The sequence below is a fragment of the Lytechinus pictus genome, chromosome 2 (assembly GCF_037042905.1).
Source record: "Lytechinus pictus isolate F3 Inbred chromosome 2, Lp3.0, whole genome shotgun sequence".
NCBI lineage: Eukaryota > Metazoa > Echinodermata > Echinoidea > Temnopleuroida > Toxopneustidae > Lytechinus > Lytechinus pictus.
In genome coordinates, this window is record NC_087246.1 from 41,080,611 (window position 1) to 41,152,699 (window position 72,089).

A 72,089-nucleotide genomic window follows, 5' to 3' on the forward strand; every position below is an offset into this window, starting at 1 on the left:
AGAATATTTAAGATTCCATATAAAATAGCGCCGTTCTAATCAAAACAACTAGAACAAAATAGAGCAAATTTCTTGCCACTCGAATAGCTGGTTACTTTCAATAACGTTAATGGAGCTATTCAAATTGCCTATGCCAATTTGTTTAGAGCCATTGTAACACAGATATCCAAATAATGTTCTCTGCCAGTTAAAGCTACCTGCCTGAAGCAAAATCTTTCCACTCCTTCATTATTTTGTTTCGTTAAATATGTAGATCAATAACTCTAAAGAAAATTTCAAAGACTCTAATTGTTTGAAGAGTCATTCCATGTGACTATTGTCATTCAAAAATTCCTGGGATGTGCGATAGAAAAAGACTTCATACACAATCACCAGCAAAAAGATCTTGCTTTCAACTCAGGGTCATACAGACAGATAAATTATTAATGCAAAATTGCAAATGCACACAGAGCTATTCATCCTGTCTACCTTCACTAGCAATATTTATTTTTTTATAAACCGATTTAAGGTTATGCATTTAAATTAGACTGAGAAGATTTACTGTCATGTGCATTCCATTCCTTTTTTCCTGTCTTCCCCCCTTTTTTGGCCAAAAGTGGTACAGTGAATGAGCCAAGAAAACCCTTCCTACCTTGCAAATTCACGCTCAAAATTAATTAATTGCAAGTTAGGTAATATTTGTGTACCCTATTGTTTCAACGGCTTGTTATAATCACTCGGGTCGCGTTCGCGTTCGAAATCACTCGGGTCGCGTTCGAAATCACTCGGGTTTTGGATTTTTTTTTTTTTCGATGCGATTTTTTTTCTAACGGTGTCTTCAATGGGACAAACACGCTGGGAAAATAAAATGAAATTCAAATTCTAGTTTCGTTTTAAGCCGGCAAGTGCCTTGAATAAAAGGCACTCGCCTACTGCTTAACATACATGTAACAAACAAGCAAATCAGCCATGTGGCTCAACTATCCTATAATACATCCATACTTCTACTGTTTTTATACGAGGACTCCGAGTCGGAACTTGCCATATCTGCCACATCGATATTACATCGTCATTCCCATGTACGGACATGTATGCCTGCATGCAATGGCCCCAAGGCGGGACCCGACCACGGTCGGACACGGCGTGCATCGGTAGCATGGAGCAAGGTAACGTGAGTCCAGCCGAGTTAGATCCCACGTTACAGTGCCAGTCAGTCTGCAGCTCGTCCGAAAGTATTTTATTCAGCGGTATGCATAGCCAGCCATCCGTGGTTTAATGCATATATACGTAATTAGACCAAAAGCTTCGGTCTCCAGTCTGTAATGTTCGTTGTTCCGCTGAACTCCATTAGCTCCACTCACCAATACAGAGACCGAAGTTCTAGCTCGATCTGTACAGGGACTCAATGGCCATATGTTTATGCATTAAGTTCCAATAAAACGGGGAAGTGAAGTTGCGCGACAGCCGAAGCAATTAGTTACTGTTTTTGCCCTTTTAAGTTTATTTTCTCTTTTTTTGGTGCATTTTAGGACAAAACGGAATAATAATATTTATTTGATACAGTTCTTTCCATATATTTTTATGAAATAAAGACAAAAATCGATGAGCGCCGTCTGGGGGATTTTGCATTGTTAACCCCGTAATGATGGTTGCACCATAGCGAGCCGTCTGTGTACGAGGAGAAATAAAAATGTTAAAAATCTCGAAACAGACGGCTGCCAGCTGTCTAATACGTAATGAGCTTTGAGGACGATCTTTCCGATAGGCGTTTTAAAATTCTGCTCTTAACTATTGTCCATTTCTCATAAAATTTGTCTTATTTTATAGATAAAATGGCCATATCATGTTTTAAGTAACTGGAGACCTAAAAAATTCCCTACCTAAATTCTCGAAACATTGCATTAGGTGATGTGCTTAATTGATCTTCTTTGTGCTCGCGTGCCAAACGTATACGTTGTGCTGAACGGGGATCAGTCTCTCTCTCTGTCTCTCCTACCTTTCCGAAATTAAAACGGTCCTTCGATCGGACATAGTTATTTAGACGCAGGGCAAATAATGCTTTGACAACCAAACTAACTTTTCGTCAGCATCAGTAAAAATGTGAATGGGCTTTTAAAAACTAATACTAAAACTGATCTAAAATTGATCTTAGATCGATTTTAAAATTGATTTTGGAAATCGATTTTAAATTAATTTTAAAATCGTAATTGTACCTGTTCTAATTAACCGATTTTAAAATCGGCTCCCGATTTTACCCGATTTTACCACAATCGGCGCGATCACCTGCCAATCTTCGATCATGCCCCTTGAAGGAAAAATCGGATATAAAATATCGGCGTAGATCTAGTTACAGTGCGTGATCGTTCAGAACATATTTCAAGATTTTTTTGAGGTGTTAGCTATTTAGAGGTCGCATTAATCAGGGAGAAAGACGCAGTATTATCTCTGACGATGTTTACGAGGATAGATATCTTCTCTTCAACCTCGTGGTGATAGCGGACGCCGCCGTGAACTTTTAAAGGTCGTATTACCGACGGACATCACTGCACTACTCTCTTACCTCCTTTATGATGATAGACACTTCTCTTCAACCTCGTGGTGATAGCGGACCCCGCTTCTTTTATATTTGTTCTTGGTTATCAAAAGTTAATTTCTGAAGATAGTAATAAATTGATTTGAAAACGTTACCTCCCCACAGCATTTTAATAACATGTTCCGAATCATCGCGCGTGCTTGCGACTTTATTACATTTTAATTGCACTTGCGCCTTTAAGATGATGCATTTTATTTAAGGCATTTGCTGGCTTAAAACGAAACTAGAATTTCAATTTCATTTTATTTGCCCAGCGTGTTTGTCCCATTGAAGACACAGTTAGAAAAAAAATCGCATCGAAATAAAAAAAAATCGCCAAAAATCCAAAACCCGAGTGATTTCGAACGAGACCCGAGTGATTTCGAACGCGAACGCGACCCGAGTGATTATAATAAGCCGTTTCAACACACCAAAGATTAATGCATTAACTCTCTCAAAAATATGTTAAAAAATTAAAGAATTTAAAGAATGATATTTAACATCTTTTTGCCAGTCCCTCCCTCCGCCTCCCGCTTACAAATAATGACGATACCAATGTACTATCGGAATGCGCTATTTATCATACTACCGACATTTATCCAATTAACATAACTATTGAAGGAAGGTTTGCCTTTTTTTTCCTCTCTTGTCTTCCTTTTTTTCCCAGACAGTTACTCCTCCTACCCGCTATGCAAAGCGGAGAGATTGACATAACCAGATACATGTAGCTATAGATATTTGCATCAGACCTACAACATTTAACTAGCATTCCTGTCATCAGGGACGGAAATCTCTCCCAAAAGGTAGAGGGGGACACAGGGGCGGATCCAGCCTTCGCCAATAGGGGGGGGGGGGGGGGCGGAAATTTGTTTCAGCCATATTTTCCCCGATCGGCAGCTCGAAGATGATTTTTGTTTGTTTCTTTGAAGGGGTAGTCCTCATTAGTCACTTCTTAGCTTTATTCTTATATATTAATATATAATATCATAATCCTTATTTGTATGATGCGAGCGCAAAGCGCGAGCTATTTTTTTTGGAAATTTTATGTATTTTTTTTTGGAAATTTGAACTGATTCTGGGCAATGTTTGTTATCCTGAAAAAGATGTGTATGCAACTTAATAATTACTACGAACGCAAAGCGCGAGCAGGAACGAACTGATGGAAAAGATACCTGTTAAAGTAGAATTTAACAATCAAATAATGCGAGCGGGAAGCGCGAGCCGATTTTTTTTTACATTTTCACCAAAATGGAAATTCTAAGCACTTTTTGTAACTCAAGCAGAATAGGTATATAAGTAAACGATTAATGCGAGCGCGAAGCGGGAGCGGAAAATTTCGAGATTTAGTCCTATAATAATATTTACTGAACGAGACACTCTATTCATGTTTTGTAAATCCTGAAAAGGATGAGTATTAATAATGCGAGCGCAAAGCACGAGCAGAAAAATTTTATATACGTTTTGAACTGGTACCTGTGGACTGCTTGCACTTAGCCATGAAGGCGTTACATATTTCAACAATCAAAAAATGCGAGCGCGAAGTGCGAGCTGAAAATTTTTGAACTTTCTAAAGAAAGAATGGAAAATTTTAATCAGTGTTTGTAATCGTGAACAGGATAGCTATATAATTTAACGATTGATGCGAGCGCGAAGCGCGAGCAGAATTTTTTTTCTCTCGAGATTTAGACCCAAAAATGGGCCACTCTGTTCATGTTTTGTATATCATCAAAAGGATGAGTAATATGGGGTCTTCCTACATTAATAATGCGAGCACAAAGCGCGAGCAGAAAAATTGGATAATGATTTAAATTAGAGAACAAGTTGAGTATCTGAATAAACATGCCCGAGCGTGTTTCATATTAAGACCTAGAATCTAGGCATTCTAAATACAACTTTAATCATGAAAATCATGAAACTTTGATATTCCGATCTGAAAAAAGAGTAAATTTCAGCTTTATATTTCAAGCACTTTGAAGAAAAATTGTAAGGTGGATATGGATCGCACTTAAAAAAGAGCTGATATTATTATTACTTTGAGTTTTGACATAGGACCGGGACATCCTTACGACATGTCATCAAATGAAAATAATGACTATCTTCCTATTCCTCTTGCTAAGCGCGGGATGAAACAAAAGGGACAATTTAATTATTAAATTAATATCATATTTAATAATGCCTAATGAGGGCGCGAAATCTGATGATATCATGGCATAAAAACTGGACATTTCATATTTGTGATTATGAATAGGATGCATCAGTTAATATATTTTAAACCATTAATGCGAGCGCAAATCGCGTGCTAAATCTTTTTGATAAACTGTCATGAAAAGGGGATTTTAAGTAGTTTGTTGTATAATCTATATTGAAACATTTATATAACTCGCCAATCACATTGCGAGCGTGCAGCGCGCTAGCTGATACGTCTTGACAATCAGACCTGTAAAGGGAAATATTTTGAAAACTTTATGGAATACACATAAATAATAGGTACCTGATAAATCAAATTTTGAGCGCAAACAGCAAATGTTAACATTCAGACCATAAAACTGACATTTTACAGAGCACTTTTTAAAAACCAATTTGTAAATTACACAAAATAATGAAAGTTCGTTTTCCGAGGTGAAATATGTTTTGTATGTTGACTTCCAAACTTGATATTCGAACTCCACATTGAACAAGATTGGGTAAATCACCTAACAGGCAATGCGAGCGCGAGCGAAAATTTTATATAGTGGCATGAAAGATTCTTTTAATTTTCCAAGTCTTCCCCTTATCTTATTTTATGCACTCGTCGTCCTCTTCTTTTTCTCCTCTCTTTTCCCTCCTTGTTTCCTTCTTTCTTTCCCTTTTTTCATATTTTTGCTCCGCCAAGAGGAGGGGGCGGGCCCCTCGGCCCCATGGATCTGCCTATGGGGACAAGGGGCGGGAAAATTTGACAAGCAAAAAAAAAAGGTTATCATCGCCAAAGTAAGGTCATCTCGTCCCAAAATACATGTTTTATTTCGATTTAGAATGATGTATTTCTTACCATCATAAAAGACCAAAATAGTAGGGGGGACATTTGGTATTGTGTCCCCCCTACTATTTTGAGTAGGGGGGACACGTCCCCCCTGGGATTTCCGCCCATGCCTGTCATTATTAGAGGCAGTCCCCCGAGAGCGTATAGGGAGGGAGAGAGATAGAAAGAGATCATAAAATAAAAATGCATATTGTAAACATGTATACGCATATCCACATATATATTGGATAAAATGTATCTCTTAAAATTCATAGTTATTTTGCAAAAGAAATCCATAGTTATTTTACAAAGTAGCTCCACAGCATTTTAATTCACTGCAGTTTAAAAACGCAACTTAAAATGCCATTTTCCTTTTTCCTCCCTCCCTTCCCTTTTCCTCCCTTTCTCTTGGTTTGAACTGAAAGTTTTGTTATTACTTATTCCCACAAATATAAAAGAGAAATGGTGAAAAATATTATTGTATTACCTGATGAAATAATCGCCCTCTTGTGTTGATATGAAGGGAATATCGTCAAGTGAGCGACACGCCCTTTAGTCCCGCGTATTGAGAATGAACCTGGTATGAAAAGAAAAAAAGAAGAGAAAGGATTTGAATGAAAGTTAATTGTCCATGAAATATAATTATTCAGTGATAGAATGGACTAATTCAAATGATAGTAAAGAAAAAACCTTTCGAGCGTTGCAGACAACCCTAGAATGCTAGATGCTTGTGACTTTGAAGTGGAAACTTGGTTTTTTAAGTGAATGAAAAAAAAAACAATTAAAAAAATTGAGTCCACTTCACATAACTTACCCGATCCCTACCATGAGAAATGAACACAAAATATAAATATGCCACTTCTCATATAAGTTCTCCTAAAATATAGAATTTTGGTGTGTAGAAAAGGAAATGATTTTCATGCACATATTTAAAAAAAATCTCCCTACTGTGGCCGGGAGATGCCCCAATCCACAGCTTCGCCTTGGCCCCCCTCCTGTTGAAAATTCCTGGCTACACCAGTGATAATCATCATCATCACCACCATTATTATCAATGTTTATATCATTATATTATCATTCTTATTACCAGCATCATCATCGTCATCATTATTATCATTATCATCATGATCATCAATATCATCATTATAATCGTCATCATCATCATAGTTATCAACTTCATCATTATCAAAATCATCATCATCACCATCATTATCATCAACATTATCATCTCCATCATCATAATCATCACCATCATCATAATCAACATCATCTTCATCATTATCACCATCATTATCATCATCACCATCATTATCATCTTCATTATCATCATCATCTTCATCAACATAATCATCATCTTCATCATCAATATCATCATCATCATCACCATCATTATCATCATCTTCATCGTCACCATCATCATCATTATCACCATCATTATCATCATTTTCATCATCACCGTCATTATCTTCATCATAATCATCATCACCATCATCTTCATCATAATCATCATCATTATCACCATCTTCATCATCTTCATCATTATTATCATCTTCATCATCATCACCATCATCATCATAATCATTATCCATCATTATCATCATATTCATCATCACCATCATTATCTTCATAATCATCATCATCACCATGATTACCATCATCATCATTATCACCATCATCATCTTCAGAATCATCATTTTCATCATCATCATCATCATCATCACCTTCATCATCTTCATCATCATCATAATTATCATTATCATCATCATTAACACCATTATTATTATTGTTGCTGTTGATATTTAATCATCATCATGAGCATTTTTTAACTAATACTACTATTATCATCATTGTCTCATTATTGTCAATAATTGTAGATAAAACAAATGGGTTCCAGATATTTCAAAAGTTTACAACTGGTTTTAACCGGTTACACCAACCGATGTTGTTGATCATATTGTTGGACCTCATTTGCATATTTCCTATTTTTCTAGATAAATAGATGTTTTTAATAAAGTACGAATGCATTCTTATTTCTCGATTTAAAAACTTATTCTTAATATGTGATGCGAAATCATACATCTTCTTTGTGAAATATCCTACACAAGTATTTCCTATAATTATCAGTAACAAAAATACATGTCTGCATTTGTAATCTACTTTGTTGAGTTTTTGTCTCGCCTGCATAGCAGAGCGAGACTATAGGCGCCGCTTTTCCGACGGCGGCGGCGTCAACATCAAATCTTAACCTAAGGTTAAGTTTTTGAAATGACATCATAACTTATAAATTATATGGACCTAGTTCATGAAACTTGGACATAAGGTTAATCAAGTATTACTGAACATCCTGCCTGAGTTTCAGGTCACATGACCAAGGTCAAAGGTCATTTAGGGTCAATGAACTTAGACCATGTTGGGAGAATTGTTTTCAAAATCTTAACCGAAGGTTAAGTTTTAGAAATGACATCATAACTTAGAAAGTATATGGACCTAGTTCATGAAACTTGGGCATAAGATTAATCAAGTATTAGTCCTGCTCGAGTTTCAGGTCACGTGACCAAGGTCAAAGGTCATTTAGGGTCAATGAACTTTGGTCAAGTTGGGGGTATTTGTTGAATTACTATCATAACTTTGAAAATTTATGGATCTAGTTCATGAAACTTGGATATAAGGTTAATCAAGTATTAGTGAACATCCTGCCTGAGTTTCAGGTCACATGATCAATGTCAAAGGTCATTTGGGGTCAATGAAATTTGGCCAAGTAGGGGGTATTTGTTGAATTACCATCATAACTTTGAAAATTTATGGATCTAGTTCATGAAACTTGGACATTAGGTTGATCAAGTACCACTGAATATCCTGTGCGAGTTTCAGGTCACATGACTATGGTCAATGGTCATTCGAGGTCAAAGAACATTGGCCGTGTTGGGGGTATTTGTTAAATTACCATCCTAACTCTGAAAGTTTATGGATCTAGTTCATAAAACATGGACATAAGAGTAATCAAGTATCACTGAACATCCTGTATGAGTCTCAGGTCACATGACCATGGTCAAAGGTCATTAAAGGTCAATGAACTTTGGCCGTGTTGGGGGTATTTGTTGATTTTTTACCATCCTAACTCTGAAAGTTTATGGATCTAGTTCATAAAACTTGGGATATAAGATTAATCAAGTATCACTGAACATCCCCTGTGAGTTTCAGGTCACAAAACCAAGGTCAAAGGTCAGTTAAGGTCAATAAACTTAGGCCATGTTGGGGTAATTGTTGAATTGCCATCATAACTTTGAAAGTTTATGGATAGATGAAATGTGGACATGGGTGTAGTTGACAAGTCTTAAGTCACCGTTCAAATGTCATTTTTGGTCAATGAAGGTCGTATTATGTCATTATATGAATGGTGTTTTTGTGAATGATTATTTTATAGTAGTTTTCAAAGTTAGCACTGCTGCTATATTAAATTGCGTAATGCAGGCGAGACTGCCAGAGGCGTTCCACTTGTTAAGAAAAAAAATAGAAGATATACAAATGAGGTAAACCAGTCATATCCTCCCTATTGAAACCCAATTCATTGATCCAAAATGATAACTATTGAAACCAATTGGTCACAGTTGTTTCCATGGGCAGTTGGCCCCTACTGGAACAGTTGAAACAAAGAGGCCGTTCTCATTACGCTTTCTAAAACTAGTTTACTGGAAACCGATTCAGGAAACCACTTAGGAAGATCGCTTTGCTAGCGTTCCCACTTGATCACACAAAAGTGGTTTTCAAAATCACTTCACGTAAAGCGCTCTTGTTGCTGTGGAAACGCTCTCAGTGGGGTGACACGTTTCGCGCGAAATTCGAAACCGCAGCATAGGCATTCTACACCTGTCGTGTGGAGTAGCGCGCTCAAAATGTGCGAAGATTGCTTCCCGAAGAACGGTTGTGTCCTCACGACAAAACCAGTTTAATGAGGCAAAGCGATCTTGAAAACTACATCGCGAGATGATTTTCAAAACTGGTTTGGAAGATCGCTTCCAAGACCGCTTCGACGTTCTCACTACGTGTTAAACTAGTTTCCAGTAAACTAGTTTTAGGAACGTAGTGAGAACAGCCTCTACCTCTCCCATTAAAATCCCATTGGACCAATTGGGACCAACTGAACCCACTTATTCCAACTAATTCCAAGAGAATGTAAACTAAAATTCAGTGGTTTTCAATTGGTTTCAACTGTTTTTTTTGTCCTAGGTGACCTCACATAATTGAAAAAAAAATCATTAAAAAATTGAACACATATAATCTTAAATTTTGAAGTGAAAAAAAAATGGTTTATTAATCAAACTAAGGAAAGAAAAAGATGAACAGCTAAAAACATACTAACATAAATATATCGTGAGGTACTATTCAGAAGTACATGAATATTGTAAAATAGTTATATTTATGATCTGGCTACATAGTTTGTCTTTTGCATATCGACCTAAACTTAGGCGATAGTGATTGTTTACCATTTATAAGTTTCAATCTTAATTTTCAATAGTTAACTTGAGGATTACCGGTATCTATAAGTTATGAATTTCCAGTGGTGTTACTTATACACTGTACCATAGAGTATAAAAGTTTCACTATCATCTCTCCTCCCTTCCATCAAAGAAATCATTAAAGTAAGATAGACCATACAAACTGATATCATTGCATTAACTAAAATAGCAGAAATAAACACAAGATGAATCCTCGACCACGAACAGTCAAATGTATGCCTCTGCCATAACCAGATCAAAATTGTTCTATTTTCATACAATAACATCTTTGACCTTGACCTTGATCATGAGAAGGCACTGTATGTACATATTGACCTCTATGACCTTTGACCTTAAGACCCAAAATTGGTTGTAAAAACATCAAAAACAAATTATAAATACATAGTATAAAACAGTCCCCAAAAATAACGTCAGTTAAAGTAAAAAAAAAAAGGATATACATTGGAGGCAAAAGCATGTGCGAATATGTAGCTAAAGAAGATAAAAGAGATAAGGGAGGAAAGATAGGTAGAGGGGTGACAGGTAAGATGGAACAGAAAAGTATACAAAAATAAGAGAACAGCGTAAGAAATTTACAGTTCAGAAAATAGTATACTGCATGGTCTATTACAAAAGCACAAATTTACATAAAAATCAAAGACTGATTAAATGTTCTAAAAAGTATTAAAATTCATAATGTATGTTCATAACTAACACTGTTCCTGCCTATAAGTTATACTATAATCTAAATACATTTTGAAATTGCACATCATAAAACCGCTACAATGCCACCTTCCAGTGTCAAATTCACCCATCACTTAGATCCAGTGTTTACGAAATATGACACAGATATAATGACTCAACTATCTAAACTGAAATGTTAATGAAATTATTATCATTATTATTTATTAATCATATGATCTTAATTTTTGCATTGACAATGCATTGTTGTTGTTCCGTATTCCTTTTCCGCAATCTTCTTCGTCTTCCGCCAAAAACCCCATTCACTTAACACATAGAGTTTGTTAACTCTGCCCAGGCCACCTTCCTCATCCAAATTCATCCAAATTTGGCAGGCATAGTCCCCAGCACCCCTTGTTGTGCACATGGGCGGAAATCCCAGGGGGGGACAGGGGGGACGTGTCCCCCCCCTTCTCAAAATAGTAGGGGGGACACAATATCAAATGTCCCCCCTACTATTTTTTGTCTTTTATGATGGTAAGAACTACATCATTCTAAATCGAAATAAAACATGTATTTTGGGACGAGTTGGGACGAGATGACCGTACTTTTGGGATGATAACCTTTTTTTTTCCTTGTCAAATTTTCCCGCCCGTTGTCCCCATAGGCGGATCCAGGGGGGCCAAGGCCCCCCCCCCCCCTATTGGCGGAGCAAAAAAAAAGAAAAAAAAAGGGAAAGAAAGAAGGAAAAAGGGAAAAGAGAGGAGAAAAGAATAAAAGGACGACGCGTGCATAAAATAAGATGAGGGGAAGACTTGGAAAAAAAAAAGAATCTTTCGTGGCACTATATAAAATTTTCGCTCGCGCTTCGCGCTCGCATTGCCTGTTAGGTGATTTACATATCTTGTTCAATATAGCGCTCAAATATCAAGTTTGGAAGTCAATATACAAAACATGTTTCACCTCGGAAATCGAACTTTCATTATTTTGTGTGATTTACAAATTGATTTTAAAAAGTGTCTGTAAAAATGTCACTTTTATGGTCTGAATAATTTTATCAACATTTGCTGCTTGCTCGCAAATTTTGATTTATCAGGTACCTATTATTTTCGTGTATTCCATAAAGTTTTCAAGATATCCCTTTTCAGGTCTGATTGTCAAGACGTATCAGCTAGCGTTGCACGCTGGCATTTTGATTGGCGAGTTATGTATGTTTCAATATTGATAATACAACAAACTACTTAAAATCCCCTTTTCATGACAGTTTATAAAAAAAGTTAGCCCTCATTAGGCATTAATAAATATATTAATTTAATAATTAAATTGTCCCTTTTGTTTTATCTCGCGCTTAGCAAGAGGAATAGGAAGATAGTCATCAGTTTCATGACATGTTTCTGTTTCTGTTTGTGGTAAACTCCCGTAGGAACTCGGCAGGACAGCATTTTTTGCTGGTAAACGCCAAGCTGGTATATAACCAATTACCTTGGAAACATTTTACGTCTAGGTTAATCAGTCATAGTGGCTGACGTAATAGACGACAGATATCCACTCTTGGGCCTTTTTATCAAAGTGGAGACTATGACAGAGTTGGGATTCAAACTCACAACCTTGCGATTATGAGTCCAATGCTCTAACCATTGGACCACACGACCCTGACATGTCGTAAGGATGTCCCGGTCCTATGTCAAAACTCAAAGTACATGAAGTAATAATAATGAAAATTTTAGCTCTTTTTTTTTAAGTGCGATCCATATCCACCTTACAATTTTTCTACAAAGTGCTTGAAATATAAAGCTGTAATTGACTCTTTTTTTCAGATCGGAATATCAAAGTTTCATGATTTTCATGATCAAAGATGTATTTAGAATGCCTAGATTCTAGGTTTAAATATGAAACACGCGCGCGCATGTTTATTCAAATATTCAACCAGGGACTCAGTTTAATAATTATGAGGGGAGCAATAAAAAGCTCTCCTAGAACTTTTAAGGAGAGCGGTAGAGGAGCACTGCAAAAAGCTCTTCTTTAACATACAAGGGGAGCGTTTTTTCCAATTAACAAAACGGATGGAGGAAATATATGAACCAAGTTACAATCAACAACCAAAGGAAGGAAACAATCGAATATATGCAATATTTATGCTGTACCTCATTGAACATGTTATTGTAATTCTTGAAATATAATTGTTTTACAATGTATTGTAATGAGATTGTGTGTTATAAAACCTGTTTGAGTGAGGTTTTGACTTTGGCTAAAGGTTAAGTCACTGACAATTTTTTTTTTTTCGGGGGCTCCATTTTAAATTTTTTGTCAAATTTCGGGGGCTACTTTTTGCATTTTGGGGGCTATTTTCAAATGCTCTTTTTGTATTTTGAGGAATACCTGTTCACTTATTAATGGATTATGTTACTTTTTGTTTAATATTGTATGATTTTTAAAGTTATTTTTTCATGCTTAGAATCTTGGATGTGGGTGTGTGTGTGTGACTGTGAGTTGGACTTGGATATAAATGAATTCAATATCTAATTTCTACTCCGTCTATTCCAGTACAATACCCTGTACTCGGCCATGTACATGTAATAAAGGCCCACATAACCGGGCTCGGGACAACTCGGACCACGGGACATCTCGGACCGCGGGCCGAGTTGTCCCACCCATTACGATATTTTTTTTTCACAAATTTGCGTCTATTTTTCCGTCATTTCGAAATTTCTTGTAAATCTTTTCTAGAGATATGGTCTGATGGTAATGTTCTTCACTTTCTATTACTTTTTTTTTGCTGAAATAAATAAAAAAGTGTAATTTTAGGCGTTTTTCGACAGCTCGCGATTTCCATAGGCGCGCGTGTATTAACTGTGTAGGTGCTCGGCTCGGCCCCGCTCAACAACTGACTTGATTTTGTGATCATTTCTCCTCAAGTTACCACTTTTATCGCAGAAGATGGACTTTCTTGTATTCATATCCATTTTTTCATCACAAGGATAAAATTTGGTGCATTTGCACGATTTTGTTAAAGTTTTTCACCTTTTCTCTCTGGTCGCAAGAAGCGAACAACCGATGAACGGTCCGCTGCTCTTCATCGCAATTCTACATAGCTCGGCCGCCTAAACTGGCGGGATGGGATTCAGCCCGAATCCCCAATGGAAGTGGGCGTGCACAGTCAAAGAGCTGAGCTGCAGTGTCGTACAGGCTCTGCCTTTTTTTTGTAAATATTTATATATATATTTTTATTTTTTTCTATTTTTATTTTCCCTGGTGTAGAGCTTTAAGATTGTAATAATTTAATATACTTCAATTTCTTTGACTGAGTGTGACTGTGGTGTGGATGTTTGAGTCGCACAAAAAATACTTTTACGTGGGTGGGGGCTCGGGGCGGTTCACTCCTGCCCCCGAAATGTGAAAAATATTTGCGGTGTAGCTGTGTTGGCATGCCGGGCTGAGGGTAGCCATCAAAAAATTTTTTTTTTTTTTTGGGGGGGGCTTAATTTTTAATCAAATTGATTATTTTTAGGCCTATTAATTTTTTTTTTACATTTTTTGTCTCACCTGCATAGCAGAGTGAGACTATAGGCGCCGCTTTTCCGACGGCGGCGGCGACGGCGGCGGCGGCGTCAACACCAAATCTTAACCCGAGGTTAAGTTTTTGAAATGACAGCATAACTTAGAAAGTATATGGACCTAGTTCATGAAACTTGGCCATAAGGTTAATCAAGTATTACTGAGCATCCTGCCTGGGTTTCATGTCACATGACCAAGGTCAAAGGTCATTTAGGGTCAATGAACTTAGACCATGTTGGGGGAATCAACATCAAAATCTTAACCTAAGGTTAAGTTTTTGAAATGTCATCATAACTTAGAAAATATATGGACCTAGTTCATGAAACTTATACATAAGGTTAATCAAGTTATAGTAGTTTTCAAAATCAGCACTGCTGCTATATTGAATCGCGTGATGCAGGTGAGACGGCCAGAGGCATTCCACTTGTTTTTTTTTTATATTGAGTTTCCCTGGTGTAGAGAGCCGAGTTTTAAGTTGCAATAATCAATATGCTTCAATTTCTTTGACTCTTGAGTATGACTGTGGTGTGGATTTTTGAGTTGCACAAAAAATACTTATATGTGGGTGGGGGCTCGGGGCGATTTTACTCCTGCCCCCGAAATGTGAAAAAATATTCGGGGTGTAGCTGTGTGGGCATGCTAGGCCGTGCTGAGGGTAGCCATCAATAAAAAAAATGTTTCATTGGGTCTTACTTTTTTAATGGAACTATAATTATTTTTAGGCCTATTTAATTTTTATATAAATTTCATTTTTATATTGAGTTTCCCTGGTGTAGAGAGCTGAGTTTTGGAGATGACGAGAGGGAGGAGGAGGTGAGGGATGGCGATGGTGAGAGGGATGAGGATCTTTGATGAGAGGGGTGCATGGAGATGGTGAGAGGGACGAGGATGTGAGGGATGGGGATGATCATGGGAGGAAATCCCAGGGGGGGGGACGTGTCCCCCTACCAAAAATAGTAAGGGGGACACAATATCAAATGTCCACCCTACTATTTTTCTTCTTGAATAATGGAGAACAAATACATCATTCACAATCGAAATAATACATGTATTTAGGACTAAATGACCTTATATTTTTTAAAACACTTTTTTTTCTTGTCAATTATTTTTGGGTTAAAAATTGACCCTATATTTTGGGCGATAACCTTTTTTTTTTATGCTTAATTGTCAAACTTTCCAGCCCTTGATCCCCCTACCTTTGGGGACAGATTTCCGCCCATGGGGATGATGATAGGGACGAGGATGATGATAGGGATGAGGATGATGGGGAGGGATGGGGATGATAAGGTGAAAAGCCGGCAGAGATAGATAGATTTAAGAAGAAAAATCCGTTCGACGAATGCCGTCATGTAGATTCCGTCCCACATGATAACCCAAAACTTCACATATGGCTTGATTTTTGTTCTAAATCATGTTATGTGATGAAAAATCATACTAGGCCCTACAAGTATTTGGGTTACATTGAAAGAAAATAAGGGTAATCTTTTTTTCCAATTATCAATAAATTAAATTCTTTATTCAATAAAAATGATGAATTTATGATTTTGAATTTCATTTCTTTTACATATTATGTGGTTTTTCTTTTTGATTAAATTTATTTTATTACTTTTTTTTCATCACTGCATCATGATTTTTGTCTCACCTGGATAGCAGAGTGAGACTATGTAGGCGCCGCTTTTCCGACGGCAGCGTCAACATCAAATCTTAAAGGGATGGTCCGGGCTGAAAGTATTTATAGCTAAATAAATAGAGTAGTATGCACTGAGCAAAATGCCGAAAATTTCATCAAAATCGGATAACAATTAACAAAGTTATTGAATTTTAAAGTTAAACAATATTTTGGGAAAACAGTCGTCATGAATATTCATTAGGTGGGCTGATGATGTCACATCCCCACTTGTTCTTTTGTATTTTATTATATGAAATTAATTCAAATGTTTTCCTCCAAGAACTAGAAAAATTGGATTGACAACTGATTTAGTGCATTAGATATTTATTGCTGCAACTTATTTCATTATAAGGGAGACATATTATTCACACAAGTATGAAATAATGAAAAAAAAGAAGATTTATGTAATAACATAAGAAAACGGAAAGTGGGGATGTGACATCATCAGCCCACCTTATGAATATTCATTACGACTGTTTTTTACAAAATATTGCTTAACTTTAAACTTCAATAACTTTATTATTTTTTAACCGATTTTGATGAAATTTTCGGCATTTTGCTCAGTGAATTCTACTCTTATATATATGTATTAAGATATAAGTATTTTCAGCCCGGACCATCCCTTTAACCGAAGGTTGTAAGTTTCTGAAATGACAGCATAACTTAGAAAGTATTTGGACATAGTTCATGAAACTTGGACAATCAAGTATCACTGAACATCCTGCAGCAAGTTTCAGGTCACATGATCAAGGTCAATGAACTTTGGCCATATGGGGGTATTTGTTGAATAACTAATTTTGAATAACTATCTTATAGTAGTTTTCAAAGTCAGCACTGCTCCCGGGCACTGCTGCTATATTGAATCGTGTAATGCAGGTGAGACTGCCAGAGACGTTCCACTTGTTGTATGTACAGGGCTCTCTTTTAACTCAGTTTTTTTTTTTATTGAAGAGACTACTTTTTCTCTAGAAAACAGAAATAATAAATAAATCATTTAAAGGGATGCTCCGGGATTAAAATATTTATATATTAATAGATATAGTAACATCACATATTAAAGTGCTTATTTCATAAAAATCTGATAACAAATAGGGGGGTTATTGAATTGAACGTTTAAAAATTAATCAATCTAATTTCATATAATAAAATATAAAGAAAAGTGAGGATATGACATCATGAGCTTGCTTATTGAATATCCATGAAGACACGCCAGACCTGTATCACCAGAATAATGCAAATCATTCTTTAAAATGCAGCGATAATTTTGTTATTCCTTATCTGATTTTGATCAAATTTTCATTGTTTTCTTTGTTCAAATCATATCATTTTCAGCCTGGAGTACCCCATTATCACTTATATATATAACTCATTAATATTGCCACAATTTGGTCCAGTTGTTCAAATTATCTAGTAAATACAATATATTTTATTATTACAGAAGCTTGTCATTAGAGTCATTGAGAAGGTGATCATAGAGCTAATGCTTGTGTCAACAATTTATCAACTACGTGACCTGCAACTTGCATAATTTATGTAAATATATACCAAAAGTCAACATTTTTTTAACTGGTACACCTTAAATGATTACATCCATTATTATGATACCAGGAACTAGAAAATGTAGATCGGAAAACAACACTAGGGCAACTTAGTGTTAGATACAGATTTCAGTTTTCTAGAATGGGTGATATTCTATTCAAAGAAAAACAAAAACAACATCACTCCAAAGGAACTGGAAAAATTATTTGATAAAAACAAAACCCTCTTCATAGTTGCTCTTTGCAATATCGTATTGACCACCCTTCTCCTGTTTTTAAAACCCAGACAAGCATGATTTGTTGCTACCCCCCCCCCTTCCATGTACCTGTCATTTCTTTGTATTTTCCCTTGTTTTCTTTGTTTTTTCTATCGATCGATGTATCAGTGTTTAGTATTGTCTTTTTTTATACCAGAAATAGAATATAAATTTAATTGAAATGAGAGTGATGAACATAATGAGAAAGGGAGACAATGATAAAATAAGAATGGAAATAAAATATTACAATTTACAGAATATAACATATACATGTATATTTCTATTTATTCAAAGTTCACAATTCATTTTTATTCAGGTTTACATTTAAAATTTAAACAAGTTAATTAAGGGATTAAGTGATGCATTTTGGAACAATACTAAATTAAATACATTTTATATTGGATAAACAATAATTGGTAAAAATACAAAACACAAAACTTCTAACTCTATTCTTTCCTCCTGTAAAAAATTACAAACTAAATGAAATGGACATTAGTTCCAGTGGCAAATCGGGGGGGGGGGGGCACATTCCACCATTCCACCCCCCCCCCCCTTGAGAGGTACTCAAAAGGCAACTGCTTGTCAAATTTTTCCTGGGAAAAAATTATGATTTGGTAGTGAAGACCTTTTGTCAAAAAATTCCTATACAAAATGCCCTCCGGCCCTGTAGGGAAATTTTGGATCCGCCCTTGATTATATTTCAAATGGGAATAAGACCGAGTGGCCCTAAAACTTGATTGAAAAAAATATTCACAACTGCAGGGCAAGGCTTCAGTCTCCAAGCTCACGACTGTGCAAGTACATCCACTTCCATTGGCAATTCCGGCTGAATTCCACCCTGGCAGCCTGACATCCACCCTTACCAAGAAATAAAATTAAAGAAAGTAAATCAGGGAAAAACAAGGAATGGCACAATGAATTACATCAATTTATTTTAAATCCTGTAAAAAATAAAAATAAGTAATAATTAATTTAATTAAAAATTAAGCCCCCAAATAAAACATTTTTTTTACTGATGGCTACCCTCATCCCGGCATGCCCACACAGCTACACCCCAACTATTTTTTCACATTTCAGGGGCAGTAGTGAAATCGCCCCGAGCCCCCACCCACGTAAAAGTATTTTTTGTGCGACTCAAACATCCACACCACAGTCATACTCAGTCAAAGAAATTAAAGCATATTAAATTATTACAATCTTAAAGCTCTACACCAGGAGGGAAAATCAATAATATAGAAAAAATAAAAAAATATATATACATATTTACAAAAAAAAAAGGCAGAGCCTATACGACACTGCCAAGCTTCAAGCTGTAGTTCACTCTCTCACTCAGTCAAGCTCAGCTCTTTGACAGTGCACGCCCACTTCCATTGGGGATTCGGGCTGAATCCCACCCCGCCAGTTTAGGCGGCCGAGCTACGTAGAATTGCGATGAAGAGCAGCGGACCGTTCATCGGTTGTTCGCTTCTTACGACCAGAGAGAAAAGGTGAAAAACTTTAAGAAAATCGTGCAAATACTCCAAATTTTATCCTTTTGATGAGAAAATGGAGTTAATGGAATACAAGAAAGTCCATCTTCTGCGATAAAAGTGGTAACTTGAGGAGAAATGATCACAAAATCAAGTCAGTTGTTGAGCGGGGCCGAGCCGAGCACCTACACAGTTAATACACGCGCGCCTATGGGAATCGCGAGCTGTCGAAAAACGCCTAAAATTACACTTTTTTATTTATTTCAGCGAAAAAAAAGTAATAGAAAGTGAAGAACATTACCATCAGACCATATCTCTAGAAAAGATTTACAAGAAATTTCGAAATGACGGAAAAATAGACGCAAATTTGTGGGAAAAAAATCACGAAACGGGTGAGACAACTCGGCCCACGGTCCGAGTTGTCCCGTGGTCCGAGTTGTCCCTGATTCACATAACCTCGTTCGTAGGATGAGTGACATACCCTAACTTTTCCTGAAGTTCTTTCAAAACGCAGATCTCCATGAAAATTGCATTTCTCTCTGGGGGAGTCTAAATTCGGTGAGAATGTATTCATTAAGAACTTAAATATACATGACAATGAAGAAATCATCAAACTTTATTGGCAGTTTTGAATAATATACCAGAAATATAAACTCTGTCTGAAACAGAAAATCACCATCATTGAGGCCTCTACTGAGCGAATTGTCCCCCAGAGCTCTGGCAGAGAGACAGAGCTCTGACTGGCTAGCTAGAACAAACGCCAATGCGTGCGCGAGCCTGCCGCCGGCCTTGTAAAATAGATGGAGCTTTGTTTGATGATTTATTGTCTGATATTTACCTCATCCCCTAGAAAAAGAAAACAAATGATTTTTTAATTATAATTCATCAATAAGGTAACTTATTTTGGATGTTAATAGGCCGTTTTGAAAAGCAAAGCCGAATGACAACTCACCAATGCTAGGTTACTAGACTCTGGTATTTATTTCCTCTTTTATCACAGAATTGTGATATCTGTAGGGGAAACATGTGCATTCGAAATTGCACATGGTGGTAGTCATAATGGACCCCTTTACATGCAACTGTTTCCCGACCATTGCGTTGATTTTTTTTTCCATACCTGGTACCATGTGTATGGAAATACGTGGTACAGAAAAAAAGACGCAAAATTTGAAACTGCGCTCCTCGCTATTTTCAAGGCTTATTCATGATTTTGAGTGTGGATTTTGGATGATTCTTAAATGGCAAGCGGAGCTCGAGCATATGGCGCTAGTGGGCCATTGAGTTGTTATCACTCGGCAGTAATTCCGGGGCCGGGGCGACATTCAGATTTCCGCGCAGCTCAGCGATCGCGAGGCGCGCTATTAATCGCGCTACCTAAAATGGATTAAGGCGCGCATGTAGCGCGCGATCGCTCTCGCGCGCCTTAAAATCGAGTCCCTGATTCAACTTGTGCTCGCATTATTAATGTAGGAAGCCCGGGGTAGGAAGACCCCCTATTACTCATCCTTTTTTATGATTTACAAAACATTGATTTTGATTGATTTATTTTATTTAACCACGGTAAAAAGCCCTTGATCAGCCTCGATATCACCCTCGATATGGCTGTTTACAAAACATGAACAGAGTGGCCCATTTTTAGGTCTAAATCTCGATTTTTTTTTCTGCTCGCGCTTCGCGCTCGCATCAATTGTTGAATTATCATGATTATATAGCTATCCTGTTCACGATTACAAAAATTGATTAAAATTTTCCATTCTTTCTTTAGAAATTTTCAAAAATTTTCAGCTCGCGCTTCGCACTCGCATTTTTTGATTGTTGAAATATGTATAACACCTTCATGGCTAAGTGCAAGCAGTCCTTAACAGGTACCTTTTCAACAGGTACTAGTTCAAAACGTATATAAAAATTTTCTGCTCGCGCTTTGCGCTCGCATTATTAATACTCATCCTTTTCATGATTTACAAAACATGAATAGAGTGTCTCGTTCAGTAAATATTATAGGACTAAATCTCGAAATTTTCCGCTCGCGCTTCGCGCTCGCATCAATTGTCTACTTATATATACCTATTCTGCTTGAGTTACAAAAAGTGCTTAGAATTTCCATTCTTTAGGTGAAAATGTCACCAAAAAAAATAACGCGCTCGCATTATTTGATTGCACGCAGTCTTTAACAGGTATCTTTTCCATCAGTTCATTTCTGCTCGCGCTTTGCGTTTGTAGTAATTATTAAGTTGCATACACATCTTTTCAGGATAACAAACATTGCCCAGAATGTTCAAATTTTAGGAAAAAATACATAACATTTCCTAAAAATTAGCTCGCGTTTCGCGCTCGCATCATATTAATAAGGATTATGATATGATATATAATAATAATAATAACTAGATTTTAATTCGTCATGCGGACGAATTAGGTGGTCTGTCCTTATTCTCGCCATCATGATCACTATTACCATGTTCAAGCAGATCAATATGATCTTCATGATGACAACGGAATGTTCATTATGGATGGAATATTTGTGAAAGTCGGGAGATGATAAAGAACTGTGAAAAGGGACTCTTTGATATATGAAAATACATGTGATATGAAAATAGTAATTATAATCTGTTTAATCTTGCTAAATTTTAACTTTCATACCTTTTAAATACCAAAAAGGATCATGTACGAGGTGGTAAAAAAAAAAAAAATGAAAAAAAAAAATCATGTTGTTCACCCCAGGACTCGAACCTGCGCCCCGAGAACGCAAGTCAAGTGCGTTATCCATTGAGCCACGATATTCCCCATAGAGATTACACGTTCCCATAGAGATTACACGTAAGCAAATTTGAGAATTGCAAATCCAATTTTGCAAGCGAAAAACGGGCATGATCCCGGCATCTGATCAAAAAATAAAGGGCACATTCCGAAAGCTGAGAATCTCAGCTACAACATATTCAAAGCTCAGAGATAACTGATAAAAGAAAATGGAGATATAGCTCACGAAATAGAGGAATGTAGAATCTAGTTTTGAGAAAAAGTCATGTCCCTTAGAGATTACACGTAAAATGAGGAAAAATGACATGCCTCTTTTCATCGCAATTTTACACCATGATGCGTTTTTCAAAATGAAAATTCATGTTAACTGACGAGAAAGAGTACACTCTAAACTACAACATATCGAAATCTGAGCGAAAAATAATCAATATTCACGGAGTTATGATCAAATTTGCATAAATTTGATGACGTCATTTTTGAAAAAATGAAATTTTCAGTTTAGGCGCAATTTTGATGACGTCATTATCAAATTAAGGGACAATGGTGACATGAAATGAAATCTACAACTCATACTCTATCGATATATGAAAAAAAAAATTGGGGTCAACGGACTATTTAAAGAGCTACAGTGAATTTTCAATAGACATGTTTTTGCCCATATATGGCCTGTAGTGAGAGCTCGCGCGCACACGTGCTGCAAACTTTAACGGGTGATAATTTCGTTATTACTTGTCGTAGAAGGTTGATCAAGGTATCAAATTGTTCAGAATTATATTATCGGTGCATTGATATAAAAAAAATTGGCGATTCTATGTTGGAAGATGCAATTACGCGCGAAAACGCGCGCGCATGTGCGTGCGCGCGTTTTTTGCAAAATGCTTAAAATGGCCTGAAACGTATGGAAAATTAATTTGGAACGAATTTGAGCATTTTAAAATTTTAATGCGCGCGTACGTGCGCGTCGAGGTGCGCGCGCGGAATTTGATGAAATTTTTAGTTGACCGTTGACCTGAAGTTGATGTATACCAAATATAGTTGATTTTTTATGACTCGTTATCGAGATATGATAATGACCTGATTTTTACAAAATGGCGCCTGGATGACGTCACGATGACCTAATGACCTTGAAAAAAGGATGGCACACTTCCAAAAGCTTAGAATCTCAGCTACATCATACCAAAAGCTCAGGGATAACTAACAAGAAAAAAATGGAGATATAGCTCACAAAATAGAAAAATGTAGAATCTAGTTTTGAGAAAAAGTCATGTCTCATAGAGATTACACGTAAAATGAGGAAAAATGACATGCCTCTTTTCATCGCAATTTTACACCATGATGCGTTTTTCAAAATGAAAATCCATGTTAACTGACGAGAAAAAGTACATTCTAAACTACAACATATCGAAATCTGGGCGGAAAATGATAAATATTCACGGAGTTATGATCAAATTTGCATACATTTGATGACGTCATTTTTGAAAAAAATGAAATTTTCAATTTAGGCGCTATTTTGATGACGTCATGATCAAATTAAGGGACAATGGTGACATGAAATTAAATCTACAACTCATACTCTATTGATATATGAAAAAAAATTGGGGGTCAACGGACTATTTAAAGAGCTACAGTGAATTTTCAATAGACATGTTTTTGCCCATATATGGCCTGTAGTGAGAGCTCGCGCGCACACGTGCTGCAAAGTATAACGGGTGATAATTTCGTTATTACTTGTCGTAGAAGGTTGATCAAGGTATCGAATTGTTCAGAATTATATTATCGGTGCATTGATATAAAAAAAATTGGCGATTCTATGTTGAAAGATGCAATTACGCGCAAAAATGCGCGTGCATGTGCGTGCGCGCGTTTTTTTGCAAAATGCTTTAAATGGCCTGAAACGTATGGAAAATTAATTTGAAACAAATTTGAGCATTTTAAAATTTTAATGCGCGCGTACGTGCGCGTCGAGGTGCGCGCGCGGAATTTGATGAAATTTTTAGTTGACCGTTGACCTGAAGTTGATGTATACCAAATATAGTTGATTTTTGATGACTCGTTATCGAGATATGATAATGACCTGATTTTTACAAAATGGCGCCTGGATGACGTCACGATGACCTAATGACCTTGAAAAAGTTAATTTTGCTAGAAATCATATGGCTTGATGACTGACAGAAATTTGAAGGAAATTGATCATGTCAATTTCGAATGAACGTGTGTACAAAAAAGTGTACGGAAGAAATAAAAATAAATAAAGAATAAAGAATAAAGAAAGAAAATTCTGGCGAAATCAATAGGTGATCTGTCGTTGACAGACCACCTAATAATATAGGGTATTTATATTGCGCACATATCCACCTTGTTAGGTGCTCAAGGCGCTCCTATATTACCCGGCTAAGAATTTATAAATTAAGAAATTATGAAAATAAAGCTAAGAAGTGACTAATGAGGACTACCCCTTCAAAGAAACAAACACAAATCATCTTCGAGCTGCCGATCGGGGAAAATATGGCTGAAACAAATTTCCGCCCCCCCCTATAGGCGAAGGCTGGATCCGCCCCTGTGTCCCCCCTACCTTTTGGGAGAGATTTCCGCCCCTGGTTGTGCACCTCCTATTTCATTTTCCAAAATCACTCATGTATGACCATCCAGGCGCCATTTTGTAAATTTTAACTCCATTTGCATACCATTCCTAATCTCGTCCTAACTCCCGCATCCTGCATGCTACAGACTTCTAACAAATTGCAGTAGATTGTTTAAGAATTGCTCTTTCATAGAAAAAATACGACTTGCCCTTCAAAATTCAAATTCAAATCTAAGACAGTCTACGTTCAAAATGTTCATATTTATTGAAATGCAAATTAGGAAAATCGTAAAATGGCCATAACTTCCTTGTTTTTATTCATTTCCGTCTCATATTTTCATGGTTCACTAATGGTATCATCTTTCACAATTCATCAAATTTTTACGCATCAGTGACTATTACATTTACAAATAGCGCCCTCTATTGCAAAGTCAACAAATAGTAAAATGACAATAACTTTGTTATCATTCATTTTGGTCTTATATTTTCAGGGCTGGCTGAAATGTCATCCTTCATAATCCATATGCTTTTTACGCATCAGTAACCATTACATTTAGAAAAAGCGCCTCTATTGCAAACTAAAGAAATATGAAAATGACCATAAGTTCCTTGTTTTCATCCCTCATAATTCAAACGTATTTTTACATATCAGTGACCATTACCTTAATAAATAGCGCCCTCAATTGAAAAGTGCAAAATAGTAAAATGACCATAACTTCCTTGTTTTAATTTATTTTGGTCTCATATTTTCAGGGTTTGCCAGTTGTATCATTTCACATAATTCAATTGCGTTTTACGCATCAGTGACCATTTCTTTATGAAATAGCGCCCTCTAATATTTTGAAAATATATATCATCTATAGTTTTCTCTTTATCTCCTTCTGTTTGTTGCCCTCTATCACAGCACGGGCGTCAATGCATGCACATCGTTCTGATACGATTGCAGTTCTAGTTAAAATTATTATTATCATTATTATTTATTACTACTATCATTACTACTACTTCTACTACTCCTACATGTATATCTCATTAGTCCATATCAAAAACTTGTCGAAACAGATTAAAGATTACTGGTGTCAAACATCAGGAGTTGACTTGTACAATCTTATTGAGATAGGTACAAAGTAATTCAAAAATCTATTTGTACGACTCTTCAAACTTTGAAGACGTTTTTTGGAATGCAGCCATTAATAGCAACTATGCAGAAGGTATTTGTTATCTGCGAGAATGTCTTTGACCTCACTAATGACATTATGTCTGTAATCAAAGTTTACTTCAATTTGAATACCTAATATCTTACCAGCCTGTTTGATAAGTCTGTTAAATTTCATTGCATCCTTCATATAAAACAGTCTAAGAATGGACTGGTCAACATGAAAAGACTTCAGTTTTCAAAGATAATGAAGCCTTTGATAGCCTTTTGCAACTGACCATTTGGTATGGTCTTCCCAGTTAAGTTTGTTGTCAAATTACATTTCCCAGATATCTGAATGTAAGACATGTTCAATTTTTTCTTGATGGATTTTTATCTTAGATGATACATTAATTTTCTTACGATAGTCTACAACAATTTCCTTTGTTTTAGCTTCGTTAATTTTCAGACAGTTGCTGTCACACCAAGTTACACACTCATCTAGACATTTGATGTAATTTGAGTCATCAGAATCCTTTGGTATGAGATTAACCAAGGCCGTATCATCAGCATACTTAATTATAAAGGTATTTTCTAGTTTTGTTTGACAATTATTAGTGTACATGTACAAGATAAATAATATATTCGAAAGTACACATCCCTGCAGCAATCCTGTACTGGTGTGAGTACATTTGAAAGATGATCCGATATGAAGACTTGTTGTTTCCTATTTTGGAGATATTCTACAAACCAAACAAAAAGCTTCAAATTTACCTGAAGATCCATCAATTTTGGGACCAACAGTGCCGGTACCATTGTGGGTGCGTTGTGGTATAGTGGTTCTGACTCTCGCCTTTGAAAGAGAGATACGTCGGTTAGAATCCCAGACATAGCGTGATTTCCTTCAGCAAGAAATTCATCCACACTGTGCTGCACTCGATCCAGGTGAGGTGAATGGGTACCCGCAAGGAGTAATTCCTTGCATGCACTGAGCGCCGGTGATGGTAGCTTGAGCTAAACCCGGGGTAATAATAGCAGCGCTTTATAAATCCAGCTATTATTTTTATTATTAAAAGCTGAAGAGAAGTCCATGAAGGTAGTCCTGGCATAACAGCCTGTACGATCTGTGTGCTGCTGGACAAGGTGGATAAGTAGAAGAACAGCATCACCAACGAACTTCTTTGATACCATTGAAAAAAAAATGACCAAAGGGCACAGGCTTTTAGCACTTCTCCGCTTATGCCATCAAGACCTTTAACCTTTCATGGATTTACATTACTGTCGCAGTACAGGACCAGAGTACAACAATGAGGACCAGAAATGCGTGATGAGTGCAGTTCTGTTATTTATTTAATTGCCGTATAGTCTCGGCTGTAGCTGTACGTAGCTCGCAGTATATACAAAGCGACAAGAGGAACAATAAAAAAAAAACCTGAAAAATACAATCAAGAGAAAAGGTGTCATAAGATTTTGGTTCATAAAAATGTGACAGAATTTACTTTCATAGGTCACTTGAAGGCAAATATTAACATGCAGTTACACGTTTTATAAACTCAGTAACGATGATTACAACATGTGATAAAAGTTGCATATCAAATTATCAATGCATGAAGTTATCCTTTCAACTGTATACCAATCTATGCTGTTCTATTGATTACTTGATAAATCTCGACTTCATTTGTGTTTACACGAGAGCTTGTTTACATTTTGTCTTATTACCAAATTTATGAACATCATCTGAACTACCAAATCCATGCATGTCTAACATCAAGATTTCAAGATTCATTTATAATTCAATAAGAGGAAAGAAATCATTGTGCTTCAAATAAAGTCAAATGACTCAAATACTCAACTGTATAGCATAACCTAAATTAGAGCATATAACATTTCTTGTATTTCAAATGTGATAAAAAGAAATAAATTCATATATCCATTCTACTGAAACGTACCCAAGGGCTCGAAGACAACACACCCACTGAGCAACCGTCTAAGAGGTACCAATCTCACTGCAGAGTCACTGTCCTTCAATAAAACATGTCAAAAATAAGCAAATGACTACGTAGAAATATGGGTTACACTTCGTAATTCCGAAGGTTCGTAATTCCGAAACACGTAAATTGCCTATACCTCTATGTTCGTTAATCCGAAAACGTAAAAGGGTTCGTTAATCCGAACATTTGTGGCGTTATTCCGAAGGTTCGATAATCCGAAAACGAATAAGGTTCGATGTTCCGAAGGTTCGTTAGTCCGAAAACGAAATAAGGTTCGTTGTTCTGAAGGTTTGTTAGTCCGAAAACGAAATAAGGTTCGTAAATCATTATGTGTTCGGACTAACGAACCTTCGGAATTACGAACCTCATTTCGTTTTCGGATTAACGAACCTTCGGAATTACGAACCTCACTTTGTTTTCGGACAAATGAACCTTCGGAAATTACGAACCTCATTTCGTTTTCGGACTTACGAACCTACGGAATTACGAACCTTCGGAAATACGAACCTTCGGAATAACGAACCTTCGGAATATCCGAACCTTCGGAAGAACGAAGCTTCGGAATTACGAAGCTTCGGAATTACGAATGTATGCGGAAATATGAACTCTTTCTTTCACTTAATTGACATTACATACCTACTCAAGCTTATGAACCCGAAATATATAGTCTCCAAAAACCTTGTTACAACTTTGCCTAAACAAGATGTATTTCTCAATAAAAGTTTCCCTTCTCACCACAGCAATATCTAATTCATGGGCACCGCCATCTTTATTCTATTGTTTACATCTGTAGCGCCATCAACGATCATGTCCCTACGGCAAGTCTCGTCTGAGAATAAACCCATACCTATATTGTACCGATAAATCTCTGCATTTACTCATCTTCTGTAACATAAATAAGTATAACTATTTCTGTGATTCTTTCTATCATCGATTACTCACTAAAATCTGCTTAAAATCTCCAATCTCTCTTTACAAAGTACCAATAATATTTTCCAATAAATCGTAATAAAACCTTGTGGTATCAACGGGATTTCTGACATTCAAAAGCATTTCCCAATTCTTCAATGCGATATGAAGACATTGTATCTACTCTAACAGTAAGGCATGTTATGCAACTAACCATCCATAATTCTTTTGGATCCTTCACATTTCCAGATATTAACACCAAAATGTTTGCATAATTTGTAGAGTAACACTATAAAATATTTTAGTTCACTTACTCACTAATACTGCTTTGAATTATGACACTCAAACTTCGCAAGCGAGTCGCAACCTTGGACATTGCACCGTGCTACGTCTGTTAACAACCTTGGCTCAAACTCGTCTCGCTGTCCTGTGTCTACGCCCAATGCCACAGCACATCACACGCATTTCACGAGGGCAGTAACTTAATTTACATACACAACTTAATTTGCATGCGTGCAAACCAAAATCTCTTTCAGACTAACCAATTTGCATGTGCGGTAACCCAAAATGTCAAAGGCGATAATTAGCATGCTCATTTAGTCAAAAACATGCGCACTGAGCAAATACATGTACGAACAAATTCAAAGAGCTACAAAATAGTCCATTTTCCTACATTACGAAACAAAGATGCCACCTCCCAGGTCTGAAAAACAATCGGGCTACCTTCCTTCTGCTGGAGAAGTGGCTTTAGGTCGGCTAATCTTCTGTGGTAGTTGTCGCGCTCAAATCTGCAGTAGAAAAAGAAATGGTTAAAAAAAAAGAGAATCACATGAACGATTGAAACGATTACAAAGACAAATGCTACAGAAAACAGAAATAAAACTTTTAATTGATAATATATAAATAAACTATTACGACACAAACTGATATTGCTTTTTAAACAATGTATTAAATCCTTGCCTAAACAAGGATATATCTTAAATGAAATTTCTGGAGCACAAATGTACATGTATCATACCATGCTATCAAACTTGGAGGGAAATGACAAAATATACACAACAAAAAAAGTAAGTCCCCCTAAATCGAATTGCTGTAACTTTTGAACGGAATTATTTTGAGATGTGATATTTCGTAGGTGGTTTTCTACACTCATTAAGCAACTCCTGGTGAAAAATGAGATTGATCGGTTGAGTCATGCATGAGTAATTAAAGATTGAATTAAAAATGACAATTTTTTGTCTCGCCTGCGTAGCGGAGCGAGACATAGGTATCACTATTTCCGGCGTCGGCGTCGTCGTCAACAATTGTGTTGTACACCCAATAACTTTCTATAGCTTCGAGGTGGGATCACCAAATTCATACCAGAGGTCCATCTCCTGAAGGCACAGGTCAAATTGGAATAAGGTCAAAGGTCAATGAACTTTCCATGACTGGCACTGTGCTGTGTTGTACACATAATAACTTTCTATATCTTCGAGGTTGGATCACCAAATTCATACCAGAGGTCCATCTCCTGAAGGCACAGGTCGAGTTCGAATATGAGTCGAATTTGAATAAGGTCAAAGGTCAATGAACTTTCCATGACTGGCACTGTGCTGTGTTGTACACATAATAACTTGCTATATCTTCGAGGTGGGATCACCAAATTCATACCAGAGGTCCATCTCCTGAAGGCACAGGTCAAGTTCGAATATGAGTCGAATTTGAATAAGGTCAAAGGTCAATAAACTTTCCATGACTGGCACTGTGCTGTGTTGTACACACAATAACTTTCTATAGCTTCGAGGTGAGATCGCCAAATTCATAACAGACGTCCATCTCTTGAAGGTACAGGTCAAGTTCGAATATGAGTCGAATTTGAATAAGGTCAAAGGTCAATGAACTTTCCATGACTGGCACTGTGCTGTGTTGTACACACAATAACTTTCTATAGCTTCGAGGTGAGATCGCCAAATTCATTCAAGAGGTCCATCTCTTGAAGGTGCAGGCCAAGTTCAAATGTGAGCCGAATTTGAATAAGGTCAAAGGTCAATGAACTTTCCATGACTGGCACTGTGCTGTGCTGTACACACAATAACTTTCTATATCTTCGAGTTAGGATTGCCAAATTCATACAAGAGGTCCATCTTTTGAAGGTGCAGGTCAAGTTCAAATGTGAGTTGAATTTGATTAAGGTCAAAGGTCAATGAACTTTCCATGACTGGCACTGTGCTTTGTTGTACACATAATAACTTTTTATATCTTCTAGGTAGGATTGCCAAATTCAAACAAGAGGTCCATCTCTTGAAGGTGCAGGTCAAGTCGAATGTGAGTTGAATTTGATTAAGGTCAAAGGTCAATGAACTTTCCATGACTGGCACTGCTGTGTTGTACACACAATAACTTTCTATAGCTTTGAGGTGGGATCGCCAAACTCGTAACAGAGGTCCATCTGAGTTATATAGTATACATGTAGTTTTGACATGCAGTCTCTTCATGACTGCAATATGCAGGCGAGACAACGCTTGGCGTTTACTTTGTTGAAAGTCACAAGAGTATTTTTGTGCAAATACAAAGTTGGGCAAAAGTTGTTTTTAGGTGAATTCTATGGTGTTTATGCTGTTGTACTATCCATCATTTAGCCACTCCACACACAATTTTGATATCGTATGTTCATGGTTGAGTGAGCACAATGTATCGCAGGGGCCGCGGAAGGGGGGGGGGGGTTAAAATGTAAAAATGACCATACGATTGTGATTTTTGGCATGGTCAGCCCCCCCCCACTTTGTAAACCGTTCCGCGGCCCCTGTATTGTGACATATCATCATAGGGGTTTATGATATTATCCTCTACACCTTGTAAGATCATGTTAAAATTTGACAAGTGGAACGCCTCTGGCAGTCTCGCCTGCATTACGCGATTTAATATAGCAGCAGTGCTAACTTTGAAAACTACTATAAAATAATCATTCACAAAAACACCATTCATATAATGACATAATACCACGTTCATTGACCATAAATGACATTTGAACGGTGACTTAAGACTTGTCAACTACACCCATGTCCACATTTCATTCACTCTACAGTATCTATAAACTTTCAAAGTTATGATGGCAATTCAACAATTACCCCAACATTGCCTAAGTTTATTGACCTTAACTGACCTTTGACCTTGGTTTTGTGACCTGAAACTCACAGGGGATGTTCAGTGATACTTGATTACTCTTATATCCCAAGTTTTATGAACTAGATCCATAAACTTTCAGAGTTACGATGGTAATTCAACAAATACCCCCAACACGGCCAAAGTTCATTGACCTTTAATGACCTTTGACCATGGTCATGTGACCTGAAACTCGTACAGGATGTTCAGTGATACTTGATTACTCTTTTGTCCAAGTTTTATGAACTAGATCCGTAAACTTTCAGAGTTAGGATGGTAATTTAACAAATACCCCCAACACGGCCAAAGTTCATTGACCTTAAATGACCATTGACCATAGTCATGTGACCTGAAACTCGCACAGGATATTCAGTGGTACTTAATTAACCTAATGTCCAAGTTTCATGAACTAGATCCATAAATTTTCAAAGTTATGATGGTAATTCAACAAATACCCCCAACTTGACCAAAGTTCATTGACCCTAAATGACCTTTGACCTTGGTCACGTGACCTGAAACTCAAGCAGGATGTTTACTTTTACTTGATTAACCTTATGCCCAAGTTTCATGAACTAGGTCCATATACTTTCTAAGTTATGATGTCATTTCAAAAACTTAACCTTCGGTTAAGATTTTGAAAATAATTCTCCCAACATGGTCAAAGTTCATTGACCCTAAATGACCTTTGACCTTGGTCATATGACCTGAAACTCAGGCAGGATGTTCAGTAATACTTGATTAACCTTATGGCCAAGTTTAATGAACTAGGTCCATAGACATTCTAAGTTATGATGTCATTTCAAAAACTTAACCTTAGGTTAAGATTTGATGTTGACGCCGCCGTCGCCGTCGCCGTCGGAAAAGCGGCGCCTATAGTCTCGCTCTGCTATGCAGGCGAGACAAAAATGTTGGTGTCTCCCCCGATTATAGGCCCTCCCCCATTTTAAAATTATGGATCCACCACTGATTTGTCCATTAATTAAACTGATCATGAGAAATTGTTAGGAAAAGAATACATTTATGCAGTATAAAGAGTATTCATTCCTAAGTTTTCGAATGTGCTCGCTCAACCATGAACATGTTTGAAGTTCGGAAAGTGCGTGGTGATAGAAATGATGGATGATAAAAACAGCAGCAATTAAAGTCACATTTGAAACTGAATTTGCCCCCAATATTCACTTAATTACCCTTTAAAATGAGTCTGTGACATTGAAAATACAAATTGTCCAACTTTGATGCGTGCTCACTCATCCATAAAAAAACAAATCGATTTCATTTTTGCACATAATTCTGACCATAGGTTGGTAAACATTACTGCCAAATGACATTGCTAAAGACAGCCTTGAAAAAAAGTTCCACCATATTGAATAAGGGGTTACTTATTCTTAAACATATGCACCCATAATGTACACAAGTCTATGAGAGAGGAAGTCAAAATTTTAACAAATATGAAATGAGGGTTTGTTTCATGGACGGTTTTTGTTACTTCTGCCAACAGTTATTTCATGAAACTTCGCACATGGCTTCAGAGTAACACTATCCAAAAGGCGCGCACACCAAAATAACCATTCAATATGGTACAGAGTGGGGGCAAGGCCTTGAACTTTCTTCTCATTTGCATAATTTTCGAATATTGTGTGCTCACTGATGCATTAAACATCGGGATTTTCATAAAAATCAAATCTAATTAACTATGCAAGAAGGTTTTTGACAGATATCCATAGTTACAAATTGCATTTTTTCCAATAACGTAAAAAGAGCTAATCACATTCCACATGTTCATTCAAGCGTGAATGTTTAATTAAACGCCTTTGAATCATTGAAGCATGTTAATTGGTCATGAAACTAACGAAAAAGTTGGGGGAAAGATCATTTTCAGTTAACAAAATGAAACATTACAGGCCTATGATATTTGTAAATCATATTTTTTGTTTCAATAAATGTTCATTGAACCGTGAAACGAATATTGTTGAAGATACTCTTCCCCAAAATAACTGTCATATTCTATCATTTTTATTGATAGAAATGTGTAAAAAATCAAATTATAGCAAATTTAGACTTGTGTTTATTCAACCGTGAAATTTAGCCAAATATGTATCGTCTTTTAGAAAGTACCTTTTACAAGCCTTAACACTATTTTCTATTATAACTCACATGTGTAAAATCATGAAATCTTAGCTCAAAATCGATAATTCTGATGATCACTAAATTAGGCCTAACGTTAGATCTAGCCTAACACAGAAAAGCATATGTGGGACAGTGTATTGATACTCCACCATTACGAGCCCAATTAATGCCGTCTGTGTAACGTTGGAGGACAAAAAATCGGAAACAGCGGATTTATCAGTCTAATATTAAACTTAAAGGAGAATGAAACCCTTGAAACCAGCTGAATCCATATCAAAGAGAAAAATCAAAGAAACATATTGTTGAAAGTTTGAGGAAGATTGAATGAATAATAAGAAAGTTATGGGCATTTGAATATTGAGATCACTAGTGCCATGTAGATCCTCCATCGGCAATGCGACCAAGATCTGTGATATCACACACGTACAACTCCCTCATTACTTTAGTACTTATTTCACTTATATTCTCACTTTTATAGAGTCTATCACAAGGTGATGTGTTATTTTTATGAGATGACAAGTACAGAGGTTTCACAACATTATATCATTGATGAATCGTTTGTCATATGATTAGAATGAGCAAAAATAGATGTTTTGGGGTATATTTTCAGTGTCCAAATGGGAGAGTTGTACGTGTGTGACATCACAGATCTTGGTCGCATTGCCAATGGGAGGATCTCCATAGCATTAGTGATCTCGACATTCAAATGCTCATAACTCTTTTATTGCTAGTCCTATTTTACTCAAAGTTTTGTTGATCTTATTCTTTGATTTTTCTGCTTTCACAAAAGCTAACTTGCTCCAAGAGTTTCATTCTCCTTTAAGAGCTAGAGCTTAACACTATGAACTTGACATTTTAGATTTCTTCTCACCCACGACATTTCTCCTGCAGCAATGCTCTGCTTCTGCTCTGCTTGGTGGATAAAGAGTGATCTCAAGCAATTCCTTTTACATGATTAGCGACAAAAACAACAATAAGAGGGAAGAAGCAGACTGGTGTACATACACTTCTCTGGAATAAGGCGCTCACTTGCGTGTCAATTGAGAGACAGATGCCGTTTTTGGGTGCTTACTTTGCAGTCATGTTGCTCAATTAGGAATTTTGGTGCTCACTTAGCACTTTGGGCGCTCAATCAGCACCCTCTGCTGCTCACTTGAAAAGGAGTGTCGCTTACTTGACATGAAAATGGTGCTCACTTAAAAGGTCGATATTCTACAGTATACTTCAATTTTAAACCTTTATTTCATATTGGGTAGCATCAAAGTTTAGACATCTCTTCTGACTCGAGAAATGTCGCAAAATAACTTCTTAACGATATGTACGTTTAATCTTGCAGTAAACTTTGCTTTAAATTGACACTTAAAAACTTGAATAACTTGAATATCTCCATCTTGTGTCCGGTGTTGGTCTCGACATTGGTGTAACTGTAGTGCAACCTTCTTCTTCTGTCAGAAGCCTGGGTGTTGTGATTGACTCCTCCCTGAAGATGAATCGCCACGTTTCATCCCTTTCAAGTTCGCTGCATTTTCATCTCTCAAATATAGCTCGTATAAGGCCTTTCCTAAGCCAGGCTGCCTGCGCGCATGCTCTGAGAGCTTTGATCACATCAAGAATTGACTATGAAACTCCCTGCTATGTGATACATTTGTTGGCTAACATCCAGCGACTTCAACGAGCTCAGAATCGTGCAGCCAAATTGGCATTCCTTGCCAAGAAGCGTGATCATGCCTCTCCCCTTCTACACCAATTACACTGGCTTCCTGTCCATAAGCGTGTCACATACAAAATCCTCACCATTGCCTACAAATGCATCCATAATTGTGCTCCATCCTATCTTAATGACCTAATTTCTCTGTACCAGAATGAAAGGCGTGGACTACGATCGGGTAATGATACAACTCTGTTGGCAAGACCAAGAACTGCTACCTCCTCAGGGGACCGATCGTTCGCTGCTGCCGCGCCACGCCTCTGGAACCAGCTCCCCCGCTGCATCCGTGAATCGTCATCTCTGGGAGCATTTCAGCGGTCATTAAAGACATATCTTTTTAATAGTAAATTTACTTATGTATGTATTTTTGTTTTCTTTCACAATTTTAATTTTGCTCATTTTGTAAAGTGCTGTGATACAATCATTGTGAAGAGCGCTGTATAAATACTTGTATTGAACAATACCACACTGCTAAAGGCGATTTTTTTTAAACAAGTGCACAGCTAGTTACCAAGAATGCGTATAGCATTTTCATTTATTTGAATGCAGGATAAAAGAACACTGCGGATAAATGCCTTGCTCACGGGCATAGGTGCCGCGGCCGGGATCGAACCCCAGAGTGATTCTTGAGGTATGAATGACACCAAGGGTATGAATGACATCAAAGTGTATGTTATTGTTTGCGCGAACGTAAATATCTTTTGATGCGGATTCGGGTCAGAATTGTTTGGGTATTAAAGTTGAATCAAGAAGGGGGTGAGTTTCCATAAATATAGGTTCTACATACAATATATAGTATATATAATTTGTTCAAACACATAGCATGTCACAATAATCCTCTGCCTTCTCGATATTTTGCTTTGAAAGTCTATGAAATTAGCCACCTGTCAGAGCCCGAGAGACGAGTGTACAGAAAAGTCACTCGGAGTGTGACGTCACCGGGGGGAATTTAGTATAAGAGGTGCCTGAATGTCATACAGAAATGCTATGCAGAGAGAGAAAGATATTTTACAATTTTTTTTCAAAGCAACTCAAATCAAACAAATAGGACTGATATGTACAAATCTTTACTTTCCCTGTATAAAAAACAGTATGAATAACCACCATGAACTCTTCAATCATGATGTAAGATAGCAAACAGTGAGTTATTGAATGATATTTTCACTATTTCTCATTTATTTTATCACGATGTTCAATCAAGTGAGTAGCTGGAAAGTAATTCCGGCGGCTAGCTCAGCGCGCGCTGAACGCATAATACTAGTACACACAACACCCAGGCATTGAGTGTACTGTTATGGTCTGGTATGTCGACTTAGTTCATGGCCGTGCAGCGATCCCCTGGCGTTTTTTCTTCTTTTCTTTTGTCTTTGACTCCACTTTTATATCCTCTGGATCATTTCCACTCATAGCTCATTCCACAGAACAATCTTGAACCAAACGTATAGTATTCTTTCTCGGCCTTCTGAGTTGTTTTCTATATTTAATTATGCTAGGGGTCACCGTCACACATACAAACGCAATTCGGAAGTGAGTTGAAGACAGAAAGATATATAGTAATTAGTATACATCTCTATGGTTGAAGACAACAAGAACGGTACGGTAGCTCGACAGCTAGCTGCGCCGGAGCGGGCGGCCGGTCGGCACGTAAAGCAATTCCGCAACCAACTGTGTTTTTTTGCAAGAGCCGCGTCACACGCGGATAAATATGTCATAATAACACGTCTGCTACGGTATCGACTGGTGAGAAGATCTCGATCAAATTTCATATTATTCACCTTGAAATTATTCCTTTAGGGTCTATGGTATCATTCTGAGGGAATTCACATATTTGGAATAATAGTACGGCCACAAATATTTTAATCATTTCCTCTTTGCAAGTTCTATGGCTCGCAGATACAACTTCAACTGCAGTTATTCCATATGAAGGAGTACGTGCATAGTACACAAAACGGCACTGCCTTGATTACTACACCGGGACCGAATACCCCCCGGTGACGTCACACTCAAAGAACACCCGTCTCGGTAGGCATTGCAGGAGCGAACTCAGGGAAAATGGGTAGGGATAAATCGTTCAAATTTACTATTTTGAAAAAAGAAAATGGGGGGTCGAATCACCTATTAGTGTTTGGGGGGTTGTAAGGTTGCTATTAATGTAAATATCTCAATATTTGGAATCGTCTTCTTAATTCAACTTTAACAGAACTTCTAATCCAGTGTGTAGAGGGGGGGGGGGGGAGTTTGAGTATATTTGAGGTGGGAGGCACACGTCATTCCCCAGTAATAAATACAGTGGAGCATGAGAAATCACAATAATGACAAGTATACGATCATGAGAATAACGAGGGAGTAGGAGATGATCACTCATTTATATCTAGACCTATCATTGTGACCAATGTTTTTTTCCCTTGTAATTTTCATAATTATGATCGTTATTGAATGAAACCATTTCCCTAAAAAAACCCCTAAAATTCGACATTGCTACATTGATAAATTCTTACTCCGACATCGGAGGCTTATATCTTTTAACCGATATCAGATGTAATTTGCATTGTGAAATTATAAATATTATCTTCCAACCAAATATGAGTCTCGCTTTTTCTCGATCCGACACCTCATAAAAAATGAAGGTTTAAAAGTATAAGATATTAAATTCAAAGCTGGTGAGCATAATTCTGAATGATTTAAATGAGGAAATAATCATATTGATATAATTGCGTGATTATCCTCCCGCAATATACACCTGTCTCTTCTTCTTGGTGCTTCCCGATATGAAAGAAAGGTTTAAAACTGAAGTATAGAATATCGGCCTCAAAGTCCCCCCTTCCCCAACATCGTCAAGTTATCTGACGTCAGAAACTATTTATGATTATGTAAGCGATGTCAGGTTATGAAATAAAGGATGGCCACGGGAAGAAAAATATCGAGGATAAACTAGCGGACGGCCTCATCGCCTGATCTGATCGAGAGATAGCGCCGACGAACAGGCGTGCATAAACGTATTTTTTTACGTACATCGCAAACAGCCGCTCACAAAATGCATTGACATCACCGTGCAGATCAGTATATCTACAGCACAAAAGCAGTAAAAATTCGACGGAGAATTGTGCAGAAAGACATTTGAAATTTCGGATAATGTTGATGTCGTTAGTCGCACCTACCTTCGATCGGAAGTTGATTTTCATTTGGGCGTAAAATTCCAGGGGATTGGCGAAATTTAATATGATTTTTTTATGATGATCAGACAACAATTGCACAATATTGACAGCGTAAAATAATGTATTGAAACCGAAAATAAATTGCACATTGCATTTTAGGTAATGCAGTGACTTTCCCTGATTGCAGCGATCGAACTTACATGACCGTATCTGGTCGAAAGAGGGCCAGAGATCGAGCGGTGATTGTCATGAGAAGGATTGAGTAAACAATCGCCCTGTGGCGACCGCACAGAAGCGTTGTTGGCGTAACAGAACGCTAACATTAGGGCCAGTCATACCTTTCACGTGCGGCCACCGCTAGATGCATTGTTTTCACTAACAGATCACTAAAAGTAGGCCTCCCGGTATCGATAAACTCACAGAAGCTTAGCCGAATTCCTAATAATCTAACAATAAAAGGTTTAGCAGAAGCTAACAGTGGCGCTAATGTTAATACAAATCACTAACAGTGCCAAGGGCACCAATAGTGATGATGTTAGTGAATAATTTATCTCTTTAAAAACTTGTATCCCTTTCTTATACCAAGTAATTTATAATAATACCTCGACCAAATTAAAGGGGTATTCTGGGCCCAACAATATATGAATAAATTGAGTGAAATTAGATGAGCAAATTGCTGAAAATTTCATCAAAATCTGATAAAAAATAACAAAGTTCTTGAATATTGAATATTAAACACTGTATTTTGCAACTGATATTACTGAGCAGCATGTTGCCAATATGCAATAAATGGAACGATAATGCCATATCCTCTAGCTCTTTCCCCTTTTTCTGATTTTATTGAAATGAACTCGTAATTGTCTTAAATGTATGTATGTCGCCTGAGTAACAAAATGATGATCTTTGAAGCAATATTCTGTGTGGAAAAAAGTTAAATAAACCTAATTTTGTATGATCCAACAGACCCTCATTGCATATTCCTGAAGACATGAATATAAATTTCACCGAAATAGGGCCTAATGCAAAATTTTAAGAAACCATTTTTTTTTTTACTCATTTCCAATTTTTAACAATTTGTCAGTGTTTTGTTTGTCTCACTTTACTGTTCAAACCGTATTATTTTCTTCAGCCTGGAGTACCCCTTTAGGGATAGGTATATAGCGGGAGATGTTGATTAGTGCCAAGATATATGATCCTTTTCAAAGATTTTTTTCCAAGATATATAATTTATTTAGGTGTTTGAAGACACTTTTATGAATAGACCCTACATTAGAAAGAAGAACAATAGCTGATGAAATTTATCGCATGATAACCATCATTGGCAAATACTCTATCATGAGCATGATGAGTGAAGTCTATGAAGAGCATTTTCAAACAAAAGAAACTGATAAAAAGTGGGATTGCATTTTGTTTTGTACAGAATCACCATCGTAATATCATGATAGGCATTAAAAAAATATTTTTAAAGCTTATTCGATATTTTAAAAATTAAATTAGTAAATATATATTTACTAACTGCTGCCATTTCATGTTTAAAATGTAATAATAATTCAATTTGTAGGCCTATATAATGAATTACATTCCTTTACCCTTTCCTAGACAAGATTTTAAACTTGTAGGATGTGAAAATAATCATAACTAAATCTAAGTTAAATCTAGATCACTACCATGACTACGCCTAAATTATATATTTTGCCTAACTCTAATCCCCTAACAACAGCTTTCTCTGCCTTCTGTGCGGTAATTCTACCTATGTTGTTAGGAGCTGATTTGTTAATGGATAATACTATACAGATTGTGATGTCAAGCGTTGATCTCAGATGTAAATAATGCATTTTAGCCATCGCGGCGAGATTACCGGTTCTAACAGGGCTCTTTGTTAGCGCAGTGTTAGTGAAATGTTACGCTAACAGCGTTTCTGTGAGGCCGATACTGGGCGCTCGTCGTAAAGAAGTGCAAAGAGAAAGTTAACTGTGTGACAGCAATTTTGACAGCTGGAAACAGATGGTGGCCATAAAATGCTCTCGTTGAATGTCCACTTGTAATAGGTCCATGCTGGTACTAAGCGGGTACATTCCTATCCTTCAACACATCTGTGCTTCAATAGAGTAGTTATTGGTCAGCAGGGAAATTACATTCTAGTCTACTTCTTTTCTTTTTTTTAAACAGAAGTAGTGAAACAGAAAAAACCTTGAAAAAGAATTACAGTTTATTTTTAAAAAAAAATGAGTGAGGCAATACTCAGTACGTTGTGTTGATAGTTTTTGTCTTCCTATTTTCTGTCTTGCAGTGATCGTGGATACAAACAGCTGGTTTCATTCTACTCTTGTAATTGGAGATGAGATGAGCATCACCATTGGTTCGGAATATGACTGACCTTTAGCCTTCTTGTTAGTGAAGCTCAATTTACCATTTTCTTTTATCCTGCAGTGTATGTGGTTGTGTTTTGTATGCTTTTATTTGTTTGTGTTTTTGGGCAATTCCACATGGGAGAGGGTAAAAACAGTTAATTTCAAAATTAATAATATCCATCTGCATGTGAAAGTCCTTTTTACACAAAACCTTATATATTAAGGAACTGAAAACCTTTTTCAAATATCTTTTACGGTTTTTGCTGAACGATCTTTTGAATTTGATGACCATTTTCAATTAGAGAACATATATTTTACATTAATTTGGATAAATTTGATAACTAAAACTTTTTTTTTACTCTTTTGGTTCAAAATCATCTGATGTTGTGTGAAGGTGTAATAATTACCAGTAACAAATGTCTTTATCATGGGTATTTTCAAATTTCTCAGAGAATATTTTGCAATCTACTACAGAACGGATGTAATTCCGTTACCATATAACTGAAAAAGTTTTTCCTATGAACTAAATACTTACTTGAATTTTATATAATTCTGAATTCTCTGATTTCATGTGACTTACTAAAGAGTTAGCAACATTTTTTTGAAATATCATTTCTAATTCTGCTGTAACTGTGGTAACGGAATTACATGGTAACGGAATTACCATATCTTTGAAGGGGTGTGTGTTAGCCCATTTTGTTCCATTAGCATGTTGATATCTTAATAGCTGTAAATCATAGTTAGAAACCCCTTCCCCCTTTGGCTGCTATTACTCAAGCATTTATTTTGCTTATATAGTTTGCCACTGCATTTGTTTTTCACTACTTTGTCTTATCCTTAAATTGTATTCATGTCTAATTTTGTTATGACACTACTATAAATTTGTCACATTACAATGTACTTTCATGTCATACTATGATTATGTTTATGTATTGTAAATTTATTTTGACTTTACAATAAATGCAGAAACTCCTGCACAAAAAATAAATAGAAACATTAAAAGCCTTCTGATTAGTAATTACACTCCAAATCAGGATGAGATTATACAATTACTTGACAGACAGCTCCCATTCAGTATAATATTCAGAAAAAAGGCAAGATAATGTACATTGGCATAAATAAAGTATATTGATGGAGCATATTTGATTAATGGGCAATCACTTCTTGGGGAGGAGTAGAAGAATGATTATGCAGGATGATCTAAAAAAATTGTCATCCAGATTGATTTAGCAAAAATATGTCACTGCCAAGAACCAGTTCTAATGAGATCCAAAATACTGGACGCACAATCACGAAGTGACCATGTTCACCGTGTGTGCCTTGGAAAAGAATGGCATTCATTTTTTGTAATTGCCTCTGATCAACTCACCATCAACAGTCTGTAGTGAACTTTTCAGTAAAAAAAAATTCTGGGATGGCTGGGAGTAGTTCTATGCTTCAAAGAAGTTGTTATATTTTTCAGATGGTACTGCCTAATAATTTAAGCGATATCTTCTGTGTAACTCTCCTTGCATCTGAAGATTGGAAATTCTTTGCAACAAGCCATGGTGAGGGACCAGACTCTGGCATTGGCGAACAGTGTAGCGAGCAGTAAAAAGTAATGAGTGAAAAAGGTTGAAGAGAGATCAATAATTTGCAGATGTTGCAAGAGTCACATGCCAAAAACATACTAAATCTTGAAGCAGATGACATTTCCGAAAGTATGTGGATTTTGACAAAGATATTCAAGATGTCTTAATTAGCACCAAACCAATACTTTTGTCCACCCCTATGCAATGGATGTTCAGAAACATGCAAAGTCAGCATCATCCAATAATCACTGCTTCAGGGATGGAGTAAGTGAGTAACAACGATGACCCTTCAAGTGAGGATGATACACAGAATGAACACTCCTCTAAGGAGAGGATGGTGATAATGTTGAGACCAACATTGTCATCAATAACAAAACATCTGAGAACAGCGACATAACAGAAGACAAACTCAATTGGAAATGGGTAGAAATTTACAGCATTCTGCTGTGAAAGAAATGGAAAGAGACAGTGGTAGTATTCTGAGATACATTTGTCTGAGATTAAATAAAATATTACATCTCTATAAAATAAGTGATATAAAATCACCTAAAATTCGTTCCGAAATGGTATTCTAATAACCATTTTGTCTTCGTTTTATCTCTGTGACACGTACCTATTTATGAAGCAATTTCCAATAAGAAAGGCCGTTTCTTATAGCACTCATCTCATTCAACCAATGAAAAGCCTTTCTGCCATGAGTTTCGGCAAATGAGTGAGATTGCATCAAATCAAATTCTGAGCTTACAAGGATTTAATTGAAAAAAATGAACAATACTTTATTTTAGAAGTCAATATCACATCATTTCCTACCTCATTTCATTTCATAGACAATAATAGTCAATAAAATTATTTGAAATATTTCTTTAATCTACAAGAATAATGTTAGAGTAGTATTCTCATGATTAAATAATTCATTATTTTTCCTTTATTTTATTTCAAAGTTTTGAGCGAATTGACCTAGAAATGTTGCTGAAATTGAAAATGGATTGAGAGAATAGCCTCCACCCAATTTGAAGTTCATTTTTTTCTTCAGAGGAATATTGGTGCAGGCACATCATCTGTAATGCAATGGTTGGATACGCGATGAACATGTCTACATCCTAGGCACTGCTTTGTCACATATCTTTAGATACGGAAGATAAAAATTCATCTCGGATACATTTTTATATTTTATATGAAAGATAAAAATTTTTAATAGAGATAAAATAAAAAATCATGGCCGAAGAAAACCAACTCAGGCCATGAATATGACATATGATCATCAAATCACTGCAGTTTCTTAGGGTCACATTCAGGAAATACATCTGTCAGGAAGATGTCTGATATTGACTTTGTACTCAGATCTGCTATAATTGCAGTCCTCAGTGAGCCACATATAGACAGAAAATGAATCCTTATCTTTAAAGAGAATTTAATTAATTGGTGCACTAATTAAGAACCAATTTATTGCTTAGTTGTCCACAACATTCTTTCAAAATGTAAATGTCAACACTATTTTCATGTGGTTTGAGCATTGTTTCTTGTTTTCAGTTCATTTATTGAACAACCAAATAGAAAGTTTTCAGTTAAACTGTTTTAAGATGCCAATTGTATGTGAAACTATGTTTCTTTTGAGTATTCAAAGACTTTAGAATATCTTTAACTATCATCTACACAAATCTTTGACTAAATATGCAGATCTGATCAAATGCTGTCCTCAGTTTTTGTAAAATTCCTGATGTGTATACGTATGGCTGTAGAGTGTAGTCCATGTAATTCCGTTACCATGAGTATTGGTGATGATTTTAGGCCTTTGCATAATTCATTTCATCAATACAGGAGGCAAAAAGTGGCAAGTAAGTCCTAATACCCCTGAAGTTGAAAATGTACTAAAATCTAATTACCACTGATCCCTAATATTTTGTAAAATTCTGTTTATTCATGGTAGAGCCACTTATTACATACTATATACTTGTATTTTATTTGATATTATAGACGTGAAGTACTTAGTTTGTGTTAAGTATTAGAGAAGAATATATAAACAAGCTTTATTGAGTCACTGAAGAGTCATAGATGCCTAAAAATATTATTTTCCTTCACAAATGTCAGAGGCGTAATTCCGTTACCATGTACTTCGCCAAAAGAAAAACCAATAATGAAAATTTGTTGATGATATCTGTGAATAAATTACTTTCAAAATAAAGTTGGCATTATAATGAATTGAATCAGACATTAACTTGGAGCTAGTATGTTGTATATTTCAGAGAAACTTTTACTAAACTTTGTGTGGCAAAGTGACTCATTTCTCTGGTAATTCCGTTACCATAGCACATATCCGTCATTCACATCTGAACGTGTGAGGGGTTTTCTAAAAATCTTGGTTCAGAATATAGCACAAGTGGCCATGCATAGTATTAAGTTCAGAAAATGGGAAAATATTGAGATATCTGGATGCTGTGAGCAAAAATAACAGCCAAATTTCTCTGATTTGTAATTCCGTTACCATGGAATTGCCCTTTTGTCTCGCCTGCATAGCAGAGTAGTCCAGGATAGGCCCCATAGAAAATTGACCAAACATTGTTTTTTCATATATATATATATACAATATTTTTTTTATGGTTTCTTGTCAATTCGTATGAGGTGCCGATTGTACCAATATTATATAGAACAATTATTTGTTATATAATCATTATTTATTAAATAATACCAATTATTTATATATAATTTACATCTTATTTGTAAATAATTTCTATTATATAAAATAACAATTCTAATTATTTATATATAATTCCGAGTCATACTTCATTATTTGTTAATAATAATAGTTCGACATTCCATTATTTATAAATAATGATTATTTGTTTTTCATTATTTATAAATAATGATTATTTGTTTTTCATTATTTATAAATAATGATTTTTGTTTTTCATTATATATAAGTAATGACACTACATACTTCATTATTTATAAATAATGACATTGCATACTTCTTTATTTATAAATAATTTCGATTCAATTTTCATTTTTTTATAAATAATGTTTTTCGGTTTTCCATTATTTATAGATAAGTTTGTCGAGTTTTCTATTATTTGTAAGTAATAATTATTTATTAACAATGCCAGTGCACATTTCTTTATTTATAAATAATTTGTTGAGTTTCCCATTATTTATATAAATAATTATTTTGTGAAATTAAGCAAAACTTTAAAATGTCAGAACTTTCTTGTTTTACAGCCGGTTTTGATGAAATTTTCAGTGTTATGCTTGTTGGACTTTTTAAAATCTTTTTATTCACATCAAATTTTTGTTGGGGTGGACGCAGTGGCATACCTAAGATTTTCCGGGGGGGGGGGGCAAATTCGTCCGCCCCCCAAAAAAAAGAAAAAAGAAAGGTCTTCAACCGCAAGTAAAGAACATTTCGCACCAGAAAAAAATTGACAAGCCCCCCCCCCAAAAAAAAAGGTCTTTAACCGCAAGTAAAGGACATTTCGCACCAGAATAAAATTGTGACTCGTCAGGGGGGCCTTAGGTACGCTAATGGGTGGACGTGTCCTTTAAGTAGAAAGCCTATTAAATGGCCGAGAGGGGTTCTCAAACAACAGAAGGTATAAAAATACCAACATACTACACAAGTTATTTTAAAAAAATGATAAGTGACTTGCTCAAATTAGTGTTAATTATTATGTTTCTGTATTAAATTTTGTTCTTGATGAGGGTCGTGTTTGAAAAGCAAACCGGGAATGTTGATCAGTGGTAGAGCGTCAGCCTCATGAACGGGAGGCCGTGGGTTCGATCCCCAATAGAGTCATACAAAAAATAATATATATAGGAATGGAACTTTCTGCCTTGCTTGGCGCTCAGCATTTAGATTGGAGAAGGGTAGTAATAACATACATGGAAATGCAGGGCCCGCTGCAGTTCCCTAACCGAAATGGCTACCCTGAGTAAATAAAACGTAATTATGATTATTATTATTATTAAAAGCACTGTTCACAAATCTATGTTCACATATAATGTACTGAGTCTTTGTACCAATCGTAAATGAATACATTAATTAGATCCTCCATAATAGGGGTTATCGAATGCTAGATTACACAAAATCAAAGGAAATCAAATAGCATTTAGATTTCAAAAAGAGCTGAGTTTTTATTTTCCCTTTGTAATTATATGATCAAACCTCAATTCCAGATTAATAGTAGATCAACCTTTTATTTTTTAATGCTTTTTCTTTTTCTATACCGGCTCCCACGCGCCACTCCGGAAGACTCGGTGCGCCACAAGTGGCGCGCGCGGCACCATTTTAGAACCCCTGCTCTAGTTACTCCGAATGACAAAAGTTCAGTTGAGAAGCCGCCCAAGCCCCGCTTGCAAGACCCCCGTTACCAGACATCTTAGTTCCCCAGCCCTGCCAAACTTGTCAAGTGAGAGGATGTACGTACGGCTTCCAACTAGTAGCCGTTCCATGCATGGCTAGCGCATGCACAGCGCTATACCTACAGTGCCGTGATCCATTTCCGTAGACCCTGTTCTTCACAACGCGCAGTATATATCTAGTTCCCAAGACCCCATACTTTACCCTTTTAGTCAGTTCCTTAGATCCCCATTTTAGAGTTTCGTGAGGCACACCCCCATCAAAAAATAATTTGAGTCCTCCCCCCCCCCCGAGAAGCATTTTTTGTGAATTTTGAAAAATGCGCATAAATTAGCATATTTAATGAGTTTCAAAACTCTGTGTAGTAGTTTTGAATCCCCCACCTAGTGCTATCATATAAAGCAAACAGAATTGAAATCGGAATTGAAATGACGAAGAAGAAGTATTTTGAAATTCGGTCAACAAATAAAGAAGAAGAGGCATTTTTTGTGGTTTATGAATAAATTTCTCATAAATATGCATGAACATACTTATTCAAATTGTACCTAGCCTCAACAAAATGAACTTATCAACTCTTCTCTTCCTCTCCTTTGTTTTCTCAAGTGCATAGAGACTTATTTGTTAGGTGTTATGTGCTATACAAAAACTGACCATTATTATTATAAATTAGCATATATAATTTTCTACCTGAAATTTCAAAATTCTGTGTAGAAGTTTGGTGAATCTCATTAAGCTCTACCAGATTGAAACAAAATAAATAAAAATCGGTCAACAAATAAAGAAGGATTTTATGTGAATTTTTAGAAATTTGTATAAATTTCGCATAAATTAGCATAACAATTTTTCTAGTCAAAATTTCAAAATTCTGTGTAGAGGTTTGGTGGACCTCATGAAGCTCTACCAGATGGAAGCAAAAAAAAAATCAAAATCGGTCAACAAAGAAGAAGCATTTTTTGTGACTTTTGAAAAATGCGAATAAATTAGCATATTTAATGAGTTTCAAAATTCTGTATAGAAGTTTTGAATCCCCAAACTAGTGCTCTCATATAAAGCGAACAGAATTGAAATCGGACTTGATATAAAGAAGCATTTTGAAATTGTGGACGGACGACAGACAACGGACACCACGCCACGGCATAAGCTCATCCGGCCGAAGGGCCCGATGAGCTAAAAAGCAAGCAGTTCAAGGGCTTCATTAATAGATTTAAACCCAAATATGTATTTGTGCACTAAAATTTGCATAATTAATTCAAATTAAATAAAGCATATTGATTTAATGACATTTTCTTTCATTGTGCAAATTCTTCTTGACAAGACTCAAAATACCCCAGGACTACATGTATGAGGAATAAACTTATAAAATGTCAACTTATATGTACTTTTATTGTTTTTTTTTAAGGCATTCGATTTCCGTGATTTACTAATTTTTGGGGAAAGGTTGAAAAATCCAGTTACAAAAATTGTAGTCATCTCTCACTTACTACCAAAATGTATTTAAAACAACAAGAGTCATACTGTACAGTTTGATTGTTTTACAGAAAATTGCATCATTCATTGGAAAAAACGTTTCAAAACAATAAAAAAACATTTTTTTTTAAATAAAAACGTTTTTTTATTACAACCCTGATCATTATGCATATAGTTCATGCAAGAGTAACACTCTGACCCAGTACCTTTAATTATTGCCAGGCCTAGTTTTGGAGCATGCGATTCATATACTTATTACACTTGGTAACTCTTTCACATTTTATTAGACTTAGTTTATGACTTATTTAAAAAAATCAATATTATTGCAGATATTAATAAGTCAGAACCAGATCTTTATGAGTTACCTCTCTTCATATGAGCAAACGAGGCATCTGCTTAATAATGAATAAAAGTTCTCAAAGTAAGCATGTGTACATGTAGCTTTCGCAGTCTACTCTCAAATTGAACAAGTTTTCTTCAATACAAAATATGGCTCATGATGCCTGCAGTACATCAGATACCTAAAATCTGTAACCACTTACATACCAAAACATTAGTGCACCTTCAGTGGACACTTTAAAATTTGAGTTCAATGATTACCTTGATCACTCTACTTCAACTTATAGACGTCTTTACTTATTATGATTAAACGTCGGAGTCCCCTTGCCATAGCCCTTGTCTGGCCCTGGCCATGTCTTGACGGGTTGGGTATCGAACACATGTCATGAGTCATGACTTTTACTCTCAATATTTGAAAAGTTTACAAGCAATGTCTGTGATTTCATAGCACAGAATGTAAGAAAATATAAAGAACAAATATTGACTGTGATAAGCAGTATTCAACCCATATTTTTGGTTTATTTCTGCTATAAAAAACAAAATCTATCTAGCCCCTGGCCTGCACTGTCCTTGGCTTAGGCCATAACTAAAGTTAGCCAGACAAGTGATATTCTTACTGCATTTTTGACATTTGGGGAAAAAGTGAAGAAAAGGATCAATGATTGAAATTCTTAGTTAAAAATCTTAAACAATAAACGAGGTTCTTACCCTAACGGGAGTTATGTCCGAACTCTTATTAACTTTGTTCTGTTTCATCGTGCATGACAGTGGTTACTGATGAGTGCGCATGCGCCTGTGCATGCTGTACTTACAGTACATGGCATGCGCTTAAATTTTATAGCCATATATTATGCAGCAATCAGAGTCCTCTCGTGGCTGAATTCATGCCCTGCAAAATCTCGTGAATTGTGAGACTTTCTTTCTCAAAGAATTTAACCACTTTCTCCTTGAGTAATATTGATTATTGTTGTACCATGGGCAAGAGTAAATGTTACTCTTTTATATTGGTCATTTCTTTTGAATTAAATATTTTGATAAATAAGTGAATTTTTTACCTGAAAAGATGCATCAAACATAATTTTCTTCCTCTGTTTTCACTTGCAAATTGTGCAACATTTTGTGTTTTAGGCACCAACATTATTTATATCATCAGAAAGCTCACACTCTATACTTTCTTACAATGTCACTCTTGATATGTGGCATCGTTTAGATGGGTCAGCAGCCAGCTTTTTCCATCAAGATGCAAGACGAGATTTCTGAAATTTCTGAGTAACATAAAATCCAGAGTTCTGATTGGCTGAATAATGTTTTCAATACAACAGGCGCTGGTAATTTGAAGATATTACCACATGGTGAGTGTGACCTTGCAGAGGCCCAGTGAGGGGAACATTGGAATTTGCGCAGTATTCTTGTTTTTGAGCTGCTAAATGTACTTGGCCTATGAAAAGCTGGCTGCTGACCCATCTAAAATACATCTTCTTATAAAAATTTCTTATAAAAATTATATCATATTAAAGCTTAGATAATCAGCTTTATTATGATCTAAAAATCATTTGTGCTCAAACAGAAATTAAGTGTGAAAACAACAACTTTTGTTGCATGAAAAAATTATTTTGTTTCATGTTTTAGATCAAAAGATTTCCCTATATTACAACATCCTTTTAAAAATCCAAACATGACCTGAAAGAATGATTCTTCTTCTTTACAAAGATACCAAAAACATGAAATTTTGTCAATATTTAGAGCAGCAATGGCCGAATAAAAAGAGGTGTTTTGGTTCGCACCAAGCTCATTTACTATGCAAAAACCCTCTAGTCATGAATATCACTTGGATAAAAGGAGCTACTTTTTCAGGGCTTGCTGACTGACTGTGTAGTTCATACAACTTGGATATAAGAGTAATCAAGTATCACTGAACATCCTGTGCGAATATCAGGTCAAATGATCAAGGTCCAAAGGTCAATGAATTTTGGCCATGTTGGGGGGTATCTGTTGAATTACCTTCATAACAGTAACTGAAAGCTTATGGATCTGATTCATGAAACTCGGACATAAGAGTAATCAAGTATCACACTGAACATCTCATTCGAGTTTTAGCTCACATGACCAAAGTCAAAGGTCATTTAAGGTCATTGAACTTTGGCCATTTTGGAGGTAATTATTAGATTGCTGTCATAACTTTCAAAGTTCATAGATATAGTTTATAAAATGTGGATATAGGGGTAATTGAGTATCACTGACAAGTCTTGGGTTGCACGATCAAGGTCAAATGTCGTTTATTGTCAATGAACGTAGTATTGTATCATTATATGAATGGTGTTTTTGTGAATAATTATTTGATAGTAGTTTTCAAGTCAACACTGCTGCTGTATTGAATCGTGCGATGCAAGTGACACTGCCAGAGGCCCTCCACTTGTTTATATTTTGTTTTTCATTTTTTTAATGGAAATTATTAAAGACCATAACTAAATTAAACCCTCGATTAATAGAGTATCACTGAACATCCTGTGCGAACATCCTGTGTGATGTCTGTGTGATGTCATCGATTTTCCATTTATGCATGTCAGCGTTTTTTATACGTTTTGGTAGAGCATGATGATAAAACCCCCACTAATAATACTTGGTGGGAATCAGTCCCAGTCCATGGGGCCCCATGGACTGATTCCCACCAAATTTTGGTAGTTGGGGTTTTTCATCATGTCTTAGCAAAATATGGTTTCAAAACACTGAAATGCAAACAAAGTTTGGTACTCTCTAAAGCAGACTTCATTTTAGACCAATCTCCCCTAGACTCTGTACACAACTTAAATATGAGTCATTTTTGGCATGACATTGCCTTGTAAAAAGTCACGTGGCATCGTGATGCTATACCCGTATGTCACAAATTTGGTCTCAAATGTTGCACGAGACAGATGTAAACTTGAAAGGTCTGGGACTGTGCTGGGTTGCAAAACGAATATCCAGGTGATTTTTAGAGGAGTACTAAGAGAAGATAGATGCACTGGAATGTTCAGACAAAGGTTTGAATGTCAAACCAATAATAATACACACAATGGCTCACTTCTTTGTCTGATCAGAGCCCTGTGCTGTATAGAATATACAATTCATTGCACAATTAAGTATAACCTGAAAGTCTATGGCAAATCATGTGTAAGTTACATTTGTGCATCTTTGGTACATCCCACATAACTTATTAGCACCACTGATGATGGGTGATAAAAATTGTGTATATAATACTGTATTGTGTATAAAATACTGTATATTAAGTGCTGAGAGATGCATTCTAATTTATAATAGCGGAATATTTTCATTATTATTAAGTGCATATCAATGTGTACAAAAACTCACGAAATAATTGGAACATCACATCTTAATTCTTTTTGAAAAGTACATGTACTTTGTATAGTGCTGTGTAGCTTGTTTCGGTGTTCTGTTTTCAATGGAGTATCAGCTGTATAGAATAGAATAGCATAATTGGCTTATCCGAGTTGAGTACTTTATGTGATTAAATTTTAATGTTTGAATATTTGTGTATATCTCGGGACTATATTTTTGAGAAAACATTTATTATGTTGGTGTCATTATCATTAAAAAGTTATTAACAATCTACTGATGTGATGTTTGTTAGGTTCTATTTTTTCGTCTTAGTGTTATACCCACCACCACAATCAGTCATGATATTCATCATAATCTCACCACAGTAATCATCGCCACCTGGTGGTGGTTATCAGTCTTGATCACTATCACCATCAGTCTTGATCACTATCACCATCATCCCCATGAGCACTACTACCACTACTACTGCCAGCATCGTTAGAGAGTTTTTGCAACTGGACAGGGAAGTTCAATCGGCGGTTCATGTGCAATAAGCCAGTTCGTAGTTCCATTCTGCGCATGATCAGTGGAAGGTCATTGGTACTAAAGTGAAATAGTGGTTTAAAATTTAATGAGATAAGCACCAACTTTGATGTCTTGATTATTCATATATTCTTTTGAATTGTGTTTTTCATTCACATCCACCAATAACATTGGCTTGTTAAATATGCTAATTTTAACTTGTGTGTCTCTTGACACCCTTGCACATGCGTTGTTTGATCAGAGAAGGCGGGCTATTTCATGCATGATTAATGCACACCTATTTTTTGCTTTTAATTCACTAAAACGCCCAACGGGTCAGGTATTTAATTACTGATTGATGTGGGCTTTACACCCGGCCTTAATACATTTCATTACATGTATTTCCAAATCAGCCCGATATTCATGTGTTTTATTAACTCGCACATGTTCAGCCCCGTGTCTGATCAGAGAAGGCGTGGCAACTCCGTCATGCATGGCTATTATGACTATATACATAAAATACTCACCAAAGCAGGAGTAAAGTGACTGTTTAATAGGCCTACACTGCATGGGCATGAATCTACTATTAAAAACCGATTGATACAATATGAAATATATTTATTCATTCGCTAGACTTGTACCTATATTTTGTATTTAATAAACCACAAACCATTTTAAAGGATTCGAAACAAATACCACTCCACAGATATTAGGATGGTAAAAGGGGGAGATCCAATTTGTGCTTCGTTGCCTGGTTACCCTTACAGATTTAGAGGTCTATGATTATATAAAATGAACATTTTCGATTTTTTTTTTCTTCTTTTTACCCCTGATATGTCAGGTTAAACTTAACTTCAACTTCTAATTCTCAAAAAAGCATTCAACACTGTATTTTTCTTAAGGAAAAAATATATGATCCACATTTTTGAACGCTTATTGGTTTTTGCTGTGTGTATACATTCAATGAAATCAAATTTGCTGCTTTTCTTTATCAAAGAAACCCAGGCATATTGTTTGGATTGTAAATTTTCATTTAATATCTACCAACAGCATGTTGACGTTTTATAAAATTGGTTAGATCGGAGAAAAAAGGAGAAGGGAAAAAAAAATCTCAAGGGGGAGCATGGCATTCGAATCCCCTTCATGTTTCTTAACAATATCATCATTTCAATGCCGTGGCTAGATACAAAGAAGCGTGTAAAATCCACTGTTCTCTGTATCTTTTTCTAAAAAATTACCTGATTAATGTAATCTCTGAATTGGTTACCACTTTATCAAAAATTTTGTAATTTTTTATCGTTCGATCACCTATAGACTCTTTACAATTAAACCGTAATACTGAATGAAGCTCTGATGTATTCATGTGGTTATTGAACCTTCCTTGATCACCTTCTCAACTATTTTAATCGATGTTATCCAATTTGTTTTGACTAAAGCAATGGATGAATGTGTTAATATTATCTCTATTATTGTTCATGATACCAACTATGTTAAACGATTTGTAGTCCAATTGTGTGACAAGCAATGAATTCTTGTCAGTGGCGTACCTAGGATTTTCCACAGGGGGGGCAAAACCGTCCGCCAAAAAATTTGACAAGCAAAAAAAAAAAAAAAAAAAAAAAAAAAAAAAAAAAAAGGTCTTCAAGCTCGTCAGGGGGGCATTAAAGGTCTTAAAGCTCGTCAGGGGGGGCAAAAAAGGTTTTTCAAGTCCGTCAGGGGGGGCAAAGATACGTTTTTGCATGGGTTGTGACTCGTCAGGGGGGGCAGAGTGCCCCCCCTGCCCCCCCCCGTAGGTACGCTAGTGATTCTTGTGGTTAATTCCGTTGTTCATGCATCTCTTAGCTCCATGCTCAACACCATGCATTATAGGGGCACACTGTTTGATTATAGGGGCGTGGCTATCCAATATTGAACAAGATGCACTTATACCTTGGTCACATTTGTTCTACGGCGGCCGTACGGCGAGTCGAGAACAGCCGTTTTATTCATTTTTATTCAAACCACCTATGTGTAGCTGGTACAAAAAAATGTTAAAACGGCTGTTTTCGACTCGCCGTACGGCCGCCGTAGAACAAATGTGACCAAGGTATTACCATGCCTACATGTGTCTCAGATTCGCTATATGATCGAAAAAAACGCATGCGACCTTGCTAGAAAGGGTGTGGCTAGACATGCATGAACAAACCTCCATCTATTCAACTAACATGTTCACTACTACATGCATGGGCTAATTTCAATATGCCTCACCAATAACATTGACTTGTTAAATATGTTAATTTCAACTTGTGTGTCTCCAGACACCTTGCATGTGCAAAGTGTCTGGAGACACCTTGTCTGATCAGAGAAGGCGAGCTATTTCATGCTTGATTAACGCACACCTATTTTTGCTATTAATTCACCTCAAAACGTCCAACGGGTCAGGTATTTAAATACTGATCGATGTGGGCTTTATACTCGGCTTTAATACAATGCATTATTTCAAAATCAACACGATATTCATGTGTATTATTAACTCCACATGTTCAGCCCCGTATCTGGTCAGAGAAGGTGTGACAACTCCGACATGCATGACTATCGCTTCATGTTCGAAAACACGCATGCGACCTTGCCAGAGAAGGTGTGGCTATATACATGCATGAACAATTCAACTGCTCGCCAAAGCAGGAGTAAAGTCATTGTTTGATAGGCCGACCATGGGCATGAGTTTACTATTTAAAACTGATAGATAAATACGAAACATATTTAGTCATTTCCTAGACTTGTACCTATCTTTTGTATTAAATAAACCACAAATTATTTTAAAGAAATTGAAACAAATATAACTCCACAGACATTAGGATATAGGTAAAGGGGGAATTAATCCAATTTGTATTTCATTGCCTTGTTACCTTTAAAATTCAGAGGCCTAAAAAAAAAGTCCCCGATTGTTTTTACCCCTGATATTATCAGGTTAAACATAACTTCAACTTCTAATTTTGCGAAAAGCATTTCACACAGTATTCTTTTTTTTTTTTTATCAAGGAAAATATATATACATTCTTGATTGCTTAATGGTTTTCGTGTACATTTAATGAATTAAAAAATTTGTTGCTTTTTCTTGACCAAAGAAACCTAGGCTTATGTTTGGATTGTACATTTTCATGTTAATGTTTACCAACAGCATGTTGACGATTTTATAAATATCGGTTATAGATCGGAGAAAAAAAAGAAGGGGAAAAAAAAAATCAAAGGAGGTGCATGACATTATTCTGAAATCCGCCTTCCTGTTTCTTATCAATATCATATTTTAATGCCATGAATAGATACAAGGAGAAGCGTGTAATATCCATTGCCCTCTGTATCCTTCTCTAGAAAAATCATATGCATTATGTAATCACTGAATTGGTAACCATGCACTTTTAGAGTGTGATCGGTTGGTGTTGTGGACGGACATTTGGAAAAAGTTATCATTATTTCGGGCCTGGAGAAGAGAGGGTGATGGAATATAACGAATTGTTCTGTCATCTGTTGGGGATGCTTTCGCTGAAGGTGCTAAGTTATCCAAACATTATATAGGCCTACTAGTCATTTTTTGTAACTGTCCGTCCGTGACATTGGCTGATCACGCTCTTTATCTAAAATTTTGGCATTTTTTATCGTTCGATTACTCCTTACTATTAACCTTAATACTGAATGAAGATCAGATGTATTCACGTGGTATGAATTGCACCTTCATTGATCACCTCAACTATTTTAATCGATGTAATCCAATTTGTTTGAACTGAGAAATGAGACACACGTAGGCATGGCTTCTCTTTTTCTAGAGAAGGATACAGAGGGCAATGGATATTACACGCTTCTCCTTGTATCTATTCATGGCATTAAAATATGATATTGATAAGAAACAGGAAGTGTTATTATTATTTCTATTATTGTTCATGATACCAACTATGTCAAACAATTTGTAATCTAATTGTATGAGAATCAACGAATAGTTGTAGTTAATTTCGTTGTTCATGCGTGATATGACATTTACACCAGTCGCGTGCTTGCATGCCTTATGTACAAACGCTGTTTGATTATAGGAATAGGGGGCGTGGCTTTCCATTATTGAACATGAAGATACACCCACCATGCCTACGTGTGTCTCAGATTCGCTTCATGATTGAAAACACGCATGCGACCTTGCCAGAGAAGGTGTGGCTATATACATGCATGAACAAACGTCCATCTATTCAACTAATATGTTCGCTATTATATGCATGGGTTAATTTCAATATGCCTTACCGATAACATTGCCATGTTAAATATGTTAATTTAGTGTATCTCCAGATATCTTGTACATGCGTTGTCTGATCAGAGAAGACGGGCTATTTCATGCATGATTAACGCACACCTATTTTTTGTCTCGCCTGCATAGCAGAGCGAGACTATAGGCGCCGCAACATCCTGCTCGAGTTTCAGGTCACGTGACCAAGGTCAAAGGTCATTTAGGGTCAATGAACTTTGGCCAAGTTGGGGGTATTTGTTGAATTACCATCATAACTTTGAAAATTTATGGATTTAGGTCATGAAACTTGGACATTAGGTTAATCAAGTACCACTGTATATCCTGTGCGAGTTTCAGGTCACATGACCATGGTCAATGGTCATTTAAGGTCAATGAACTTTGGCCGTGTTGGGGGTATATGTTAAATTACCATCCTAGCTCTGAAAGTTTATGGATCTAGTTCATAAAACTTGGACATAAGAGTAATCAAGTATCACTGAACATCCTGTGCGCATTTCAGGTCACATGACCAAGGTCAAAGGTCAGTGAACTTTGGCCATAATGGGGGTATCTGTTGAATTACCATCATAACTTTGAAAGTTTATAGATATACTGTACATAGTGTTTAAAATGTGGATATAGGGGTAATCAGGTTTCACTGACAAGTTTTAGGTCACATGATCAAGATCAAATGTCAATGAATGTAGTATTGTATCATTATATGAATGGTGTTTTTTGTGAATAATTATTTGATAGTAGTTTTCAAAGTCAGCACTGCTGCTATATTGAATCGTGTGATGCAGGTGAGACCGCCAGAGGCATTCCACTTGTTTACTTCTTCCTTTCAGATCAGCTCCTATTACTTGTTTCTTTTTCGACTTCTTGTATGAGTTTCAGGTCACATGACCATGGTCAAAGGTCATTGAACTTTGGCCGTGTTGGGGGTATTTGTTGAATTACCATCCTAACTGTGAAAGTTTATGGATCTAGTTCATAAAACTTGGGATATAAGAGTAATCAAGCATCACTGAACATCCCCTGTGAGTTTCAGGTCACAAAACCAAGTCAAAGGTCAGTTAAGGTCAATAAACTTAGGCCATGTTGGGGTAATTGTTGAAGTGCCATCATAACTTTGAAAGTTTATGGATAGAGTGAATGAAATGTGGACATGGGTGTAGTTGACAGTCTTAAGTCTCCGTTCAAATGTCATTTATGGTCAATGAACGTGGTATTATGTCATTATATGAATGATGTTTTTGTGAATGATTATTTTATAGTAGTTTTCAAAGTTAGCACTGCTGCTATATTAGATTGCGTAATGCAGGCGAGACTGCCAGAGGCGTTCCACTTGTTGCTTTTAATTCTCTCAAACGCCCAACGGGTCAGGTATTTGAATACTGACTGATACTGGGCTTTACACCCGGCTTTAATACATTTCATTATTTCCAAATCAGCCCAATATCCATGTGTATTATTAACTAGCACATGTTCAGCCCCGTGTCTGTTCAGAGAAGGCGTGGCAACTCCGACATGCATGACTATCACGAATATATGCTCGCCAAAGCAAGAGTAAAGTGATTATTCGATAGGCCTACCCTGGGCATGAATCTGCTATTTAAAATTGATTGATACAATATGAATTTTTTTTTCAATCGTTCGCTAGACTTGTACCTAACTTTTGTATTAAATATCCCTCACATCATCTTAAGGCATATTTCTGGGTATACTCTTAATTAATTTTCATGTGACCGCTTATTTTTTTTTTTTTATGTGTAATGATTTCAAATCTTATATGTACTTGGGTGGTTGAGCTCTGCTCTACTCTTCCAGTGATATGTTTTTGCTGACCAATATGAGTCTTGTTCTTTTTGTGCATGTAATTTATATTGATATTGACTGCACATTTGCACCACAGACACGCATGAACACCCGTTCAATCACTAGCAAACGCACCTACACCACAAGCACCCTTGCAGTTGACCCCTTACTTAGGTACTTTACATTTTATCAATTTTGATGGAGTCCCTCTCTTTTATTCTTGATAATTACATAGAAAATTCACATGACAGCAAATACTATACACCTCAAGAATTTAATAACAAGTCTGATAGTAATCCCGATCATATTTCCCTTTTACATGCAAATTTAAGAAGTCTCAATAGAAACTTCGAATATTTTGAAAATCTCTTACACACATTAAATAATTTCAAATTTTCTGTTATAGGTATTAGCGAGACATGGTTGCATGATAATTCCCCAAATTTGTTTAATTTACCAAATTATAAGTTGATAAGGGCAGACCGCAAATGAAAAAGAGACAGAGGCGTGGCCTTCTATATTATTGATAAACTGAAATTTAAGATCCGTTCCGATGTGAAACTCTAACATGCAGAGTCTTTGTTCATTGAAATTAAAAACACAGGATTTAAAAACATCATCATAGGTTTGATTTATAGACCACCAGGCTCTAATTTTGATTTGTTTTATGAGGAACTAGAGCAATATTTATATGCATTAGGTAATGAAAATAAACATACTTTTATTCTTGGGGATTTTAATATAAATTTCCTACCCACAGTCGACAATAATCACTCAATCAATTTTATGAAACTAATGTACTCATTCGGCTTCCATTCATTCATCAATAAATCCACTAGAATCAACCCAAATTGATCTACTCAAATTGACAATTTTTTTTTCCAACGTACATAGCAACATGAATAATAAAATGATAGGAGGATGTTGTTGTTTGTTGGAAATTAATGGCGACCAGTCATATTTGACTATTACCGCCAACTCGTTTGGTCAACTATTATTTTCTTTCTTTTCTTTGACGTGTCCTTTATAATCGTTCCTCTCCTTCTTTCTTTTTTTTTTTTTTTTTAATAATAATTTTTATTATTATAAAGGCTATCGTATCGAGGAATTCTATGCTCTGAAGTTTCAGACCACCTACCAATATTTTTAACTTGTGAATTGAAATTACCGTGCCCCAAATCATTTAACCAACGCTCATATCGAAAAGAATCTAAACGTAATATTGAATTAATGAAGCAAGACTTATTACTTGAGGGGTGGGAGGATGTCTATAATGAAACTGACGCAAACACATCGTATAATTTCCTAAATAATAAATTGCAACATTATTATGAAAAGAATATTCCCATAGGAAAGGTAAAAAAATTATCAAAAAACACCCAAACAACCCTGGATAAAAGGTTTATTAAAATCGATACAGACACGTAATTGCCTTTACAAGTCACATTTACGCAATCCTACTGAAGCCAATTAAAAAAAATACAAAGTATATCGCAATAAATGAACAAGTTAACAAAATCAATTCGTTTATCACGTAAAATGTATTATACTAATAGAATAAAAGATGCCAGTTCAAATACTTATACTACCTGGAAAATCATCAGAGAAGTAATGGGAACCAATGCAGATCCCCCACCTACCGATGATATGACTTTAAATGGTTCCAAAGTTGACTCTTCCCTTCATGCAAACTCATTCAATTTATTTTTCACAAATATCGGACCCGAACTTGCAAGCAAGATCAATAGCCAAAATGCGCATTTCACGGATTATCTCCCCGAACCTAATCCACTTTCAATTTTCTTGAACCCTACGAACCCCACAGAAATTCTCAACATTAAACGGTTTCTTAATAGCTCAAAATCTCATGGGCATGATAAAATTAGTATGTCTCTTTTAAAAGAAATAATTCACCCGCTTGCAAAACCTCTTAGTCATGTTTTTAATAAATCTCTATCACAAGGTATATTTCCTGACTTATTCAAAATCGCCAAAGTCAATCCAATTTTCAAAAAAGTCAATCCTCATGAAATAAGCAATTATCGCCCTATATCTCTACTCCCTAGTATATCCAAAATCCTCGAGAAAATAGTATATAATAGACTTTATGAATTTATCAACAAACACAATTTATTAATTTCTAATCAATATGGCTTCAGAAAAAATTATTCAACAAACTTGGCTTTAATTCAAATTTACGATAAAATAACAAACGCCATAGCTAACAAAGAGCATGTCATTTGTATATTTTGTGACCTCAGTAAGGCGTTCGATACACTTAATCATAATATTTTACTTTCAAAACTTAATATTATGGTATACGAGGTTAATCACTCCTTTGGTTTGAAGATTATTTAATAAATCGAAAACAATACGTCACATTTAATGGCAACGATTCTAGTTCACTTTCAGTTCAATGGCTCCATTCTAGGCCCACTTTTATTTTTATCATATGTCAATGATATTAACACATCTTCCATTTTATTGTCTCGCCTGCGTAGCGGAGCGAGACATAGGTATCACTATTTCCGGCGTCGGCGTCGTAGTCGTCAACAATTGTGTTGTACACCCAATAACTTTCTATAGCTTCGAGGTGGGATCACCAAATTCATACCAGAGGTCCATCTCCTGAAGGCACAGGTCAAGTTCGAATATGAGTCGAATTTGAATAAGGTCAAAGGTCAATGAACTTTCCATGACTGGCACTGTGCTATGTTGTACACATAATAACTTTCTATATCTTCGAGGTGGGATCACCAAATTCATACCAGAGGTCCATCTCCTGAAGGCACATGTCAAGTTCGAATATGAGTCGAAATGTGAATAAGGTCAAAGGTCAATGAACTTTCCATGACTGGAACTGTGCTGTGTTGTGCACACAATAACTTTCTATAGCTTCGAGTTGGGATCACCAAATTCATACCAGAGGTCCATCTCCTGAAGGCACATGTCAAGTTCGAATATTAGTCGAAATGTAAATAATGTCAAAGGTCAATGAACTTTCCATGACTGGAACTGTGCTGTGTTGTACACACAATAACTTTCTATAGCTTCGAGTTGGGATCACCAAATTCATACCAGAGGTCCATCTCATGAAGGCACAAGTCAAGTTCGAATATGAGTCGAATTTGAATAAGGTCAAAGGTCAATGAACTTTCCATGACTGGCACTGTCCTGTGTTACAACACAGCACAGTACACACAATAACTTTCTATAACTTCGAGTTGGGATCGCCAAATTCATACCAGAGGTCCATCTCCTGAAGGCACAGGTCAAGTTCGAATATTAGTCGAATGTGAATAAGGTCAAAGGTCAATGAACTTTCCATGACTGGCACTGTGCTGTGTTGTACACACAATAACTTTCTATAGCTTCGAGTTGGGATCGCCAAATTCATACCAGAGGTCCATCTCCTGAAGGCACAGGTCAAGTTCGAATATTAGTCGAATGTGAATAAGGTCAAAGGTCAATGAACTTTCCATGACTGGCACTGTGCTGTGCTGTACACACAATAACTTTCTATATCTTCGAGGTAGGATTGCCAAATTCATACAAGAGGTCCATCTTTTGAAGGTGCAGGTCAAGTTCGAATGTGAGTTGAATTTGATAAAGGTTAAAGGTCAATGAACTTTCCATGACTGGCACTGTGCTGTGTTGTACACATAATAACTTTTTATATCTTCGAGGTAGGATTGCCAAATTCATACAAGAGGTGCAGGTGCAGGTCAAGGTGCAGGTCAAGTTCAAATGTGACTTTAATTTGATTAAGGTCAAAGGTCAATGAACTTTCCATGACTGGCACTGTGCTATTTTGTACACACAATAACTTTCTATAGCTTCGAGGTGGGATCGCCAAACTCGTAACAGAGGTCCATCTCTTGAAGGTGCAGGTAAGGTTCGAATGTGAGTTGAATTTGATTAAGGTCAAAGGTCAATGAACTTTCACACTACTTTGTTCCTCTAGTGACATGAACTTTATAATTTTATACTTTTTAACACTAACATTTTACTTCAGAACTCAGTACTCTATACCTGAACCAGATTTTGTATTTTACTTGTTTATTCTTTAAAACTGTTGTTATTTATTTAATGAGCTATAGTTCTTGGCACCATTTATAATATTCACACACATTTGCCAATGGTACAAAAGAAAAGCTGTCAAAGTTTCTTAAATGTTACCCTTCAGATTTGACATGCAGTCTCTTCATGACTGCAATATGCAGGCGAGACAACGCTTGGCGTTTGCTTTGTCATTTGTATTATTTGCTGACGACACAAATATCTTTTTTTTTTCTCATAAAAATATAACTTCCCTAAACAACATATTAAATCTTGAATTAATTAAAGTTTCACAGTGGTTTAAAGCAAACGATCTATCCTTGAACTAAAAAAAGACCCACTTCATCCATTTTAAACATTCTCTTATTACCGATACTCCAATTCACTTATAGATTGACGGCACACCATTAGAGCGGAAGACTCGCTCTAGATTTTTAGGCGTCATCATGGATCAAGCTTTGTCTTGGAATGAACAACTGCACCATATCATATGTATTTCGAGAAATATTGGAATAATTTCCAAGTTGAAATTTATTTTACCTCATAAAACTTTATTACTATTGTATAATTCGTTAATACTCCCGTATATAACATATTGTAACGTTGTTTGGGCTAATTGTGGTTCCACAAAACTTCTATTTCTAAATTACAAAAAAAGAGCAATTCGCATTTGTACAGGATCACATTATTTGGCTCACACCGATCCTTTATTTTTTAAACAAAAGCCATTAAAATTGCTGACTTATATACTATTCAAATAGCTATAATTATGTTTAAATATATTAACAATCTGCTCCCTTCGTCTTTTGATAACATGTTTAAATTTAATAGTTCTGTCCATACTTACCCAACGCGCATATCCGGAAACTTTCATCTCTCTAACCCCAGACTGATAGAGGCCGTTCTACTAGTTTACTGGAAACCGATTCAGGAAACCACTTTGGAAGATCGCTTTGCTAGCGTTCTCACTTGATCACACGAAAGTGGTTTTCAAAATCCCTTCACGTAAAGCGCTCTTGTTGCTATGGAAACGCTCTCAGTGGGGTGACACGTTTCGCGCGAAATTCGAAACCGCAGCATAGGCATTCTACACCTGTCGTGTGGAGCAGCGCGCTCAAAATGTGCGAAGATCGCTTCCCGAAGAACGGTTGTGTCCTCACGACAAAACCAGTTTAATGAGGCAAAGCGATCTTGAAAACTACATCGCGAGATGATTTTCAAAACTGGTTTGGAAGATCGCTTCCAAGACCACTTCGACGTTCTCACTACGTGTTAAACTAGTTTCCAGTAAACTAGTTTTAGGAACGTAGTGAGAACAGCCTCTACCTCTCCCATTAAAATCCCATTGGACCAATTGGGACCAACTGACCCCATACCTAGAAGCCGAAGGACATCAACAGGAATCTAATTTGGACCAATTAATTCTATTAAAAGCCACTTATTCCAACTTTCATCTCTCTAACCCCAGACTGATAGAGGCCGTTCTACTAGTTTACTGGAAACCGATTCAGGAAACCACTTTGGAAGATCGCTTTGCTAGCGTTCTCACTTGATCACACGAAAGTGGTTTTCAAAATCACTTCACGTAAAGCACCTGCAATGCACCCACTTGACCAGTAAATATCAATCTAAGCATGGACCATAGAGCTATTATGCATGGACCTATTACGAATGGACATTCAACGAATCCCCTCCTTTGGGCCGAAGACCGTCACCGCATGGAGCTCTATGGTCACCGCTAATCTTTTATAAACAGAGCGCTGGCAGCTGACGCCCATCAAGCCGGTCGTGAAACACGCTCTCACTGATGGACAGCGGAAATCAATTGTACGCTGCTCCTACCAATTGCGATGTTGTTCGTTCACTTTATCAAAAGCAACGCACAGCAGCGAACGCTAGCGCTATGAAAATGATAGCAGAAACAAGAAAACATGCGTGCATAAACGTATTTTTTACGTACATCGCAAACAACCGCACTTGAAATGCATTGACATCACCTTGCAGATCCGTATATCTACGGCAAAAAAACAGTTGAAATTCGACGGAGAAATGTGCGGAAAAACGTTAAAATGCATCTTTTTCGGACAGTAATGATGTCGATAGTAGCGCTTACCTTCGGTCAGAAGTTGATTTTCATTTGGGCATTAAATTTCACAGGATTGATGAAATTTAACGGGATTTTTTTTTATGGTCAGACGACAATCGCACATTATAGACAGCCTAAAATAATGTACTGAAAAACCGGATATGAATTGCGCATTGCATTCTAGGTAATGTAGGGACTTTCCCTATTGGCAACACTGATCTCTCCACTAACTGGATATGCGGGGAGGGTCCTTTGTTTGAAGCCCGCGAGTTCTATTGTCCGCCATACCAGTTCCCCCAAAAGGAACGCGATCGCTCCACTAGCATGTGCATTGTGAGCGATACGCTAGCTGTCTGCACACTGAAGCTCTCATTGTTTTTCATACAAAACTTCATATATTTAAGGTGCCAGAATTCGCAATTTTCTTGAAACCATGGTACTTTCCCAGTACATTTCGGAAACATAATTTTGAAGGGGTTTGTGTTTTTCTCACCTAAGGAAGAATGGATGAAATCCTTGACTTGTCTAGGGGTATTTTGGAGGTTTGCCAAATATCATCTTAGGGATAGGGCGAGGACTTTCTAGGTTATGCAGGCTTATAACACTGGGCTTGAAACCCCCTTTTATCTAAGTTCACCCCCCAAAAAATCAAACAAGCATAACACCGAAAAATTCATCGCTTAAGTAAAACTTTAAAATATCATAACTTTCATATTTTACTTGTGATTTTTATTAAATTTTCAGCATATTGTGTGGTTTTTCTCTCTATTCAAATAATTTTATCCATGAGGTGGACTCGCCCTTCAAGAGTGTCTCTCTCTCTCTCTCCCTCCGTCACGTCGATCGACCATCTTCAATTACCCTCTCCCCACTTTGTTCATATAGGCAGCGGGGGGGGGGGTCCTGTCCCCCCTAAATTTTAGGTTGGGGGACAGACCCCCCAAAATTTATGTTGATAACCTTTTTGTTCTTTTTGCTTGTCAATTTTGTTTCCTGCATCCCCCTATAAATTCAGGTGGACCCCCCTAAAATTGTTGTGGTCCGCCCTAAAATTCTGGTTGATAACCTTTTTTTTGCTTGTCACTGAGATTATTTCTTTTGTTTTGCATCCCTCCCTAAATTTGGGTTGATAACCTTTTTTTTGCTTGTCAGATTATTTTTCTTGCGTCACCCCTACCTTAATTTTGGGTTGATAACCCCCACTTTTTTTTGCTCCACCGATACATTTTTTTATTTGAAGACATTCATCATCTCAAAATAAGTTCTGTGAAATTTCTGAAGTCTGTAAATCCGTCTCTGTAGCCTAATGTCTTTTTTACGTACTTTAAAAAAAAAGTTCTTGGGAAAAATAATTAGATCTATTGTTGAAAGAGAAATATCACAAATTCACATGCCACAAGTTACCTCCTAAAGTCCTACCGTACATGTACCTCTAGCTTGTAAATTTTATTGTCCTTTCCAAGGAAATTAACACAAATAAAAGATAAAATAATTTTCAGAATACCTTGTAGATAATAATCCTTGACCGAAAAATCAGTCTATTTCGGCCAGGATCTTTGCTTCGCAAAAAAATCATTTTTTTAACTCCTCCGAAACGGCAGATTTTCAGTCTTAACTTAACTTAAGTCAAGTTTCAGAATACAGGCTACACGGTCAGTATTTTCGTGTCTCGTGATATTCTTCTGTCCAAACATGACTGATAAACTCATTAAACTTGGTGACAGTTATGAATATTAATAAACTGAATATTTATTTGAATCATGGTTTCAATTCATCACGCTTTCAGAGAAATCACAACAATCGATAACCCCCCCCCTGGAGTTTTTTTAAACTTTTGAAAACTTGCTCTGGTAATTTAGAATTACCACATATGTATTTGAGCACATGGGACTACATAAAGTCTACAACTATGCAGTTCACCAGCTTGTCTTAGCTGTGAAAAGTAATCCCCTTTTCTCTGTTTCCACGGTCGTCCCGATTTGTGCAATCATACGCGGCACAGGACGGCATCTTTAACTTTGTATCAGGTATAAATTCACATTGAAAAGTGCTGTAATAAGAGTTGATCTGGTAAGTATAATTAAGAATTGACACTATTGCCGTGAACCAGACTCTACTTCGATTTTGGCTTTTTTGGGGGAACTCGGCGTGCGGAGGTACCAATTTTCGGTGCTTCAACACGGAATAGGCCAATCAGCGTTATTGTTCCCATCCAGATAATGGAGAGATCAGTGATTGGCAATCGGGGCTAAAACGTGACCGTCTTTGGTCGAAAGAGGGCCAGTGATCGATGGGTGACGATCAATGGCCGAAAAGAGCTTGTGTAAACAATCGCCCCGGGCGGTCGTCGTAAAAACCGCGTAAAGAGAAAGTAAAGCCCCTTTCACAATTGTTGCCAAACAGACTACAACGGCTTGCGACTCGAAATTTTTCCCGTTGTACGACTCGTTGTAGCCGTTGTACCACTTATTGTACGATCCAGATGCGACAAAATGGTCGCATCTCGGTCGGGAAAAAAACCGTGCTGCTCCGATATTTTGAGCGACTGACGCGATGAAAAATAATTGCACGACAGGCAGTACGAGTGTTGTGCGACTTTGCACGCACTCGTAAGACCCCGAACGAGTGTTGCACGAGTATTTTCATGTCGTACGATGATGCATCCTGTCGTACGAGTCCGTTGTACCACCCTAAGACTATTGGAAGACCTGTCTTGCCCCCTTTGCAACGTTGTACGATTTTTTTTCACCCCCAATATAAGCTCGAGAACTCCTGAGCTTTCATCCCAAATGTCTGGACCATCCATACTGTAAACATGGCTGCTGCTCGGCCAATAGCTCCTGGGAGGCTCTTGCATTTGCTAAGTCTGAGAAGGCAAATCCAAAACGTTCAAGACAGACATGTCATATTAATGGCCTTACTCATCCGTAGACGTCAAAGACATGCAAGGCAAAGAAGAAGGTGGTGGGTCAAACCCTGGATTGAGAGACGTGTGCTGTTTGGACAGTATGATAATCTGATGACGGAGTTGCAGAGAGAATATCAGGGTGACTTCCTGAACTACATGAGGATGCCACCAGAAACGTTCCTTGAACTGTTGCAGCGCATCACTCCGAGGATAGAGAAGTCCTATCGCTACCGGCAGCCACTGGATCCTGGGCTCAAACTGGCCATCACCTTGAGATATCTTGCGACCGGCAACAGCTACAAAACCATGCAGTATGCCTTCCGTGTTGCCCATAATACCATCTCTCTGTTTATACCAGAGGTGTGCCAGGCCATCATCAGTGAATACCAAGATGAAGTATTTTCCTGTCCAACTACCCCAGATGAATGGAGAGAAGTGGCACGGACTTACGCTGACAGATGGAACTTTCATCATGTCTGCGGAGCCTTGGACGGAAAACACGTGGCCATCATAAATCCACCAGGCTCTGGTACGATCTACTACAACTACAAGGGTTTCTACAGCCTCATCCTCTTGGCCCTAGTTGATGGCAATTACAAGTTCCTCTGGGCTGACGTTGGTAATCCCGGTTCATCATCGGATGCCCAGGTCTTCAACCACAGCCCGCTGAGACGTGGACTGGAGAATGGTACTCTTGGCCTGCCAGATCCAGAGCCCCTGCCAGATGATGACCGAGACACCCCTTACTTCTTAATTGGGGACGACGCCTTCACTCTCAGGACATGGATGCAGAAGCCGTACTCCAACCGTGAGCAGACCGACGAGGAGAGAATCTTCAACTACCGTCTCTCGAGGGCTCGCCGTGTGGTGGAGAACAGCTTTGGCATCCTTGCCCATCGCTGGAGATGCTTGTTGAGTACCCTACAGCTTGATCCAGAAAAGGCCAGGACAGTCATTATGGCCTGCATGTGCCTCCACAACCTAATGAGAGATCGTTTTCCTGGGCTTCAGAACATTGACGTTGACCATGAAGATGAGTTGGGCAACCACATCCCTGGGGCATGGAGAAACGCAGCAGTTCTGCAGGATGTTGAACGAGTTGGCGGAGGCTACCAGGCAAACAAAGAGGGCAAGAAGCTGAGAACTTACCTGAAGCACTACTACAACAGTCCAGTTGGAAGCCTGCCCTGGCAACAACACATGATATAGACTGCCACTTGGCGCACTACTTGGGATACAGCACAGACTCTGCCATAAAAATGGCATGTAAACTTCGATCATGATTTTGTGGAATGAATCATTTCAAAGTAGAAATGAATGACCATGTCAACAGTTATTTTAAACATACATTACTTTTACATCGAAAGGTAGTTTGAAATTTAAAAAGTTAACTCTCCTTAATAACATGTGTTTGAAATAAAATAATGAAGGAGAACATGTTTGAAAAAATGTGATTTATGAGAATAAAAAAGATGTACAGATATAACATATTTTCTTTTGTCATTAATCATGTTGTTTTAAACATGATATATATTTTTCAAAGACATTTTATTAACGATAATTAATTGTATTGACTATGTTAATGTTTAAAATAAAGTTTGAAATAAATGTTCCAAAATGGGTCAGTTGTAAATTAAATTGAGAGAGTTCATCAAGTAACAATAACAATCCAAACAAAAGTTCACTGTTCATTTTCTTTATTTGACAAGTCTGACAAGTTCAAATGGATGATGATTGATGTGACGGCGCTGTCGGCTCCTTGATTTAGTGGAATGGATCATTTCAAAGAAGAAATGAATGATCATGTCAACATTTATTTTAAACAAAAATTTCTTTGACAATGAAATGTTTGAAATAATAAACGTTGATTCTCCTTTAATAGCATTTATTTGAAATAAAAAAAAGAACATTTTTGAAAAAACGTGATTTATGAGAATAAAAAAGATGTACAGATATAACAAATTTTATATTGTCATTAATCATGTTGTTTTAAAAATTATATATTTTTTCCAAGACATTTTGTTAACGAAAATGAATTCTATTCACCGAGTAAATGTTTTAAAAAGTTTGAAATAAATGTTCCAAAATAGTCAAATTATAATTTGAGTTGAGAGAGTTCGTCAAGTAACAATAAAAACAATCCTAACAAAAGTTCACTGTTCATCTTCTTCATCTGACAAGTTCAACTGGGTGATGATTGATGTGTTGGCGCTGTTGCTGCCTCCTTGCTGCTGCTGCTGAAAGGGGGCCTGCTGTTTTTGCTGGAAGTGGGGGTGCTGCTGCTGGAAGGGGGCACGCTGCTGCTGGAAGGGGGCCTGCTGCTGGAAGGGGGCCTGTAAATTGGGCTGCTGAAATCCTCCCTGAGGGTTCTGAGGGGTCCAGGTGCTGCTTGGCCCGAGCATCCCAAGGAAGGAAGCAGGTGGAGCGTCCTGGGTGAAGCCGATCGGCGCTGACTGAGGCCTGAGTGGCTGGATCATCTGGGGAGTGCTGGGGCGAGATACTGGGGTGGTAGAAAGGTGGTCCGCCCGATCCTAGTAGCGGCTCACCAAGTTGAAAGTGTCCCTGGTGAACTCTCGCCAGAGGGGTCTTGGGAGTGGGCGGGCGGCCTGCAGCATCCATTCTAGCCAGGCCTGCCTCTCGTCAGCGCCTTGGGTGCGTGCCGCATCCACCTGGCTCCGGATCAGGGACCTGGGAAGCGGGGGTGCTGGGGGTGCTGAAGCACCCCCAGAAATTATCCTGGGGGTGCTGCGTGTATTATTTTACATAGGCAGCACCCCCACGAAATCGGGTTCCCCCCTGTATTTAAAAAAATATGTTATAATGTACATAATTATCACATCCGACAATCGCAAATCATTTACATAGTCTTTCACATATTCAAATAACATCCCTCCTATAACGCGACTCAATCAAGCTCCAACGGGGCCCGACCGCCCGTGTATTGTATACAAAAATTACAAGTCAGACAATAGAAATCAAATTTCAGTCTTTTTCGCCCTGCCCCATGGCCCTGGGAAGCGGGGTTGCTGGGGGTGAAGCACCCCCAAAATTTGGGGGTGCTGCGTGTGTTATTTTCCATAGGCAGCGCACCTCCTGGAAATCTAGTGGTAGGTATGATAAAATGACAGAAATGTAATGAAAATGAACGACGTTTTGTAGAACCACCCCCTTCAGAATTTTCCGACACATTACTTGAAATAGTGTTTAAATTCACCCTCTTTCAGATCGAAATATCAAATATTTTCTGCTCGCGCTTCGCGCTCGCATTACTTATTTTTATAATAAAAAAATGTATTTAGAATGCCCAAATACTAGGTATAACTCTAAACACGCGCAGGCATGTTTATTCAGATACGCAGCTTGATAGGGGGGGGGGGGGGTACTCCGGGCTGAAAATATTTATATCAAATACATTTTATCAAAAATAAATAAATTTTATCAAAATCTGATAACGATTAGTTAAATTATTCAATTCTAAAGTTTAGCAATATTTTATGAAAATGGTGATATGCATGTCGTCATGAATATTTAATAGGTGGGCTGATGCTGTAACATTCCCACTATCCTGTTTCTTGTGGAATCAAAATTGTTTCATTTTTTCATACCAGAGTGAATGATATGTCTCCCTTATAATGAAATAAGTTGTCAATTCAACTGTTTTGGTTCTTGGAAAATATTGAATAAACCTCAATTTATATAATAAAATACAAAAGAACAAGTGGGGATATGACATCACCAGTTTGCTCATTGAATTTTAATGAAGACATGCCTAAAACTGTTTCACTGGAATAATGCTAATCTTTAAAATGCAATAACTATAATATTCTTGTCTGATTTTGATCAAATCTTTATTCTTATGTTCGTCTGAGTTTTCTTTATCTGTTCAAACCATTTTACATTCAGTGTGGAGTTTCAGATCAGAATATCAAAAAATTTCTGCTCGCGCTTCGCGCTCACATTAATTTAAGAATATATCCAATTACCCATCATTTTCTTGATTTACAAAACATGAATAGAATGTCCCGTTTTCAGGTCTGAAATCTCAATTTTGTTTCCGCTCGCATCAATTGTATAGTTATATACCTATCCTGTTCATGATTAGAAAAGTGCATTAGATGTCTCGTTTTAAGGTTTGAAATCTCATTTTTATTTCCGCTCGCGCTTCGCGCTCGCATCAATTGTATAGTTTTATACCTATCCTTATTATGATTAGAAAAGTGCTTAGAATCTCTCGTTTTTTTGGTCAGTGCATGAAATCTCAATTCTGTTTCCGCTCGCGCTTCGCGCTCGCATCAATTGTATAGTTATATACATATCCTGTTCATATTTACAAAACGT

At 36.7% G+C, this 72,089-nt stretch overlaps 1 protein-coding gene and 1 long non-coding RNA gene across 2 annotated transcripts; one reads left to right on the forward strand and one right to left on the reverse strand.

Annotated features, from left to right (window-relative positions):
- Nucleotides 1-27,206: 27,206 nt before the first annotated feature.
- Nucleotides 27,207-38,872, reverse strand: LOC135153118 (uncharacterized). Its single transcript, XR_010292598.1, has 3 exons — nt 38,719-38,872; nt 29,255-29,369; nt 27,207-27,703 (listed from the first exon to the last, which is right to left on the reverse strand). It is a non-coding gene; the product is annotated as an uncharacterized LOC135153118 (long non-coding RNA).
- A 28,882-nt stretch (nt 38,873-67,754) lies between these two features.
- On the forward strand, nt 67,755-68,960 carry LOC135153229 (putative nuclease HARBI1). Its single transcript, XM_064095647.1, has one exon. The coding sequence runs from the start codon at nt 67,755-67,757 to the stop codon at nt 68,958-68,960; it is 1,206 nt and encodes a 401-aa protein (XP_063951717.1).
- Nucleotides 68,961-72,089: the final 3,129 nt, after the last annotated feature.

Bases quoted from the DNA above. Each gene is read 5' to 3' on its own strand.
- LOC135153229 (XM_064095647.1), top strand. From the start codon at position 67,755: ATGGCCTTACTCATCCGTAGACGTCAAAGACATGCAAGGCAAAGAAGA.